General features: G+C 41.6%; 1 long non-coding RNA gene across 1 annotated transcript; it reads left to right on the top strand.

Annotated features, from left to right (window-relative positions):
- The first annotated feature begins 26,179 nt into the window (after window positions 1-26,179).
- LOC140732325 (uncharacterized) lies at window positions 26,180-50,524 on the top strand. Its single transcript, XR_012100051.1, has 3 exons — window positions 26,180-26,308; window positions 47,645-47,720; window positions 50,426-50,524. It is a non-coding gene; the product is annotated as an uncharacterized lncRNA (long non-coding RNA).
- The last annotated feature ends 21,565 nt before the right edge of the window (window positions 50,525-72,089 follow it).

Below are 72,089 nucleotides of genomic sequence, written 5' to 3'. Positions count from 1 at the left end.
CTTTATAGAATCTTTGCGCCATTCTACTATTTTTGTGCTCATCATTGTAGTTATTAATATTGCGCTTCGTGTGAACAAGGAATCTCATTGCACCTTGGTTTAAATAACAATAAACTAATCTAATGAGTGGAGATACATATCTACCAAAGGAGGTGTAAGGCAACCCTTCCCTCCACTAAACTGCAGGTCACCCTTGGGCAAGGTGTAGTACTTACTTAGCCCACCAGCGAACAGGGCCACGTGAAGCCATGGGAGCAGGTGGTGGATTGTTGTATGAGCTGTTGGTGCATATCATGTCTTGGTTACGCAACCACTGATGCCAGGTAGACAATCTCTGAAGAGTATTGATAATGGCTGGGGTCACCCATCTTGTAAAGACATTGTCCAGAAAAAACTAATGGCAAACCATTTCTGTAGAAAAATTTCCAAGAACAATCATGATCATAAACCATGTTCGCCTACAGCATATGATAGGGCACATAATGATGATGATGATGAATGAGACTGGATAATGAGATAAAGCCATTGAGGTACTTCTGTAGAGTGTTCAGAAAGATCAGAACCAAGACCAGCAGCGGTCGTTATTTACAATGGGGCAGATTAGTCCCCCTGACTCTCAGCTGTTTGGTATTCTGCGCACAAAATGTAGAAAGCAGCAAAGCGAGACTCGCTGAGTGACAGATGCTACTACATCCAAATAGCAAATGTCCAAATGACAGGGTGCATGTTTTCTGAGATTGGGGAATGCCCTTTCAAATATGAAACTAGGTCAGACCAGCTTCAGGATTTGAGATGGTTTTAATTTTAACAGGGAATTAAAAGATCTGTGGATTAAAAAGGAGTTTGGTTGAGTTGTGGGGGGTGAGTGGAGGGAGGTGGAGTTGAATATTTTAATGAATTTTTTTAAAACTTTAGTTTAATATTTTAATTATTTCTAGTTTTATTTAATAAACCTTATTGTTACAAAGTTTATTATTACAAATATTTACTACTTTTACTTTATAACTCACTTACTTCAATCTTTATATTTCTAAGGGTCCTGGAATGTCAAGTACATTTGTAAATGGTTGAAATGCCTGAAAGGTTTAAGAGAAGCCAAAGTCCTACCTGAGGGTGCATGTGGAGTCTTCTGAGTATGGAAACTCTTCCTATCACCAGCCGACGCCTGGTCATTTCACACCTCACTCCCAAGTTTGGCAGTCTGGAAGATCAATGAGATTGACTCATAGATCTATAAAGCAAGAAAAGGTCCCTTCAGCTGAACTGATAATTCTGACCAAGCTGCTCCCATTTGCCCTTGTTTGATCCATATCCTTCACAACTTTTCTTATCCATGAACCTTTTAAAAGTTATTGCACCTGCCTCTACCACTTGCTCTAGCAGCTCATCCCATATACATAGCAAACTGTGTAAATAACTTGTACCTCAAATTCCTATTAAAACATAGGACATGGAAACATAGAAAACCTACAGCACAGTACAGGCCCTTTGGCCCACAAAGTTTTGCCGAACATGTCCCTACCTTAGAAATTACTAGGCTTACCCATAGCCTTCTATTTTTCTAAGCTTCATGTACCTATCCAAAAGTCTCTTAAAAGACCTTATCATATCTGCCTCCACCACTGTTACTGGCAGCCCATTCCATGCACTCACCACTTTCTGAGTAAAAAACTTACCCCTGACATCTCCTCTGTACCTAATCCCCAGCACCTTAAACCTGCGTGCTCTTGTGGCAACCATTTCAGTCCTGAGAAAAAGTTTCTGACTATCCACAGGATCAATGCCTCTCATCGTCTTGTACACCTCTATCAGGTCACCTCTCATCCTCCGTCGCTCCAAGGAGAAAATGCCGAGTTCACTCAACCTATTCTCATAAGGCATGCTCCCCAATCCAAGCAACATCCTTGTAAATCTCCTCTGCACCCTTTCTACGGCTTCCACATCCTTCCTGTAGTGAGGCGACCAGAGTGAGGCACTCTTGTTCTTGGTTCCCCAACCCTGGGAAAAAGACTGAGCATTCACCTTACCTATGCTCCTCATTATTTGGCATATGTCTTCATCACTTCTCAGTCTCCTGTAGTCCAAGGAATAATGTCCTAACCTGGAGCTCAGCGACCAGTGGTGTTCTACAGGGATCTGTTCTGGGCCACTGCTGTTTGTGATTTTTATAAATGTCTTTGGTGAGGAAGTGGAAGGGTGAGTTAGTAAGTTGCAGATGATGGAAAAGTTGGTGATGGAAGGAGAACGCAGAAGGTTCTTGTTGATTACAACAGGACATTGACAGAATGCTGAGCTGGGCTGAGAAGTGGCAGATGGAGTTCAGTCCGGAAAAGTGTGAAATGATACACTTTGGAAGGTCAAACGAAGGCAGAGTAAAGGTTACTGGAAGGATTCTTAGCAGTGTAGGGGAATAGTAGAGTTTTAGGGTCCACGTCCCTCAAGTATGCCAAGCAAGTTGATAGGGTTGTTGAAAAGACATATGGTGTTTCGACCTTCATTAGTTGGGGGATTGAGTTCAAGAGCCATGAGGTAATGTTGAAGCTCTATAAAACTCCAGTTAGACCACACTTGGATTATTGTATTCATTTCTTGCCGCCTCATTATAAGAAGGATGTTAGAAGCTTTAGTGAGGAAGCAAAGAAGATTTATCTGGATTCTGCCTGGATTAGAGAGCATGCCTTATAAGGAAATGTTGAGGGAGTTAGGGCATTTCTCTTTGGAGCGAAGAAAGGTGACAAGGTGACTTGATAGAAGTGTATAAGATGAAAAGAAGCATTGACAGAGTGGGAAGCCAGTGCCTTTTCCCAGGGCTAACAGGAGAGAGTGTAGTTTTAAGGTGATTGAAGGAAACTATAGGAGGGATGTCAGAGCTATGTTTTTTAGACAGAGAGATGGGTGCATGGAACTCACTGCCAGAGTTTGGGTAGAGGCAGAAACATTGGAGAGACTCTTTCACATAAATGAAAGGAAAATGGAACTCTATGCAGAAAGAAAGGGTTAGATTGATCTTGGAGCAGGTTAAAAGGTCAGCAAACATTATGGGTCAAAAGCTCTGAATCATGCTGTGCTATTCTAGGTTCTATGCTCTGTCCAATCTTTCCTTATAATTGAGACTTAGAAGTTGAGGCACAATTTGGGGGAACTGTTTAAAATGTGGAAGAAATTAATAATAATTAGCATTTAATACTCTTCCATTAATTTGCTAGATAGAGGAGATGAAGTTCATCATTGAGCAGAAGCAACCTAGACTCCAAAGGCAGATTAGAGGCAATGTATTCCCCAGCAGCTTTTAGAGCATTAAATCAGAAAGACTATTAAAATCAAATGTGGGCCCCTCCATACAGAGACACTTGGATTTATGATGGAAACTGAGGAAAAGGCAGAGGAATTAAACAATTACCGTGTGTCTGATTTCATGGAAGAAGATCCACAGAACCTGCTGGATATATTGGAGAATCAAATATTTAGAAAGAAAGTGCAACTGGAAGGAACTACTATTCAAAAAGTAGTCCTAGAGAATTATAGTGAACTTGAAATGTAATAAATCTCAAGGCCCTAATGATTTATGTTCCAGAGTTGTGAAGGAGATGGGTTTAGAGATAAAGGGTGACATTAATATCCACATCTTGTGTCCAGAATATTAAATATTGAATATTAATTGCCCAATAATAAAATATTAAATTCGGCAATGCCAGGCCACTGTTCTTTTTGGATTTCTGCAAGTGTTTTTTACTTAATCTAGGATTTTTATTCTGCAATATATAAGATGAAATTTTAGAGTCAATAGTATCAAAAAAAGGATTTAGGAATAAAGATTGGTACTGCTTGGAAAAGATATAAAAATTTAGGTAAAATAATCATCTTAATAGCATTAATTCAACCAATCAGTGATATAGATAGTGAGGACCATTTAGTAAGGGTGCCTTGGTTGGCATCTCCCAGGGTTATGCCAATTCTGGAATTGTTCAGATTGGAGAGCATCAAATGTGACCGCACTATATCAGAAAAGAGGGAGAGAAAACATGGACAATTACCCTTGTCTAATTCTGGAACCTGCAACGAAAGATATAATAACAAAATAATTTGGAAAATAAATGACCAAGCAGACTCATCACGAATTTATGAAATATAAATCATATTTGACTCATCTGGTAGAGTTCTTAGAGGATATGACTAATGGAATAAAAAGAAGGCCCAGTGGATGTGATCTATTGAAATTTTTGGAAGGATTTAGATTAAGTCCTCATTGGAGATTAGTCAACAAGCATAGAGCACAGGGAACTGGCATGAATAGAGAATTATCAACAGAAATCAACAAATGAGAATAAATGGATCCTTTTGATAAGGGTTTAAGCCTAAAAAATTTTCCATGATATCAATTGGATATGAAATCGGAGAAGTAGGTAACATCGTATTCAAGAAATCTCTGATATGTAAGTATCTAAAAAAATGGGATCTGGGTAAATTATATTTATTAGACAACTGTTCAAAAGACATGAAACAGTTACCCAAAAATAAATCACGAAAACATATTATACCCTTCATTTTCCATACCAGAAAGGCTTGATCCATGACAGAGGGTTGAAAGAAAAAATTAGATATAATAGGGCTAGATAAAATAAATTTATTCAAGCCAAAAAATTTGTGAAACTGAAAACATATTCACAATGTATGTTTAATTATTGGATTAACCATTTGTTTATTCAATTTAGAAAGAACCAAGGGAAGTGAAGTCCCTAAGATGGAAACCAATGAAAATCCTTGTGCAGAATTACATTCAAGGTTAACCCATTATGGACTGACATTAATATCCACATCTTGTGTCCAAAATATTAAATGTTGAATATGAATTGCCCAATAATAACATGATATGATTATGAAAATACAGTCAGATATATCTGATAAAATTAAAAATGAATGGGAGAAGGAACTTCAACTTTCTTTACCTATAGAGAAATGGGAGAAAATTTTCAATTAGTTAACTTTTCTTCTATTTGTGCTAAACATACGTTGATTCAATTTAAAGTGGGACATAGGGCTAAAGATGTCTAAAGATAAATTAGCTCGTTTTTACTCTCAGATAAATCTGACCTGTGATAGATGTCACTCTGAGGTAGCCTCTCTGACTCATATGTTTTGGTCTTTCCCTCTTTTGGAAAAATTTTGTAAAGATATTCTTGATACATTCTCTACAGTTTTGCACATTGATTTACAACCTCATCCTATCACTGCAATTTCTGGCTTACCAATGATTGATCTGCCCTCTGCAGCTCAGCAGATGATTGTGTTTGCTATTTTAATGGCTAGAAGATCTATTTTATTGAATTGGAAAGAAATGAATCCTCCAACTACATCTCAATGGTTTTCCCAAACCATATCCTGTTTAAACTTAGAAAAAATTCAAAGTGATGTCTTTGATCCCTCGGTTAGGTTTGAAGAAACTTGGAGGCCCTTTATTCGATACTTTCATAGAATGTAATCTGACCTTTTCTGATTCCTTTATATCATTTATTAATTTGAGTAGAGGAGCGGAGTTGATGACACTAATGATTTTATTTGATATAATAGAATAGCCCAGCTTTGTTTAGTTTAGTTTTAGTTTTGTTTAGTTTAGTTTACTTTGTTCTTGATTTTCAATTTCGGGGTTTTTTCCCCCATCTTTTTATTTCCTTGTATCTTATTTATATTAAGGGTTTGGGAGGTCAATTGTATTGGTGTTACCTATAGTTTCTACTCACATGTGTTAATTGCCAACAATGTAATCCCAGTCCCTTTGTACTATTATGACCGTTATGTAATTGTCTCTGAAAAATTCAATAAAAAGATTGAAAAAGAAAGAGAATAAATGGATCCTTCTCGGGTTGGCATACAGTAACAAGTGAACTGCAACAGGAATCAGTGTTTGGGTACAGATAATCACAATCAATGTCAATGATTTGGCCTAAGGAACAAAGTATCATGTTTGCTGGTAGTGAGTGATTGTGAATGTTGAAAGTCTAGATGTTGGGTGTATATTTCCTCTGGTTGAGGAGTTTTGGAGTTGGGACACCATTTTGGAATAAAGGTAAGTATTTCAGAATGAGATGAGGAAAAATGTTCTTCAGTCAGGGTTTCCTGAACCCTTATAATTCTCTGCACTGGATGTCTGTAGAATTTCAGCTGTTGAGCTCATTTGAAACAGATTGATAAATTTCTGGATATTAAGGGAATTGAGGCATGGTGATTGTGGTGGAAAATATCCTAAGGCAGAAGATCAGCAGTGATTTTGATGAATGGTGGAGAAGAGTTGAAGGGCCTGTTGCTGTCTTTATTTCCTAAGTCCTTAAGTTCTTTCTCTGATCTGTGAGGCAGAAATCAGGAACTTGATGGAATATGGCACCAACAACTTTAAAGGAGGTTGGCACTCTCCAGAACAAAGCAGCCTGCTTCATGGTATCCAGTCTTCAACTGTAAACATTCAGTCCCTCCATTAGAGTACAGAAAAGTACAGCACAGAAACAGGCATTCAGCCCATCTAGCCTGTGCCAAAACACTTAAACTGCCTACTCCCATAGCCATCCTTACCCCTAACATCCATGTACTTATCCAAACTTATTTTAAACATTGAAATTGAACTTGCATGCAGTATTTGCTCTGGCAACTCATTCCACACTCTCAAGATCCTCTGAGTGAAGGAATTTCCTTCATCTTCCCCTTAAACATTTCACCTTTCACTCTAAACCTATAGCCTCTAGTTGTGGTCCCACATAACCTTAGTGGAAAAGGCCTGCTCGCATTGCGCCTATCTTTACCCCTCATAATTTTGTATACTTCTATCAAGTCTTCCCTCAATCTTTTACATTCCAAGGAATAAAGTCCTAACTTACTCAATCTTTCCTTATAACTCAGGTTCTCCAGTTCTGGCAACATCCTTGTAAATTTTCTTTGTACTGTTTCAAATTTATTTAGGAGTTAGGTGACCAAAACTGCACATAACACTCCAAATTAGGCTTCACCTATGTCTTATACTTCAACATAGCATCTCATCTCCTGGACTCAATACTTTGATCTATGAAGGCCAATGTGACAAAAGCTTTCTTTATGACCCTATCTATCTGTGATGCCACTTTCAATGAATTATGGACCTGTATTCCCAGATCCCTTTGTTCTACTGCACTCCTCAGTGCCCTACCATTCACTGTGTAAGACCTACCCTGGTTGGCTCTACTCTAGTGCAACACCTTGCTCTTTAAATTCCATCTGCTATTTTTCAGCCCATTCTTCCTGTTGGTCCAGATCCTGCTGAAAATTCTGATAGTCTTTCTCGTACCTACTACACCTCCAGTCTTGGTGTCAGATGCAAAATTTGCTGATTCAGTTAACCACCTTATTGTCCAGATCATTTATATAGATGACATACAACAATGGACCCAGCACCGATCCCCATAGAGCCCCAGGCAGCCATCTACTATCATTCTCTGGCTTCTCCCACAAAGCCAATGTCTAATCCAATTTACTGCCTCATCTTGAATGCTGAGTGAGTGAACCTTCTTGACAAACCTCCATGTGGGACCTTGTCAAATGCCTTGCTAAAGTCCATGTAGACAATGACTTTCTGAGTTACTTGCTTGAAAAACTCTATAAGATGGATTAGGTATGAATTATCATGTACGTAGCCATGCTGAATATCCTTAATCAGTCCATATCTATCCAAATACTCATATATCTGGTCTCTTTTTATACCTTCTAATAACTTTCAGACTACTGATGTCAGGCTCACCGGCCTATAATCTCCTGTTTTTATTAGAGCCTTTCTTAAGCAGTGGAACAACATTGGATATCCTCCAATCCTCCAGTACCTCACCTGTCACTAAGGATGATTTAAATATCTATGCTATTTTGGCTATTTCTGCACTTTACCCCCAACAGGGCCCAGGGGAACACATTATCAACCCTAATTTGCCTCAAGACAACAAACACCTCCTCCTCTGTAATCTCTACAGGGTCCATGAAGTTGATGCTGTTTTGATTCACTTCTATAGACTCTGTGTCCATCTCCTGAATAAATACAGATGCAAAAATAATCTTTTAAGGTATCCCCCATCTCTTTTGCCTCCATGCATGGACTACCATTCTTATCTTCCAGAAAACCAACTTTGTCCCTTGCAATCCTTTTACTCTTAGCATACCTGTAGAATCTCCTTAACCTTGTCTGGTAGGGCAATCTCATGCCTTTTTTTTAGCACCCCCCACCCAATTTCTTTCTTAAATGTTCTCCTAACAGCATAATGTAACTACTTTGGTGCACTCTACAGGAGGTGTTGCAACAATTCACTGAAACCTCTAGCCTGAGAAAGTAATGGCAGTGTGATTGATTGCTTGATTAATTTATTAATTAGTTTGTTTGGTGATTGATTCATTGATTGAGATTAAGCAATATCTTCTGGCCCTTCGAGCCGTCCCACCCAGCAAACCCAGGATTTAATCCAAGCCTAATCATGGGACAATTTGCAATGACCACTGAACCTACCAGCTGGTATGTCTTTGGATTGTGGGTCGAGACTGGAGCACCTGGAGGAAATCCACATGGTGAGACGGAGAACGTACAAACTTTTTTACTGCCAGCAGCGGGAATTGATCCCCAGTTGCCTGTACTGTAAAGTTTTGTGCTGACCACTGTACAGAATACCGCAGCTGTGATGCAGGAAATGAATGTTTAGCGTGACGAATGTGTGCTTTGCTTTCAAAAGTGTTGAGTTTCTTGGGTGCTGTACTTCTTCAGACAAATAAATTGGACACCATGTGCCTCTGAAAGACATCACTATATGCAAGTGATGTACTATCAATAACTCCAGAAGACTGGAAGTAGATTAAATACTGAAAGGCTTTTATTAGCAGTAAAACAGAGCACGTCCATGCTGGATGACTGTGGGACGACCGTGGGAGGAGCAGAGACACAATCACCTTTATCCAGGGATCTGTGGGAGGAGCCACAGGAGCAGTCAGCAGAGGGGCGTGTCCAGACAAATATACATGGTTTACCACAGCAAGCAATGCAATCAGCTTCATAAACCACCTTCATTGTTAATCTACGGAGATGGAACCTTGTGAAAGTACCAAGAATCAAAAATGCCCTTTTTTTGCAGCCATATTTAATCAGAACCAATTAAGTGCCCTTGGGGCAGCGTAGTTAACAGACCTCCAGAAACTCGAGTTCAACCTTGACCTTCATTCTATTTGTGTGGAGTCTGTAACCCTGTGGCTTTTACCTGGGTGTCATAGTCATAGACTCTTAGAACACTACAGCACAGAAACCGGTCCTTCAGCCTTTGTTGTCTGTGTCAAGCTATTATATAGCCCGGTTGCATCAACCTGCACCCAAACCATAGCCCTCCATACCCCTCTCATCCATGTATCTAACCAAATTTATCTTAAATGTTGAAATCGACCCTGCATCTACCACTTCTGCTGCAGTTCTACCAAACTCTCGCCATCCCCTGAGTGAAGAAGTGCCCCCATGTTCCCCTTAAACATTTCACTTCTCACCCTTAACTCCAGTTATCGTCTCACTCATCTGAAGGACTTGTAGGTTAGTTATCGCCTCAGCCGTCTGAAGGTTAGTTGGCCATTGCAAGTTGTCCATTGTGCCCAGGTGAGTAGTAGAATCTGCAGAGGGGATTGAAGGAAATGTGGGAAGAATATTTTACATGGAAAATCTGTGGCAGAATGGGATTGCTTTGCGAGCCAAAACAGCTCCAGCTTGTTGGGCTCCGATGGTCATTGGAGGACTCTCTCCATTCCTCCTTCATATACAGGCAGCAACATATAAAACTTCATTTCCAAGTTTACAGATAGAAGTTTAAGATTTGCATCCAGATTAGTCTCATGGCTTTATTCTCATGTTTATTACCTACCACTAAACCAGCAACTCTCCACGTTCCTTAATGTCTGTCGCCTCGAGCAATTTGTCACAATCTGAATGATAGTAGGTTGATACCTTAAAATTTCTGCTAAGTTTATTTTTAAAACTGTATCCAAAAGTCAGAAATGGATGTATGCCCAAGTCTGGATGACATACAACATGGAAGAGATTTTGTTCTCCAGTGCATTGTAAAGGGTTAATCTTTCTGCTTGTCAAACGTCTTCACCTCTGTTGCCTGGCCTTACCTGTTAGTCACTGGGACATTGAGAATACAAAGGGGTGCCCATGAGAGCAAGGGATGGGAACATTAGAGTCAGGGTGAGACTCTCGAACAGTGGTGGCAAGTGATGTTTCCTTCTGCTTTGGTGTTTTGAGCTCGTGCTAAGGCATTGGTTCACTCACTGCAGCATTTCATATCAGTGGAGTAGATGCAGACGTAGAGCGCTGGGGGGCTTGAGAGTAGTTTCTCGAGGCTTCATTAATGAGCTTGTTGTGAATGGCGCAGCACGTCGGGCAGAGTGGGAGGTGTGTTGCAGTGAGAGAGGCCCATACATACCTCATGTTTTAATGCTTGCTACTCTGTGCTAATTAACAAAGTTTTGTAGTTCAAAGTAGATTTTCTGCCTTACCGAGCTGGATCAGCAAACTTTTTGGTGTGATGAAACATTCTGAGAATTATGAAACATTGCCACACACTCTTGAGCTGGTAAGCAGTGCGAACACAGATTGCAGTGATGGAGTAGGTGTTATATTCATATTTGTATTTCTCAAGGCATAGATGGAAGCGTTCAGCCCCTCAATTCGAAAAGGTTGCAAAGAGCAATCCCATTCCCCAATTATTTACTGGTGATCCATTTTCACATGCCTATCAACTTCTCCTTTCAGCAGCCCATTTACTCCAGGGGAAACTGCCAATTAACTTACCAGTCAGCATGTCTTTGAGACGTAGGAGGAAACAAAGCGGTCTTCTGAAAAAATGTCCAAAGACCACACAAACAGCATTCAAAGCCTGGATCAAGTCAGGTCTCTGGAGTGCATCAGTCCTTTATTGTGGACTGCTTGAACTTAAATATTACTTCTTCACGAGTTCTTTTGTGATTTCATCCTTTCAGACGAGTGCAGAGCACGCCAACATTTTGCTGATTTGCACCACGCACCCCTTAACCCCTTTGTGTTGGCATGGAGAGATTTGGAGGAAAATCAGGAAACTGTACAATGTTTCTACTTGTGGGGGGCCATGATTTTACATAGAGTGATGAGTGTCCAGAATGTGCTTCCAAGGCGCCTGGTGAAGGCAAATATGCTGAGGTGTTTAAAAGACTCTTTGGACAGGCACTTGAATGTGCAGAGAATGGAGAGATATGGATATTGATTAGGCAGAAGGGATTAGTTTCGTTAGGCTTTTAATTACTAGATTCATTAATTCAGCAGCACACTGTGTGCCCAAAAGCCCGATCCTGTGCTACCCTGTTCTCTTTTCTATGTTCTACTTATTCATAATATTTGACTTTTGCTTGAATCTATCAACATAATAAGTAATTTGTCTGAACTAATCACATATTTGGCTAATCTTTCATCAAGTCTTCTTCATGCAATAATGCCAATTTACGAGTGATGACAATGTGGAAATATCCAATACACCACCACAGCAGTTTCAACGCCCCCTGGACACAGAGTCGCTCTGCATTAGAGATGATGATGATCCAGCAAGAGTTCTTGGTTAACATGATCTGGTCTGCCTGTGTCTGTTTCAGCTCTGCTATGGAGTCTCTGAGGTTTTGATAGTACTTATCAGTTATTAAATGACTGCACAGGCATTTAAAATAAAAAAAAACAAATGATTATACAAAACCATTTAATTAGCTTGAACCTTTTATCTGCATTTTCAGGACCTTTCCCTTCTGTAACCACCCATCCTTGCACCGACATGAAGCTATGACTTCTATCCAATTAGAAATAATATCCTTCTATATGCATTTCAGATTAAAAGCTTTGAAGCTTAAATAGTATTTCAATTGGTGTGAATACTAATTGTGTCTTTAATTATAGTTAAATCTATTCTAGTAAAATTTAGTAGAAAAGGATTCTGCAGATGCTGGAAATCTTGAGCAACACACACACACACACACAAAATGCTGGAGGAACTCAGCGGGCAAGGCAGCGTCTACGGAGCAGAACGAACAGTCCGAGCCCCTTCACCTTGAGGTAGGCCTACACTAAAGAAGTTTGACTCTCTTCTTCGACAGGAGTTCAGTGAGACTCCCTCTCACTGCTAACCTCATGCTCTGTCTGCCAGCTTGTACTCCTTCCCTCCCCCCCCCCCCACCCAACCTGTTCTGGCTTTGCCCCCTTCCTTTCTAGTCCTGATGAAGGGTCACATCCCAAACATTACCTGTTTATTCCTCTCCATTGATGCTGAGTTCCTCCAGCATTTTGTGTGAGTAGATAATTAGAAAGGGGGGTACTGTAGTTGCTTAATGGCAGAGAGCAGCTGTAGGAGAAGGTTAGCTGAAGCAGCGAGTTTAATTTTTAATTAAAAAAGATCTTCATTGTATTTCTTTAATAAACAGGGCATTGGAGAACAGGGAGGTGTTTTACACAGTCCACCCATAATATTTTTCATTAGTTTGGGAAGCGTAGGCTAGAGCTCTGTGTGAGTTAATACCCTAGAGGAATGAAGGTGCTTAGCACCAGAAACCAGTTAATTTAAGAAGGGAGACTCAAAGCAGAATACATAAATAAGGTGTTGCTTAGCTCACTTCAACCTGCGTATAAATCAGAGAGTTGCTGGGAGAAATTAATGAACTCATATTTTATGTTTCCCCCTTCATGAGAGATGGTAATTTCTCTCCCATTTACACTGCATAGATGCCGACCAAGACAGTCCTACATCACCTTCATCCAAACAGACATTCTGCATGTCGAGACTAAATAGTGTTTAATATTCAAAAGGAGAACCTTACCAGTTGTCTTCAGGTAAGTAATCTTTATGTCAGTGATAACAATCAGTATTCACAATCTTATCTCTATATTTTTATCCTCTTCCCACTTCACTCTGCAGTCCCACAGCAATGCCAGCTCAGATTTGATAACAGTACAAACCATGAATTTGAGTCTAGGATCCTGTGGTCTCTATAATTTTGAACTCTCAGGCGAGTGCCTTTATCTGTGAAACCACTGGCTTTATTTTTGGCAGTAAATTTTATATTTAATGGCAAAGACCTGCAGTTATATAGATTTTCATGACCTCAGGATGTTCCTCAGTGCCAATGAAATATGTTTGGATATAGTTTTTACTATAAAGAAGGCTGCAGAGTTGCAGCTCAGAGGAGGCTATTTGATCCATAGAGTCTATGCTGGCTCACTTTTAACAACCCAAACAGTCTAATTTCCCTGTTCTGTTTACATCACCTTTCAAACTTACTTCAATGCACTATGCAACTTTCACATTATATCACTGATTACCTCCATTTCCACCATCCTATTAAACAGTGAGATCTGGTCTCACACAGTCCAAAAGAACTTTTGCTCACAACCTCCCTGTCTACTGTCCAAAATTTTTAATGTGTGTTCCCCTTGCTCTTAATCACTGGCTAATGGGAACAGTGTTTTGTTGCTTAACTTTTTAAAACTGTAATGATGCTGCCACTCTATCGTATACTTGGGGTATTTAAATGAGGAGTAAAGATGGTAGTATAGAACTATAAGGGGCCATAGTAGTCACATTAAGACTAGCTACAGAGGGAATGCAGTGAAGTTTCAGAGAACTGGGTTCTGAGATGCGGAAGGGTGGTGTGTTGTGTATTTAATATTCAGAAATATTTGAGTAATACTGTAAATACATTGTTTGATTAATGTTAGTTTAAGTAATTCATTACAGGTTACATGTATGTGAACGACATACATCATCATGCTGCCATGTCATATGTGCATGCCTCGCTTAAAGGAAAAACAAAGTTAGACTCGCACTCCCAGCTCCCTTGGTTTCCTTTCAATTAGTTCTTATGTTTTTGAGTTACAAAGCATACAGTGGCATCCAAGAAGTTTTTAAATGGACCCAAGATGACTACCTACCTGTTGAAGTTCAGTGAGACTTTCAAAACAAGAACAGCGAGGAGCAGTCAAGAAAAAAGACAGCACATCAATGGTCTCTTCGGAAGGGAGAGAGAGAACACAGCTGAGTTTTTAAAAATTCAGAAAACAAAAGAATTTACAGCTTCATAAAGAGTGAGTACCGGGTAATAATACTTATAAATTTAAAAGGTGCAGAAATGGCTGGCAATATTGGGAGGATAGAAGCGTTTGATTCCACAAGAGATAACCGGCTGCTGTATCGGGAACAAATTGAGCAGTATTATGAAACAAATGAAATAGCCCAAAAGAAGCAAGTGTCAGCTTTGCTGAGTGCACTGGGTGGAAGAGTGAACAGTTTGCTTAGAAGGTTAACTGCTTCAGCCAAACCAGCTAAAATGAGCTTTGCTGGTATTGTGCAGGTAATGCAGGAATGTTTACCATAGAACTGAAGCCATTGCTGATTGCAGAATGCTTTAGGTTTCATAAGCAGAATCACAAGGAAGGGGAGTCCATTCTCAGCATATGTGGCTGAATTGAAGAGATTGTCTGATCTTAGTCAGTTTAGTAATGAGCTTAATGATGCACTGACAGAGTGTTTAGTTAATGGAATCTTACAAGAAAGCACTCAAACATGGCTCCTAACTGAAGCACAACTTACATTTAAAAGAGCAGTCGAAATCGTTGCATCAGTGGAGATGGCAGACAGAGGCACAATTGAGATGCAGTCAGGAAAGAAAACGAGCAATTACAACATCTAAACAGAAACTAGCCTGGCTGAACAAGTGGTATTACTCTTCTGGCAGGGGCTCAAATACACCAGACCAGTGTAGATTTAAAAGCCAACCTCACAGAACTAGGAGGGCCGGAATGGCCTGTTTCCGTGCTGTGATTGTTATATGGTTATATATGGTTAAAATGCAACAAAGTAGGACACATAGAAGGAGCATGTTGGGCAGACAAGAATAAATAGACTGCACAGAGAAGACAAAAAGCTAAAAAATCAAGTTGCAGTTTCAAAAATAGCACTAATCTTCATGCTGTTAATGGAAAATCTGATAATGATGAAAGCGACACAGGACTGAGTAGCCTTGAGATTTACAATGTACAAACTAAAAATAGACAAGCAATATAGTTTACACCAGAAGTGAATGGTAAATTAATTAAAAGCAGATTGGACACTGACTCAGCTGTTCCATTCATTTCAGAAAATGAGTTTGAATAGCATTTCAAAGATGCTGAACTGAAGCCAACAGATATCCAACTAAGAACTTATACCAGAGAAAAGATAACTCCCGTGTGAATGATATTCATAACAGCGAAACACAACAACAAACAAGTCACACTGGGCTTGTTTGTGGTAAAACCAGAAGGGCCAGTATTGTGAGGGCATGAATGAATGAGACAACTACAGCTTGATCAGAGATCCATCCATGCCACCACAACTGCAAAGGACTCAACTGAAAGGTACTGGATGATGCCACAGCAGTGTTCAAGTATGACATTGGAAAATTCAAACATATCGAGGGTAAAATAGTGTTAAGTAAAAATGCCACACCTATGTTTTGCAAATCGCATCCCATTCCGTACACCATCTGTGATTGATCGCCAGTGGGCTAGATTGCACGGGGGCTGAACGAGTTCTTTTGAAGGTTGAGTGGAGCAGCACGAGTGGTCCCAGTAGACAAGAAGAATGGGTCTGTCATCATCTGTGGTGATTCTAAGATCACCATCAAGTTGAGGTGATTCTATATTGAGCTGGAGTTTGTAGCTAAGCAGGGAAGAGTGTTATGTATTTAAATATTTCAGTAATATTGCAAATATATTGTTTGATTAAGCAGTCTGTTTAAATAATTCATTACAGGTTGTATGTAAAAGTACATGAATGACACATGAATGGTACATGAACCGCCACGTCATGTATACATGTGTGCTGTGCTTAAAGTAAAAACGATGATAGATTCACATTGCCAGCTCCCTTATTTTCCTTTTAATTAGATCTTTTGTTTTGGAGTTACAGAACATACCAAGATGGGCTTGACATTGCTGTGTGAACAGACTGGACCCATATTCTCCTGAAGTTAGAAGTACTGGGGAGATCTGTTTGAATCTTACAAGCTTCAGACAGTTTGATACATAGAGGATGTTTCCCTGGCTAAGGAATCTAGTATCAACAGTCTAGTGTTTCAGAACAAAGGTAGAGCATTAAGTATAAAATCAGGGAGAAGTACTTTTGGTAGTAAAACTACGGACTTCTCTACACTGGAGTGTTACAGAAACTCAGATGTCAATAGGTTTCTGGATATTAAGGGAATCAAGCAATTCAGGGATAAGTACAGTGTTACGAACCCCGTAACTGGGTCACTTACCAGCAAAGATAGAGAAGTCCGTTGAAGTCTGATGGTACTATTTTTAACAGTATTTATTAGTAAAAATACACAAAAATAATATCAATGCAACCATACAGATAATATACATCGTCAATACTAAATCTAAAAGTGTGGGTATAATAATAATCAATAAGAAATAGCTCCATCATTGTCTAGGGGACAATGTATTGTCCGATGGAAATATAAAAGTCACTGAGTTCATTCAGGCTGCAGCCTTTGGTTGGAGTCAAGAGAGAGATTTTTAGAAACTTGCCAGCTTTTCCTTTTTATGATTTCAATCCTTCGAGAGTTCCGTTGGTGTGGCCTCTCCTTTAGCTAAAGGTGTTCTTCCGTGGTGAGCCCGCCAATTCCCAGGCTAGGGAAAAGGATGCACGCGAGCCCCCACCGGCTGTCGCTATTAAACGCTGTCATGTGATTTCTAACGTTTCTCCTGGTGCGTCTACAGGGGTTGTTCCCCAGACCCTCTTTTATCCTTACTCACGGGGTCTCAGATGTCAATCAGGTTGGGATGAAGCAATCCCTCAACCAGCCCACTCTGGTCATCCCCTGAGGGGTTTCAATGAATAGTACAGTACTCAATACACAATTCCGTCTCCAAGAGACAATAGCCGTTATCAATGGTTCCGTCTTGCTGAGGCCAGGACACATTCCAAACCCTGTGTATTCTGGACGTCTCTCTCTCATTTCCTGGGTCCCAGACCCAAATTAATAGCGATCTTGCGATTCTCAAGAAGGAGGGGGCGACTTTGTACCCTTCAGCCCCTCAGAGTTGCTTCACATTCGTAACAACAGAAACTGTTATATTTGGTAGAGAACTCTTCCACTGGCCACATACCTGTAAAAGTAAAGTGGGTGATCTTAGTTCAATCTTAGTTGCCTTTTCTTTCAGAATTTGGCAAAAGAGTTATGTCAAGGAACTCTCCCAGGCATCTAACAATTACATCAAAGACTCTGAGCTTAGTAAACATGAACAAAACATGTGTGAACCTCAAACGCTGAAAAGATCTCTGTAGTGCAAAGTGCTAGGATTATTCCATTCCTTCAATGTCCTTCTCTTTGAGCGATGCTAGTAATACCCACTGATTAAATTTGCATTAAGAGCATCGGCCCAAGAATCTCTTTTCCCTGATTATTTTATGCTGTCCAATTCTTTAATAGCCATTTAATTTTTTAGAAGTAAGGACAAAGCTAAGCATGCTGGAAAACAGTATGTTGAAAGTATATTCCAAGTCTGTAAGATGATTAGAGAGAAAACTGAGTTCCAGTGTATCTATTCAACTCTAATAAATTACCAGATCCCTTAAGGCGAATGAAAAGGAAAAACTAGCTCTGGATCACCAATGTAAGACTTTGTGTTTACATAGTATCTTCATCATCTTACAGTCACTAAGGAAAATAACTAAAGACAGATTTCAAAACCACAAAACCTACTCAAAAATATCGGAAATGCAAATCTAGCTTACTGAAGGAAAATATGCTGACATTTGATTTGTCTTCCTAATTTTCATTGAAGCAAGTGAGATTATTCTGTTTGTATGAATCATGGTTGCACACAAACTAACAGACAGCTAGTTTGGAAACCTGATTTCATGCCTGCATAATTAAAAGGAGGGAGCCACCTATGTCCTGTTTGGGGACAAGTAGGAAGAAAATCATGTAGAAATTGGAATTCTGTTCTTTGCTGAATAGGATCCTATGTGTAAATACAGAATTTAAAGTCAAAAACATATTGGGTTCCTTTTAAAATTAACTTATTGCAGGAATTAATGCAAACAAACTCTGATCTTAAAACTTACTGGCTTTTATGCTGATGCTTAATCCATGGATTAAGTATTATCTTCATAAAATAATGCACTCAGGAACAATAGCACATACTCCCGCAGCAGTACACATTACATTATTCCAGTTATCCTTTTGGTGTATGAGATCATCACTGACATGTCTGGCATTTACTGCCCATCCTTAGATGACTGAACGGAGGGGATTGTTAGTCCATTTCAAAAGATATTTATGAGTCAACCACAATGTTGAGTGTGGTAGGGTCACATATTGCCAAAACTGGAAGTGCACACTACTTATGAGTAAGTCAGCAGTGCTTTCTTTTTCTGAATGGGTTTTCTTGTAAATAATGTGTACAATTTATGTTTATTTTTTGCTTTTCTTGTAAATGCTGCTTATATGATGCGATGTGTCGGTGAAGCTGCAGCCAGTAAGTTTTCTTTTATTGCATCTGTACATACGTGTACTTGTGTTTAGGACAAAAAACTCAAATTTGACTTTAAGTATAATCTATTCCCTTTGCTGAAGGACATTAGCGAACCAATATGTACTTACAAAAGTCCTGTAGCTTCAGGATTATTACTTATACCAGCTAGTCCTTTCCAGGTTATTGAGTTAATCACAGTTAAATTTCTAGGCTGTTGTTATGGGATTTATATTCATCTCTCTGGATCAAGACACTGATCTCTGTTATTGGCAATCTTTAGCACTTTATATTATGGAAGAAATATTGTATATTTCTTCCATAATAAAAGAAGCAAAAGGAAGATGAGAAATCTTGTGAAGCAATGAAGATAAGAACTGAAGAAATTATTTTGAGAAAGATACTGATAGTTGGTAGTAAGATTAAGACTTATCTGGGAAGGTGGTTTGAGAGGAATTCTTCCATTAAGAATTGGGGAATTTCAATCAGATTTTGCCAGGTTGCAACATTAAAGTGTAAAATTTAAAATTTCATCTGACCCATAAGACCCACTTTACATTAGATCAGATTATTCCCTGTACTGGAATTTTGGATGAGGTTAATCAGAAGGATTAATTGAAAGTGAGTCAACAAATAGTACACTAGCAAACTGGTAAAGATATGGACACAGACAGATTTTTTACTTCTACCTATTGTGAAATATTTAACAGGATGTGATTCTGCTTGTGGGGGAGATGGACAGAAGAGAGTTTTTTGTGAGGACAATGGAACAGGTAGAGTAGCACAGATGTTATGCTGGACAGGTAACTAGCACATATTGAAGAACAATGTATTTACACAAGGTTTCTTTTCCGAAATTTTGTAATAATTTACTTATATTTTCCAAATCTCATACCTACGCATTTAGTTTGTCTTCTCTTGACTTTGCTGTAAATAGCAGTATTCCTGAGGTCTGAGATAAAAACAGAAAATGCTGGATACGCTCAACAGTTCAGGCAGTGTTAGTGGAGAGGGAAACCAATTACCGCTTCAGGTCAATGCCCTTTGTCGAGACGGGGAAGTCAGCACAAAGATGCAGTAAGTGTTGAGGAGGAAAGGACAACATTGAGGGATTATCACTGAATGGGTAAAGCCAGTGTTGGCATGAGGATAAGTTATAAATTATCTAGTTAAAGAGCTACAAAGAACAGTTATGAAATTAGAATCCGAGTCAAAGTTCAAAGCTCAAAGTAAATTTATTATCAAAGTACATATATGTCTCCATATACAACCCTGAGATTTGTTTTCTTGTAGGCATTCACAGTAAATCCAATATCCATAATAGAATCAGTGAAAGACCACACACAACAGAGCAGACAAACAATGTGCAAAAGACAACAAACTGTCTTAATACAAAAAAAAACAAATAAATAAACAATAAATATTGAGAACACAAGATGAAGAGTCCTTGAAAGCGAGTCCATAGGTTGCGAAAATATTTCAGTGAAGGGCAAGTGAAGTTGAATGAAGTTATCCCCTCTGGTTGAAAATCCTGATGGCTGAGAGGTAATAACTGTTCCAGAACGTAGTGATGTACATCCTGAGTCTCCTGTACCTTCTTCATGATGGCAGTAGCGTGAAGAGAGCATGATATGGGTGGTGAGCTTCCCTGATTGTGGGTGCAGCTTTCCTGCGACAACGCTCTGTGTGGATGTGTTCAATGGTGGGGAGGGCGTTATCCATGATGGATTGGGCCATATCTACTAATTTTTGTAGGATTCTCCATTCAACAGCAATGGTGATGCAGCCAGTTAATATACTCTCCACCACACATCTATAGAAGTTTGTCGAAGTTTTAGATGTCATGCTGAACCTTCGCAAGTTTGTAAGGAAATGGAGGCACTGCCATGCTTTTCTCATAATTGCACTTAAATGCAGGGCCCAGGACCAGTCCTCTGAAATGATAACACTGAGGAATTTAAAGTCGCTGACCCCCCTCTGAATCAGCTAAAACTGTTGAATCAGGTTTAATATCACTGGCATATGTCATGAACTCTGTTGTTTTCTGGCAGTTGTACACTGCAGTGCATAATCATATAAAAAAAACTATAAATTACAATGAGAAAATATTTATATATACAGTGAGGCAGTGTACATGGGTTCATTGTCCTTTCAGAAATCTGACGGCAGAGGGGAAGAAGCTGTTCCTCAGACATTGAATGTATGTCTTCAGGCTCCTGTATTTCTTCCTTAATGGTAGCAATGAGTAGAGAATGCTGTGAACACTGATGGAGATGGAATGAAGTCCAAGTGAATCACTGTTTCACGTGAAGTGACCCTTTGGGTCAATGGATAGTGGGAACAGATCCGATAATAAAGGAATAGGTTTGAACAGGGTAGATCCATAACTAGGTCCACTGGTCTCCAGATTCAGGGGTTCAGCTAACAGCCCTGACTGCTAAAACAGAACTATTACAGAAAAGCAATGAAGAATCTTTCGACATCTGAGTACGACGGTATTTCTGAGTCTCCACCCAGAACTTCCCGCCGCTGCCTGTAAGGAGGTTATTGTATGTTCTCCTCGTGACCACGTAGGTTTCATTAGTGCGCTCCGGTTTCCTCCCGCAGTCCAAAGATGTACCAGTCATTAGGTTAATTGGACATTGTAAATGTTCCTGTGATTGCTGGGTGGTGTGTAAGAGCCTTAAAATGGGGAAATATCAATGTTATGCCAGAAGTCTCCAACAACATTGATATCAACATTAGCATTCCTGGAGTCTGAATTTTAAGCATTGTAAAGATTTTGTGGCATCTCTTCCAACAATTTAATAATATTTAATGGACAATGCTATTCCTTGAAAGTGCCATGTTTTAAATGAATGATGCAGTAACTCAGCCATTTGAAACAGAATTACTGTGGCTCAATTAGTTACTGTATTTGTTAAATTTTGTCAAAAGGAAGTAAAATATCAGCAATAATTAGCAAAATTACATACTATAAAGTTACAAGAATTTGTCTCTGTCCAAATGAAATAATGAAGTTATCTAGTTGCTCACTTAACTCAAACATCACACCCTTCAGTATTACAGATGCAAGTTATTTTGTAAATTAAAACTACTAATTAGCATTAGGATCTATTGCCACAATGGTATTTATCTGCGTCTTGCTCAAGTCTCTGACAAATCTCTCTGATAACTCCCTTGCAGAAATAACCATGAGGGAAGATGAGGGTAGGGTGGTGAATGCTGTCTAAAGGGACTTGAGCAAGGATTTTGACTAGATCCCTCATGACATACCCATCTAGGAGGTTAGATCTCATGGGATCCTGGGAAGATAGCTGACTGGATTCATATTTAGCTTATTGCTAGTGTGATGGTATTGGGTTTGTTGAGGTTAAGTTCTGAACTCAAACAAAGATCTTAAGCCCTATCTGATATAGATAGTGACTGGTCCTCTCACTAAAGGGAGGTTATACTGTAGCCACCTACTTTTCAAAGACTAAATTACTTCCCTGTTTATCCCCCATGGCAAGTTTAGCTGCCAGTACTCACTATTTGAGTAGTGGGTCCTTCCCTCCCTACCAAAGAGGAGATAGTTTCAGAGAGTGAAATAGTTTAAACACAATTCATTAATTTTTAATGAAACTCATTTAAATTGACTTAACATTCTTAAAGCATATTTAAAACTCACAGAGGATTTTTACCTCAGAAACTGATTGGAAAGCTGAGCCTATTGGGCCTGAACACCTCCCTCTGCAACTGGATCCTAGACTTCCTGACTGGGAGACCTCAGTCAGTCCAGATCGGGAGCAGCATCTCCAACACCATCACACTGAGCACGGGGGCTCCCCAGGGTCGCGTGCTCAGTCCACTGCTGTTCACTCTGCTGATCCACGACTGTGCTGCAACACACAGCTCGAACCACATCATCAAGTTTGCTGATGACACCACCATGGTGGGTCTCATCAGCAAGAATGATGAGTCAGCATACAGAGAGGAGGTGCAGCGGCTAACAGACTGGTGCAGAGCCAACAACCTGTCTCTTAATGTGAACAAAACAAAAGAGATGGTTGTTGACTTCAGGAGGGCACGGAGCGACCACACCCCACTGAACATCGACGGCTCCTCGGTAGAGATTGTAAACAGCACCAAATTTCTTGGTGTTCACCTGACGGAGAATCTCACCTGGTCCCTCAACACCAGCTCCATAGCAAAGAAAGCCCAGCAGCGTCTCTACTCTCTGCGAAGGCTGAGGAAAGTCCATCTCCCACCCCCCATCCTCATCACATTCTACAGGGGTTGTATTGAGAGCATCCTGAGCAGCTGCATCACTGCCTGGTTCGGAAATTGCACCATCTCGGATCGCAAGACCCTGCAGCGGATAGTGAGGTCAGCTGAGAAAATCATCGGGGTCTCTCCTCCCGCCATCACGGACATTTACACTACACGCTGCATCTGCAAACCAAACAGCATTATGAAGGACCCCATGCACCCCTCATACAAACTCTTCTCCCTCCTGCCATCTGGGAAAAGGCACTGAAGCATTCAGGCTCTCACGACCAGACTATGTAACAGTTTCTTCCCCCAAGCTATCAGACTCCTCAATACCCGAAGCCTGACTGTCACCTTGCCCTACTGTCCTGTTTATTATTTATTGTAATGCCTGCACTGTTTTGTGCACTTTATGCAGTCCTGTGTAGGTCTGTAGTCTAGTGTAGTTTTTCTCTGTGTTGTTTTTTACATAGTTCAGTCTAGCTTTTGTACTGTGTCATGTAAACCATGGTCCTGAAAAGACGTTGTCTCATTTTTACTATGTACTGTACCAGCAGTTATGGTCGAAATGACAATAAAAGTGACTTGACTTGGATGTAATGTTGAATTTCATAAGGCTGATTTTGATGTTATCTTTGAAGCATTTCCTTTGCTCACCAGGGGCTTGCTGACTTTCCTTCAGCTGGGAGTAAAGGCTCTGCTTGGGGGAGATGCAAGGGAGGCATTCATATGGCATGACCTATCCATCGGAGTTGGTGATGCTTTATCATGGTGGGGATACCGTTCATGTTATCCTCCACCAGGACACTGGTGTTAGTGTGTCCGTCCTTCCAGATGATCATCAAATTCTTTCATAAGGTTTTTTGGTGGTATTGTTCCAGGGCTGTCAGGTGTCTGATGTAGGTGGTCCATGACTCAGCTCCACACAGTAATGTAGGAAGGACAACTACTCTATAGACCAAAAGTTTTGTTTGGATCTGTAGGACTTCAAAGCCCTTTTCCTTAAACTTGCTTAGGCTCTGTTGGCACCACTCAGGTGGTGGTTGATTTTGTTGTCTACTTTTGAGGAGACAATGCTGACAAGGTAGGGGAAACGATTTACATTTTCAAGGGCAATATCATCAAATTTTACAGGGGACTGGATAAATGGCTAGTTGGACGATGGCTTTTATAGGACCTGTATCTTTTTTATATTAAAAACAAGTCCCTGGGTTCCATATACTTTGGCAAAAGCTTTCAGAATAAATTGAAGGTCTTCTTCAAAGTGTGTTGCATTGGCATTGTCATCTGCACACTGAAGCTCCATGACAGTGATGTGTTGACCTTGCCCTTGGCTTTGAGCCTGTTGAGGTTGAAAAGCCTGCTGTCCATTCCATACATGATTGGAATTCCCTGTGGCAGGTCTTGACCAATGAGGTGAAGGATGACAGCAATAAAGGTGGCAGTTAAGGTGGGTGCAATGATGCAGCTCTGTTTGACCCCTGTCTTGGCAGTGAAGATTTCTGACTCAGGCCCACTATTGCTTATATCCCATCATGCAATAGCCTCCGTATTCATAGGTACTTGTCAGGACAGCCATGTCTTGATAGTATATGCCAGAGAGCTTGGTGGCCTACTGTCTTAAATACCTTTGTCAAATCTATGAAAGCCAAGTTCAAGGATTGCCTTTGTTCTTGGAATTTTTCTTATAACTGTTATGCTGTGAAGATCATGCCTATGGTGCCTCTAGGTGGGTGAAAACAACGCTATGATTCTGAGAGTACTTCTTCAGGTTATGGTAGAAGTCTGTTTAAAAGGATATGTGCAAGCACTTGGCCTGTTGTTGACCAGTAGGGAGATCCCTCTGCAATTACCACACTTGGCCTTGTCCCCCTACTTGAATATGGTCACTATCAGAACATCCCTGCCTGAGCTCTGAGGACTGGTGTTCCATTTCCCAGACATTCATGAACAAGGCGTGTAGAGCACACTCGATGGGCCAAATTGTCTAATTCTGCTCCTATATCTTGTGTCTTATGGTATGTGGCGCAGTGGTGTTGGCCCGCCTTCCTTGGGGATCTGTGCTGGGATCCCATCAGGATCAGTGGCTTTTCAGGCTTGTGATGGTATCATGGACAATGCTGTAAGCATGGGGCCCATGCTGTAAGATTCTGTGACTCTGCACAGCACCTCCGATTTCCAGAGAACAGTCAGTGTGCGAGAGCACAGTTTTAAAATGACCTCAACTGTTCAACAAGAACAATTTTCCGGTAAGATGGCGGTGCATTCAGTGGCAGAGGCTTCTGCAAGGTCAAAAAAGGTGTTACTGTCCTATTTAAATGTATTTTAAGTGATCGCAAGATCCTGCTATACACTAAGAATTTAAATGTACAGTATGTCTGCCCCAACAGCAAGTTGCTCGTTGGCAGGAGAAGTGAAGGACTGTGCATCATGCTGCTGTTTGAGTCGAAGGAGGCGTACAGTCTAATAGTGAGCAACTGTCTTGGTTGCTTTTCTGGTGATCGCGAGAGCCTGTTGAACTTTGTTAATGTAGAATGCCACAAGTTCAATTCACTGATTTATTGGCAGATGGAGAGGGAGCTGCGTGGCCTCAGTTGTTGCGAGGATAGGCCTCAGGCCTCTTCTTCCCCCCCTCCCCCCAGTACTTGCTCAGCAGAAGACAACTCTATTGTGGTTGACTGCAGATTTCTGCAGCATTAATGGACTTTTTTTTAATGCTTGGCTGTTCGTATCTTACTAATACCTTTATGTGTTTGCTATTTCGTATGTGCCATGTGTGCTTTGTGCTGTGTGTGACTGTCGGTACTGTGTTTTATGTCTTGGCCCCAGAGTAACGCCGTCTCGTTTGGCTGTATCCATGACTAGTCATGTATGGTTGAATGACAATTAAAATTGAATTGAATTTATATGGTGCTTTTCACAAACTCCAGAAGTCACAAAATGCTTAATGATTAATGAGGTAATTTTGTTAATGAAATGCAGTCACCATGGAAATGTAGTAAACATGGCAGCTAAACTGTGTGCTGCAAGGGCACAGCAAAGAGATAAATAAATAGGACCTCTGGTTTTACAAGGTATTGATTGAGGGAAAAACATTGAGGGATCAATATTGGGCCTCAATTTAACATTTCATTGAAAGGCAGCACCTCTGAAGGTGCAGGATCCTTTTAGTGACTGAAGTTTCACAATGGATTATGCGATAAATGCTGGCCTTCCCAGCAATGCCCACAGCCCCCCAAAAGAAATCAATGAACAGACATCTCTGGAGAGAAATTTGAAGCCACAATCATCTGGCGCTTGAGTGCTGCTGCTGAGACATTGTTGATTCTGAGCAGCATCAGTGACTTTTTGTTTGTTTGCTCTCCTCATCTGACTGGGGTGAAGGAAAAAGGGAAGCAGCAATCCATCGGTGATCACTGCCTCTGGTTTGCTCAGCAAACAAAGAGCAGGACTGAAGCCTAACACTTACTGACTTCGCTAATGAGCTGTCAGGTGAGTCATTGCTTAAAATAGACCTGAAGTTGTGAAACACTTAACTGCCTGTGATGTAGTTTGGAAAGTGCCGTGTGCATTATGACCTTGGATGTTGTTTGCAGACATAACATCGTCTCTGTGCGACTGATCTGCCTGTACAAAGGCCACTTCACACAACTCCAGCAGTACTACACTTCTGTCCCAGAATTTAAACAAATTAAAATAAAGTAGTCCAAATAGTACATTACTCTCATACTCTGCCAAACAGTTCTATCATAGAGGCATAGAGTAATTCAGCAACAAGTAGGCCTCTTGATCCGATCTGTTCATGGTGACCAAGACACTCAGCTCATATAAGCCAGTTTCACTGGCTTGCACTTGGCCAATATCCCTTTAAAATCCATGTACATATGTGTCCAAATGTATTTTAAATTTGTTTTTGTACCAGCCTCAACCACTTCCTCTGCCCACTCATTCCATATGACCCTCCATGTGAAGAAGTTGCCCCTTAGCTCCCGGTTCAGTCTTTTCTCTCTCACCTAAAGCCTCTGCTCTCTACCATCCAGCAAATTATGTTAGCTCTCCCTGAATCCCAAGCAATCTAACCTTCCAGATTAGACTTTTATGCAGGGCCTTGTCAAATAGAGCCCTTGAGGATTATAAAGAAGCCAGGAAAGAACTCATAAAGAGATTTAGGAAAGCCAGGAGGGGTTATGAAATGTCCTTGGCAAGTTGGATTAAAGAGAATCCCAAGGCATTCTATACAGATATCAAGAGCAAGAGGATGTGGGTGAGGTTCTTAATGAGTACTTTAAGACCATAAGACAGGAGCAGAATTAGGCCATTCAACCTATTGAATCTGCTCCACCATTCCATCATGGCTGATCCCAGATCCGACTCAATCAAGTTCCGATCAACTTCCATCTTAAATATACACATGGACTTGGCCTCCACCGTAGTCTGTGGCAGAGCATTCCACAGATTTACTACTCTCTGGCTAAAAAAAATACCTCTTTATCTCTGTTCTAAAGCCCCCCCCCTCAATTCTGAGGTTATGCCCTCTAGTTCTGGGTACTCCCACCATAGGAAACATTCTCTTTACATCACCTATCTAGTTCTTTCAACCTTCAGTAGGTTTCAATAAGAGCACCCTGAATTCTTCTCAATTCCAGTAAATACAGTACTTTATATCAGCATTTACCAAGGAGAAGGATGTGGAGAATTGGGAGATTAGTGCTGAGTGCCTTGATATGTTTGGACATTTCAAGATAAAGGAGGAGGTAGTCTTGCTTCTCTTAAAGATCATTAAGGTGGATAAGTACCCAGGCCTGATGGGGTATACCCCAGATTATTGGGAGAGTCGAGAGAAAAGATTGTTGGGGCCTTGATTAATACCTTCCTGTCCTCTCTAGCCACAGGCGAGTTCCCAAGAACACGTGAGTAGCTAATGTTGTTCCATTATTCAGGAGTGAAGCAGGGATAACCTGGAGCTTATAGACCGGTGAGTCCCATGTCAGTGGTATGGAAGTCACTGGAAAGAATTCTTAGGGATGGGATTTATGAGGAATTGGAAAATTAGGGAGAGCCAGCATGCTTTTTCCAGGGCAAGTCACATCTTTCTAAATTGACTGAGCTTTTTAGTGAGGTGACATGGGTGTTTGATGAAGGTGAAGTTGTGGGCATTGTCTACATGGATTTTAGTAAGGCTGTTGGCAAGTTCTTTCATGGGAAGCTCATCCAGAAGATTAAGATGCATGGGACCCATGGTAAACTGGCCATTTGGATTTAAGACTAGCTTGGCCATAGAACACAGAGGGTAGTGGCCGAAGGGACGTATTCTAGGTGGAGACCCATCGTGAATGGTGTTTCACAAGGATCTGTACTGGGACCTCTGCTGTTTGTAATGTATATAAATAACCTGGATGAAAATGTAGATGGTTGAAGTAGTAAGTTTGCAGATGCTATGAGGATTGATGAGTGATGTTGTGGGTAGTGCAGAAGAATATAATGGAATATAGACCAGTTGCTGATATTGGCGGAGAAATGTAGATGGTGTTTAACCCAGCCAAATGTGAAGTGCTGCACCTCGGTAGGTCAAATGCAAAGAGACAGTACACTGTTAAGGATAAGATTTTTAACAGTGTTGACAAGCAGAAGGACCTTGGAGTCCAAGTTATAGCTCCCTAAAAGTAGCTACACAGCTTGATCTGGTGGTTAAGAAAGCATTTGGCATGCTTGCCTGTAATAGCTGAGGCATTAAGTTCCCAAGTCAGGAAGTTATGCTGCAGCTTTATAAAACTCTAGTTCAGCTGCATCTGGACTATTGCATAGAGTGCTGGTCAACCCCATTATAGGAGGAATGCTGAGGCTTTGGAGAAGGTGTTTCCAGGATTTGAGGACATGTGCTATAATGAATGGTTGGACAAATTTGGGTTCTGTGCTCTGGAGCAGGAGAGGCTGAGGGGAGATCTGATAGAGGTTTATAAGGTTATGAGAGGCATTGATAGAGTGTGACAGACAATAACTTTCTCCAAGGTTTGAAATGTCAAATACTAGAGGGTGAGAGGGGGTAATTTCAAAGGAGATGTGAGGGGCAAGTTTTTTTACTCAGAGTGGTGGGTGACTGGAATGAGCTGCCTGGGGTGGTGGTTAGAGGCAGATAGAAGAGAGACTTGTAAGAGGTTTTTAGATAGGCAGAGAAATGTGAGAAAAATTAAAATACCCAGGAGCCTTGTGTAGGCAGAAGAGATTAGTCTAGTTAGCCATTTGATTACTAATTAAATTGGACCAGCACAACATTATGGGCCAAAGGGCCTTTTCCTGTGCAGTACTGTTCTATGTTCTATGAAGTTGTTATGTTGCCAATATGCTATGAGGCATTTTACATTATTGCACAGGTATCAAAGTTAAATTCAAATCATTTCAACAAATTTTACACCTAATGTCAAATCAAAATGATCAGACATTTTTTCTAAATACTGATTCACACCATGCTGCTAGAACTCCATCAAGTCTGCCACTATTCCATTAGATTTTGATCCTCATGCAGGCATTAATATCTCAAGGTTTACTTTCTGCATTACTCTCTCTGAGCTAGTCTCTCCCCTACCATCTGCACAATTAGATTACTTCTGTCCAGTCTGTTAGGTTATTTCCTAGTGTGGTGTATCCCTGTTTGTAATCCAGTATCATTGCTGATAGGCAACATTCCACACACACACTGCATTAGTCTGCATTCCAAAATTGTTTGGTTCCCAATACTGTTCCACTGTTTGCAGTCAGCATCTTAGCTCCTATCCTTTGAATGTTCTTTGCTCAGACACCCCCTACGCCCACCCCAAACCTTAAATTCCTTCTCCTAAATCCACAAGCTTGATTAAGCAATTGTTCTGGGAAAAAACCCCCAGCTATATTCTGTCAATTAAGGCTACATCCACACTAGACCGGATAATTTTGAAAACGCCGGTGTTGCGTAAAAACAATAGGCGTCCACACTAAGCATTTTTGAAAATATCCCTGTCCACATTAAAATGGATATTTCAGCGAATCTCCTCCTACTGCGCATACGCAAGACACATCTACTGAAAACAAGTGACTTATTTGGTGTCGAATCTCGCTGTGAAAGACTTGGTGCACGTTTGTGTAGTTACAGACTAGAAAAACTTAAAACGACAGAGAACTTAAAACGTTGGCTCTCGTGCAGGAGAACTTAAAAGTAAAAAAAACAAATACTGGAGCGTATGGAGGCAACCGACAGGGAGTTCACGGACAGATTGACCGGGCTGACGATGAACATTGATGACTAACTCATAAACTAATAAAGCACCTTGTTAAATGTATAAAACATGTCTGCATCAGTGTTATCTTGTATTTCCATACAATGTTACATTAGGCTGTTACACATCTCTTGTCAGAGAAGTACTTGCATAAATAGGTAAACCACCAGAAAAGAAAATGGCAAAGTGAGTATACTTATTTATTCAGTAAATTATGGGTCAAAATATTTGGTGAGTACATTTCTAACTCTTCTGGCATCAGTCTCGTCGCTGTCTGTTCTGAAATTGTTAGGCTGCGTTCAAGAAAACAATGAAATAGTGTGCTGCCCTCTGACAGCGTTTTCAGATTTCTCTAGTTACCCCATCCACACTGCTCTGGCCAATCTGGCATTTTCAAAAATACACACTGTGGAGAGCATTTCTGTAAAGCTCCGGTTTCGGGGGATGAAAACGCCATTTTAGTGTGGACGGAGGGTAAAAACGAAGAAAAAAAGCTTCGGTTGCGGATTTATCCCGAGTAGTGTGGACGTAGCCTAAATCTTCATTCCATTTGTTCCCTATTACAACAGCAAGTAGCATTTATACTATCTGAGACAATACAAAGACAAATGCCGGCAATGCACAGTAGTTCTTACAGTCTTTCTTGAAAGTAAAACAGCATATTCTAATGAAAGATCATTGACCTAAAATGGTAAATCAGATCCTCTCTCCAAGGAGGTTATTCTGGGTACTTTTAATATTATGTGTTTATATTCTGGATTTGTATTTTTTCATTTGTTTTTTTAATTGAGACAGGGAGGGATGTAGGGATAATCTGTGTAAGGTTGTAGGTCATTATACTACAGCAGTTGCATAGAGTTAATGTCTTTTCAGAAGTTTACTGTTTAGGTTTGCCACATTGGAACCAACTTTAAACTAAAATTAGGTTTTGGATTAAGATTAAAACTCTGAGTTCACATTTAGGACAGGGGTTCCCAACCTTTTTTATACCATAGACCAATACCATTAAGCAAGGGGTCTATGAACACCAAGTTGGGAACCCCTGATTTATGATTTATGAAACCTAAAATTATAAGGGTGCATATAAAGGCAAAGAACATTTAACAGAAATATTTGTTTCCTCCCAGAACATGTAGGCTATCCCTGAAGATATGGAAACTAAATAAAGGGTGCAGATATTTAGTTTATGATGATTGTCACTTGTACTGAGGTACAGTGGAAAGCTTGTTTGAAAACTGTTCATACATATCAGTTCATTACATAGTGCTTTGGAAGCAGTACCAGGTAAAATAATAAGTGAATACAGAATAGAGTGTAACATCTGCACAGGAAGTGCAGTGCAGGTAAACAATAAGATGCTAGATCATAATGAGGTAGTTCATCTTATCATGCATGATGTCTGATAACAATGGACAGAAGTTGCTCTTGAGCCTGATGGTACACGCTTCCAGGTTTCTGCATCATCTGCCCTGTGGGAGGGGGTGATAGATAGTGTCTGGGGTGGATGGGGTCTTTGTCTATGTTTCTTGCTGCCTCGGTAAAGCAGTCAGCATATTCAGAGTCCATGGAGGGGAGGCTGATTCCCATGATGTGATAAACTGTGTCCACAACTCTCTGTAGGTTCTTCTGCTCAAGGGCTGCCATGCCAAGCTGTCATGCACCTGGATAGAATAAGCACCAGACAGGATTAGATAGATAGATAGATAGATAGATACTTTATTCATCCCCATGGGGAAATTCAACATTTTTTCCAATGTCCCATACACTTATTGTAGCAAAACTAATTACATACAATACTTAACTCAGTAAAAATATGATATGCATCTAAAATCACCCTCTCAAAAAGCATTAATAATAGCTTTTAAAAAGTTCTTAAGTAGTTTACTTAAATACATTGAGTCCTAACCCCGGCACTTTAACATATCTTACTCCTGGCGGTTGAATTGTAAAGCCGAATGGCTTACAGCTCTAAGTATCCATTTTCTGTTCTTAGCCAGTCAAAAGTTCTCTTGTGTTAATCACTAAAAGTCTGTTTGCACTATTAATTACATCACTGTACACATTTATCCAGGCAGGTATTGTTTAAAATGTCTTCCTCTTCACATTTAGAAGCTAGAAACTATTGTTGCTGGTGTTACTGTTTAAAAAAAACTGTGGAGTTTCTCACATCCCCTCTCCTCTTGGCTTTTAAAAGATGAGCACTATAGCTTTGTCGATAAAACTCAGTATTACTTCTTGTTATAATTATAAATAGCAGAAAAAGTTAGTTCTGATGAGAGGTTATCAACCTGAATAGTTGACCCTATTTCTCTCTTCACAGATACTATCTGACCTGCTGAATATTTCCATTAAATTGCAGATCTCCAAGATCTTCAGCATTTTGCTTTAGTTCTTCTATTGGAGTAAATTACCTTCCAGGTTTCCAACGTAGCGTAGCAATTAGCACAACACTATTGCGGCTCAGAGTGTACAGAGTTCAGAGTTCAATTCTGGCACTGTTCTGTGAGGAATCTTTGTATGTCCTCTCCATAGAATGTGTGAGTCTTCTCCAGGCCCTCCAGTTGCATCGCACAGTCCAAAGACCGACTGGATCGGTTAATTGGTCATTGTAAAATGTCCCGTGTGAAGGTGAGGGTTAAACAGTTTTGTCAGGTGTTGCTGGGGCGACATGGCTCGCAGGGCCAGAGGGGCCTACTCTGTGTGGTATCACTAAATAAATTAAAAAAAAACACGTCTGAACTGCTTCACCTTAATGGGACACCTAGTAACAGGAATGTTGTGACAGAGACAATTTTCTCCTTTAAGGGAGTAATTGGGTAAGTATTTGATACAGGTCTCTAGACAGAAGTCAGCAGGATTAGTTTTGAATGGGTCAGGATAGGTATCTATGTAAGAAGCAACGGTTCACAACAGGTCAAGTTTTCTGGCCTGTAGCTATTGAACACCGGGAGAATATTATTATTTAATGACATTTATCTTAATGTCTATCCCATTGGTATGCTGAATTTTAATATGTAACTTGCACAAGTCCACGTGTTCATTCCTCTGCACAGTTTGCTTTGTGAAGCCAGGGCTGATGTGATGAGCCTGAGGAGTCTGTTGTTCTCATTTGTAAATTACCTGCCCACCCCAGCTGGAACCTGCTCCGTGAACTTCCTCAGAGCAGAGCAGCTCTCACCAATGATAACAAATGAACCTTTCAATTCTCTCCACAGATGTGCAAGTTTAGCACTTAGGTTTGTGGCAATGAGGATGGCAAACTGGTTTGAGGGAATTCTGGTCCCTTGTGTGAAACAGTTCTAATTCCCCCTTTATTCCTCTTGTGATTATCCATAGTTTATGTACCCTTGTAACCAATTCTCCAAGCAGTGGAAGTGATTGTTCCCTATTTACCATCTGACATGGCTATTAACTTCTCTGTCAAACTTCTCGTTCCAACATAAAAGCCCAATTTATTTTTCACCTTTCCATCAAAGCAGTTAATCTCTCGTTTCTTGTACCATTTAGAAAGTGCAGAGGAGCAAAGGGATTTAGGTGTCCATGTACAGAAATCACTAAAAGCTACTGGACAGGTACAACAAAGTAATCAAGAAGACTAATGGAATGTTAGACTTTATCTCAAGATTGTCGGGATACAAAAGGGAGAAAGTCCAGCTTCAGTTACAGAGCTTCGCTGCATCCCATCTAAAGAAAAGCTTTCAGAATTGGGCATTGCCTCTCAGGCAAACACTTATTGGACTTGCAGCACAATCACACCAAAATGTTACTGAAGCTTGAACGTTGAATTAAGACAATAATTTGGGTTGGGTTTCTTTGAACTTAGAAGATTGGATTCATATTTTGATGAGTTTGAAGTGGAAAAAAAGCACACAAAAACGAACATTGGGTTAGAATCTTAACACGAGAGACACTTATGAGAAACAAGTTAGTAAACATTTTTTTTGCCCAAAGGAGGTTGGAAATGCATAGCTCTCTCTCCCAAAAAATGGGTTAATTAAACATTTCCCAGCTTGGATAATCCAATCTTGGTTAGTTGAGAGTACTAAAGAACAGGGATCAAGGCGGGAAATGGAATTCGGCATGAATTTCTTCTGACATTACTAAGTAATAGAACAGATTTAAGGGGCTGAAAGGCCCACTTCTGTGTTTCTGATTTTAAATCAATTAACCTTCAATTTTCCTATTCCTTGTTATACCTTGCTTCTCCTGAAGGACTATCTAGATCCACTTTCAATGTGCAAATGTGCCTAACAAGAAGATTTACATAGGCTGTTTTTAATCACAAACAAGAGAAAATCTGCTGATGCTGACAATCCAAGCATCACACACAAATTTCTGGAGCAACTCAGCAGGACGGGTAGCATCTATGGAAAAGAGTAAACAGTCGATGTTTAGGGCCAAGACCCTTCGGCAGGACTGGAGAAATAAAGGTGAGGAGTGAAGTTAAAAGGCAGGGGGAAGGGAGGAAGAAACACAAGGTGATGGGTGAAACGGGAGGGGGAGGGGTGAAGTAAACAGCTGGGAAGCTGATTGGTGAAAGAGATACAAGACTGGAGAAGGGGAGGGGTGAAGTAAAGAGCTGGGAAGTTGATTAGTGAAAGAAATACAGTACTGGATAGGGGGATGCTAATAGGAGAGGACAGAAGGCAATGGAAGGTGTCCCCACCCCTACCCCCCGATCTTCCATAGCCTTCTGACCTCTCCTGTTAGCATCCCCCTATCCAGTACTGTATCTCTTTCACTAATCAACTTCCCAGCTCTTTACTTCACCCCTCCCCTTCCTTGGGTTCACCCATCCCCTTGTGTTTCTCTCCCCTCTCCCCGACCATTCAACTCTACCCCTCATTCTTCTTTCTCCAGTCCTGATGAAGGGTCTCGCCCTGAAATGTTACTGTACTCATTTCCATAGACACTGCCTGGCCTGCTGAGTTCCTCCAGCATTTTGTGTGTGTGCTAGGTTGTTTTTATATGCCTGCACTCTCCGGCCAGGTAATCGGATCATCACAAAACCTTACTATCATTTTCTGGGCTTTATTTTCTAAATAAGTAATGAGATGATTGGGGAAAAATAAAATTCCAGCGCAGGTCAAAGGGAAACCATGACAAAATCACATCCCATCTATTTACCACTTACCTTGGCAATCTGTCCTCAGACAGATTCTTCACATTGGTTCAATATATTTGCTCTATTGTTTCCTCCTGAAAATTCCAAAAAACACTCAATTTCCTGTACTTGCACTATGTTATTTCCTTACATGAATTTTGAGCCAGATCTCGACAAATGCATGCTGCAAGACATTAACAAAATAAATTACTGGCTCATGATATAAAAAATATCACTTTAAATTTACTTAATATTATATGCAGCTTTAAAGAGAGAGCATTGGTAGATACACTAATAAATTTCAATATACTGATATCAAGATACATTGCAATAATTTCATTTATTCATTCTCAGAATCTATCATCTATGACTTAAAAACTTGTGCAAGGAAAGGAAGATTTCTAAAGGATGGAATTTGACGGAGTCATATTTTAGGAGACACAGCAATTGCAAATTTCAATAGGTTCAATTTAATGTCAGAGGAACGTATACAATATACATCCTGAAGTTATTTTTCTTTACAAACGTCCACAAAAACATGGAGTGTCCCAAAGAATGGATGACAGTTAAATATTAGAACCCCAAAGCACCCCCAGCTCCCCCTCCGATGTATAAGCTGCAGCAAAGGAACGACCCCCCCAACAAAAAAGCATCTGCACCCGCCATTGACCAATCAAGCGTGCAGCAAAGCATCAATAAAATAAAATTTTACACTCTGAAGCAAAGAAAAAAGCCATAAGACCATAAGACATAGAGTGGGAGCAGAAATTGGCCACTCAGCCCATCACATCTGCTCTGCCATTCCATCTTGGCTGACTTATTATCTCTCTTGACCCCATTGTCCTGACTTCTCCCTGTAACCTTTGATGCTCTGACTAATCAACAGCCTACCAACCTCCACTTTAAATATACTCACTGACTTGGCCTCCAAGGGCATCTATGGCAATGAATTACACAGATTCATCACCCTCAAGCTCAAGAAATTCCTTTTCATTTCTGTTCTAAATGGACGTTGCTCTATTCTGAGGCTGCGCTGTCTGGGTCCTAGACTCACCCACTATAGGAAATATCCTCTCCACATCCACTCTACTAAATCTTTCAATAATCAATAGGTTTCAATAAGATACCCCCTTGTTCTTCTAAACTCCAGTGATTACAGGCCTAGAGCCATCAAATGCTCCTCATACTTTGACTCTTTCATCCCCAGAAGCATTCTCATGAACCTCCTTTGGATCCTCTCCAATGGCAGCTCTTCTTTTCTTAAATAAGAGGCCCAAACTGCTCAGAATGTCCAAGTGTGGTCTGACTGATGCCTTATAAATCCTCAGCATCACATTCTTGCTTTTATATTCTAGTCCTCATGAACTCAATGCTAACATTGACACCCAAGTCCCTTTACAGCTCTGATTTTTGAATTTTCTCCCCATTTAGAAAACAGTCTATGCCTTTATTCCTTCCACCAAGGTGCATGACCATATACTTCTCTACACTATATTCCATCTGCCACATTTTTGCCTGTTCTTCTAATCTGTCAAAATCCTTCTGCAAACTCTCTCCTTCCTTAACACTATCTGCCCCTCAATCTATCTTTGTATCATCCACAAACTTGGCCACAAAGCCGTCAATTCCATCATCCAAATAATCGACATATAACATGAAAAGAAGCGGTCCCAATACTGACCCCTGCAGAACACCACTTGTCACCAACAGCCAACGAGAATAGGCTCACTTTATTCCCGCACTTTGCCTCCTGCCAGACAGCCAATCTTCTATCCATGCTAGTATCTTTTCTGTAATCCCATGGCTCTTATCTTAGCTTCATGTGTGGCATCTTGACAAAGTCCTTCTGAAAATCCATGTAAACAATATCCATCACCTCTCCTTTTTCTATCCTGCCTGTTATTTCCTTAAATAATTCCAACAGATCTGTTAGGTAAAATTTCCCCCCAAAAAAATTATGCTGTCTTTGGCCTACTTTATTCCACCTTCCCACCTACATCCATAACACTTCTCATGCCCCTGATCTCTTCAGTAGCTTTCAATTCCCTGGTCCTGACTGCCTCACCTTCACCATGGATGTTCAGTCCCTATGCACATATATCCCCCTTCAAGAAGGCCTCAAAGCTCTCCCCTTCTTTCTGACAAAAGAACCAACTCATCCCCCTCCACCTCCACTGTTCTCTATCTGGCAAATGTAGTCCTCACTCTGAGCAATTATTCCTTTGGCTCCTTCCAGTTTCACCAAACTCAAGGGGTAGTCATGGGCACTCATATGGGCACTAGCTATGCCTACCTATTCACTGGTTATGTAGAACAGTCCACCTTTGAAGCTTTACCTGGTTATACTCCCCAACTCCTCCCCAGCTACATTGATAACTGCATTGGCATTGCTTCATGCACCCATGCTGAGCTCGTCAATTTCATCAACTTTGCCTCTAACTTCCACCCTGCCCTTAAATTCATTTGGTCCATCTCTGATATCTCCCTCCCCCTTCTCGATTGCTCTGTCTTCATCTCTGGAGACAAACTGTCAACCAACATCTTTTATAAACCAACTTATTCCCATGGTTATATCCTCTCTACCTCTTCCCACCAAATCTCCTGTAAAAATGCTATTCCCTTTTCTCAGTTTCTTCACCTCCACTGCATCTGTTCCAAGGAGTGGCTTTCCATTCCAAGACATCAAAAATGTCCTCCTTCTTTAAACAACAGAGTATCCCCCCCCTCCAGTGTTAATGCTGCCCTCACCCCCATCTCCTCAATTACCCAGCATCCGTCCGTGCTCACCCCATCTTCCTGCCGTGATAGAGTTCCTCTTGTCCTCACCTACCATTCCATCAGCCTCTGCATCAACACATGATCGTCTACAACTTCTGCTATCTCCAAAGGGATCTTTCCCTCCCTCCCATCTCCGCTTTCCACAGAGATCGCTCTCTCTGCAATTCCCTTGCCCGTTCGTTGCTCCCGGCACTTATCCCTGCAAGTGGCCTAAGTGCTACATCTGCCTGTACACTTCCTCTCTCACTGATCCAGGGCTGCAAGCAGCCCTTCCAGGTGAGGCAACACTTTACCTGTGAATCTGCAGGGATCTTCAATTGTGTCCAGTTCTCCTGATGCAGCCTCCATCTACATTGGTGAGACCTGTTGTAAATTGGGAGACAGCTTCATCTTGGCACAAGGGGAGGCCAAAGACCTGTTAAAAGGATTTACTCCTTAGTCATAATCTGAGAGGATCAGAAATAATCTGTATTTAGCAATATTTATTGTCTCAATAGAAGAACATGTGAATTTACACCACCGAGTACCTGTGCACACTCTCTAAGTTTTCCTGACTCTCCATGAACAAAGAACAGTAAAGGTAAAAAGAGTCTATGCTGGCCACATGTTCCTCCTGGCCCTGCTCCAAACTCCACAGGTCAACATCCACAGTGGTTGGTCTCTGGTAGCTCCAGAGTTATCGCTCTTTTGCATCTGAAGCTCCTCATGGGAGCCTGCAAGGAGAGAAATGGAGAGAATTTTTTGAAAACCTTCTCCATTCATCCGGTGTTCAGAGCTGTTTTTGAGAAGGTGTAACTTCCTCCTGTGCAGAACAATGAGCCTAAATGGGTACACCCTGCTTAAACTGTCGTGTTACGTCCTGGGGAAGTAGATAGAGTGACAGGAAACTCCAAATTCCCCGGAATGCCTGATGCCGAGCCCTTCTGGTGGATGCTCTGGAGGATCATGACGAAAAGTCACACTTACCTGCTGGGGTGCTGGTGAGACCTGAACTGCAGAAACCCTCAGCTGCACACATAAACAGGATGACAGTGATGGTCAGGAACAGCTCAGAGAGAGAGAGATCACCCTCAGGCGAGGGATATTGATGGCACATCTTTTCCCAGTGAACGTAACATATAGTTTTCCTGTGAGAAATTTGGGAGCGAGACATTCTCTTGAACCAAGAAAGTTAACAGCACAGCCAATCAACTTTGATGTCTCCCCATTGGCTGAGGGATGGAAAAGGAGACTAATGGAGAAGCTGCTGAAGTTTGAAGATGTCTTTTCTACTGATGAGTTTGATGTGGGTTGCTCCAAGAGTACTTGCCACACCATTCGAGTGACAAAGGACACCCCTTTCAGAGAAAGATCTTGATAGCACTAGCGGAGGTGAAAGATGTTTGGCAGCATCTGCTGAAACTGAAGGAAGCTGGAATTATCACTGAGTAAAGGTGTCCCTATGCATCACCCATAGTGGTGGTGATGGTGAGGAAGAAGATTGGGAAGGTATGAATGTACGCTGACTATCAGAGACTGAACGGACATACTGTCCCTGACTAATATTTTGTTCCATGGATCTAGGATGCTCTGGCCTGCCTGAGTGGAGCAAAGTGGTTCAGTGTGTTGACCTAAGGAGTGGGTGTTGTTACAAGAATCACTCCTTGTAATAATCATCAGTGAGGCACAGAGAATCTGTATCTACCAACAATTAACTTTTATTGTCTCAAGTAAAAAGCACGTGGGTTCACAAACTAACTACCCATGTGCACCCTACTAAAATTCCTGACCCACCAAGAATAGTCAGTGAAGAGAGAAGGCATTTTTCTCTTGAGCTTGTTTGAGGTGCTGGCGTACTTGGATAACCAAACATCCACGATGGTTGCTGAAGCGTTATCACCCCTGTGTAGTTGGAGCTCCTGACTCTCATCAGTTGAACTTGTGAATCTCCATACCATTTTCTCAAGGTCACCTGACCTACCTGGGTCACCTTCTTGTTGGTTTTTGTCCAGCACTACAATCAACATTGCTTCATGTTTCTGCACACTCCAGCCTTGTGCATTTGTGTCTTTCAACTCTGACTGATCCAAACCAGTTCAATGGGAAAACCTAGATAGAGTCTAATGAGATTCCAGATCGCTTCTTTGGTAGGTCTGGCATTTTGCATAATAAATAGCTGCTCATCTGAGAATGGTCTCAGGTTTAGCAGGCCATTACCTGAAGCTCCTTGTGTCCAGATTCTGATTAGATTATTCCAGGGCAAAAGTCAGTTCAGAGTCCACAAAAGGGAGGGGGCATGGGAAACAAAGACAATTAGTTTGTCCGCTTCCCCTGTCCTTGATTTGACAAATTCACTAATTGCACATTGTAGTTTCTTCTGGTCAGCAGTATTATCAGATATCCACGAATGAAGCTGACAAAGGGAAGATAGCATTTATATGTCCACCTAGATTCTTCCAGTTTGAAAGATGCCCCAGGGCATATCAGGAGCACCAGCTACTTTCCAACGTGTCACGGGGAAGACTGTTGGTGACATGAACTTGCATGAGGTAATGACATACTTGGATGATCTCATAGTGTTCGGGTTCACACTGGAGGAGCACAAGATGAAGCTACTGAAGGTGCTAGACTGCCTGAAAGCTGAAGGGTTAAATCTGTTACTGGAGAAGTGCCTGTTCTGTATGATGTCAGTTAACTACGTCAGGCACAATATCTCACATGATGGAGTAGCACTGGATCTTTCCAAGCTAGAGGGCCAAACATGTGAGTGCTCAATGCTCATTCCTTGGATTCTGTTGGTATTACCGGAGATTCATGAAGGACTATTCCAAGGTCAGCCACCCCTTGAATCAGCTTCTGTGTGGTTATCCTCCCTCGCAGGAGAATGAGAAGAGAAGAAGGTTAAGTTAATCTTAGCCCTTCAGCGCCTTTAATGGAAAGATGGGATGCAAAATGTGAAGAGGCTTTTCAGCTGCTGAAAGAGTTGCTGATTGAAGTACCTGTGCTGGTTTTTGCAAACCCCCAGTTGCTGTATGTACTGCAAACCAATGCCAGCCAGGAGGGTTAAGGGGTTGTTCTATATGAGGACCAGGGCAAAGGATTGAGACGTGTTGCTTTCGCCTGTACAAGAAAACTAAGTATGATTTGCGGAAGGCTATTTCAAGGGTGAAAAGACAATTTCGAACGAGTTTGGAGGCAACATTGCATGCACGACAATTCTGGTAAGGTTTATAAGACATTACTTCCTACAAAGCAAAACCCAATAGCAAATACTGTGATACTTCACTACCAGATGAACTCAATGCCTTCTACGCCCGCTTCGAAAGGGAGAGTACAACTATAGCTATGAAGATCCCTGCTGCACCTATTGACCCTGTGATCTCTGTCTCAGAGGCTGATGTTAGGCTGTTTTTAAACAGAGTGAACCCTCACAAGACAGAAGGTCCTGATGGAGTACCTGCCTAAGGCTCCAAAAACCTGTGCCAACCAACTAGCAGGAGTATTCAAGGGCATTTTCAACCTCTCACTGCTATGGGCAGAAGTTCCCACATGCTTCAAAAAGGCAACAATTATACCAGTGCCTAAGAAGAATAATGTGTGTTGCCTTAATGACTATTGCCTGGTAGTACTCATATCGATAGTGATGAAATGCTTTGAGAGGTTGGTCATGACTAGAATGAACTCCTGCCTCAGCAAGGACCTGGACCCACTGCAATTTGCCTATCACTACAATGGGTCAATGGCACATGCAATCTCAATAGCTCTTCACATGATCTTGGACCACCTGGACAACACAAACACCTAAGTCAGAATGCTGTTCATCGACTATAGCTCAGCATTTAATACCGTCATTCCCGCAATCCTGATTGAGAAGTTGCAGAACTTGGGTCTCTGTACCTCCCTCTGCAATTGGATCCTCAACTTCCTAACCAGAAGACCACAATCTGTGCGAATTGGTGATAATCGCTGACGATCAGCACTGGTGCACCCCAGGGGTGTGTGCTTAGCCCACTGCTCTACTCTCTCTATACCCATGACTGTGTGGCTAGGCATAGCTCAAATATCATCTATAAATTTGCTGATGATACAGCCATTGGCAGAATCTCAGGTGGTGATGAGAGGGTGTACAGGAGTGAGGTATGCCAACTAGTGGTGTGGTGACGCGGCAACAACCTGGCTGTCAATGTCAGTAAGAAGAAAGAGATGATTATGATCTTCCAGAAAGATAAGATGAAGGAGCACATACCAATCCTCATAGAGGGATTAGAAGTGGAGAGAGTGAGCAGTTTCAAGTTCCTGGGTGTCATGATCTTTGAGGATCTAACCTAGTCCCAACATATTGATGCAGTTATAAAGAAGGCAAAACAGCAGCTATACTTCATTGGGAGTTTGAAGAGATTTGGTATGTTAACAAATACACTCAAAAACTTCTACAGATGTACTGCGGAGAGCATTCTGATACCACTGTCTGGTATGGGGGGTGGGGGCTACTTCACAGGACCAAAAGAAGCTGCAGAGGGTCATAAATCTAGTCAGCTCCATCTTGGGTATTAGCCCACAATGTACCCAGGACTTCTTCAGGGAGCGGTGTCTCCGAAAGGCAGTGCCCATTCTTAAGGACATCCAGCACCCAGGACATGCCCTTTTCTCACTGTTAACATCCGGTAGGAGGTACAGAAGCCGGAAGACACACACTCAGCGATTCAGGAACAGCTTCTTCCCCTCTGCCACCTGATTCCTAAATGGACATTGAACCCTTGGACACTACCTCACTTTTTTAATGTACAGTATTTATGTTTTTTGCACATTTTTAATCTATTCAACATATATGTATACTGTAATTGATTTACTTATTTATTATTTATTTATTTATTATTGTTATTTTATTTTGTTTTTTTTTCTATATTATGTATTGCATTGTACTGCTGCTGCTAAGTTAACAAATTTCACGTCATGCCGGTGATAAAAAAACTGATTTTGATTCTGAGTTTGTCACTCTCTGAATGAAACTATTCCATGCACAAATTGGAGCTCCTGGCATTGAAATGGGCTGCGGTGGATAAGTTAAGTGACAGGTTTGAGGTTTGGACTGACAACAATCCATTCACTTGTATCCTGACCTTGGCAAAGTTGGATGCCCCTGGTCTTCATTGGCTGGTGGTGTTGTCCGCTTATGATTTCAGCCTGAAGTATTGGCCAGGGAGTTGGAGCATTGATGCAGATATGCTGTCCCGATGCTCGCATGAGGTGCTGGACATGGACAAAGAGTGGGAGAGCATTCCTGCCTCTACTGTTAAAACAATGTGTCAGTTTTCTGCCATGGGGAAACCAGAGGCAATTCCAGAGCAGGATAGAGGACCTGGATTATTTGGGAGCTTCTGGTTGCACCATTCCACAAGCTTACTGCAACTTCACTGCTCTAAAATACGAAGCAGTTGCCTTCCTTGAGTCCTGGGGAAGTGGCAGCAGCTCAGCGAGATGATCCCTGTATAGATGCCATTTAGTTATCTGTTGCAGTAGGGGCTATGGCCCATGTTGAAAAGATGAAACACCCTACCATACCCTTACTGATGAGAGAATGGAACAAACTTGAGTTGAGGAACCATGTTTTATACAGGGTCACTGTCTCCTTCAGACAGGCCTTAGCGTTCCCAGCTGGTTTGCCTGAGAAGCATTGGAGGACTGTGTTGAAGTCACTTCATGATGATTCAGGTTATTTGGGGAGCTTAAGGTCAAGGAACCCTTAGGAGACAGTGATCGTAACATGATAGAATTCTCTCTGCAGTTTGAGAGGGGAAGATAAAATCAGATGTGTCGGTATTACAGTGGAGAAAATGAAATTACAGAGGCATGAGAGAGGAATTGGTCAAAGTTGATTGGAATGGGACACTATCAGGGATGGCAACAGCAAAGGCTGGAGTTTCTGAGGAGCAATTCAGAAGGCATAGGATAGATACATTCCAAAGATGAAGAAGAATTCTAAAGGGTGAATGAGGCAACTGTGGCTAACAAGGGAAGTAAAAGACAGCACAAAAACAAAGGAGACGGCATATAATATACCAAATATTAATGGGAAGTTAGCGGATTGAGAAGCTTTTGTACACCACTCCCCCCCAAATGGCCTCCTATGCAAACTTGGCTCGTTAGCTGGCTCAGATAACAACTCAGTGGTGAGAAGACCACCTTTCTTAAACAATATACATCTGGGATCGGTATGATTTGAATCCAACCATTCAGGGAAGTTGGGATGTTTCGATTAATGGGATCCCAATATGAGCGAATGCTATGTAAAATACTGGCCATACACAATTTTCTGCTAGCAAGAAATAACAAATTGTACATTGCAAGCAATTATAAAGAAAGTGTATTTATTACTTTCATAGAACATAGAACAACACTGTACAGCACAGTATAGGCCCTTCGGCCCATAATGTTGTGCCGACCCTTAAACCCTGCCTCCCAAATAACCCTCCACCTTAAATTCCTCCATATACCTGTCTAGTAGTCTCTTAAATTTCACTAGTGTATCTGCCTCCACCACTGACTCAGGCAGTGCATTCCACGCACCAACCACTCTCTGAGTAAAAAACCTTCCTCTAATATCCCCCTTGAACTTTCCACCCCTTACCTTAAAGCCATGTCCTCTTGTATTGAGCAGTGGTGCCCTGGAGGAGAGGTGCTGGCTGTCCACTCTATCTATTCCTCTTAATATCTTGTACACCTCAATCATGTCTCCTCTCATCCTCCTTCTCTCCAGAGAGTAAAGCCCTAGCTCCCTTAATCGCTGATCATAATGCATACTCTCTGCTTGGACACTTCACGATGTACTTCAATCACCAATTCCCTGCTTTACTCAGGAGAAGTCCTCTTGCTCAGACAGCCCACTTTTCACTACACTGTCTCACGTCACCCTCACAAGTAGCAGCATTCCAAACCCACCACCAATGCAGTGTCTATGAAGAGTTGCTGAGAAAAAAATCTCTCTCCGTTTCGACAGAGCTTAAAATGGATATTCCTTTAAGACAGTCACTTTCAAAGAAAACAGTAGTGTCTGATACAACAATGCATCCAGGTTGTACTCTATGGCACACGTAATACTTGAAGTTGTATTCACCCTACTGCAGTTTCTCATGCAATGTCCTAAACTATGCAGATGAACACAAGAAATTCTGCTGATGCTGGAAGTCTTAATGCACAAAAAAAATGTTAGAGGAATTCAGCAAACCAGGCAGACCAATGAAGGGGAATAAAGAGCTGCTTCCCTCCATTTCCTTCCAGTCCTAGGAAGGGTCTCGGTCTGAAACTTTGACCATGTATTCCACTCCAAAGATGCTGTCTAGCTTGCTGAGATCCCCCAGCATTTTGCATGTGTTCCTGCACTATGCAGCCCACTCTGCTGTGGCATTCTCCAGATCACAATGATTTTCAGTCTGTTGTCAGCTCCTGCTGCACCCACAATGATCCCCCACTCCCATAATTTGGCCGTACATTTCTGCCCATTTATGCAATTGATTGGGACTCTGGAGACTTTGGCATGAACTCGTGAGAGCCCTCTCCTTGGGGTGGCATTGTAGAGTAGCGGCTGGGTAAGTGCTGGCAGCCCGGCTTCAGTTCCGCCACTGTCTGTAAGGTGTTTGTGCGCTCTCCCCGTGACCCTGTGGGTTTTCTCTGGGTGCCACAGTTTCCTCCCACATTCCAAAGATGCACTGGTCCCATGGGTGTAACTGGGCAGCACAGTCTTGCTGGGCCAGAAGGCCCTGTTAATGTGCTGTTGCTCTGAATTAAAATAAACCAAAACTCCAAGTCAAGTAATAAAGAATCTACCATTCAACAAGGCAGCCAGTGCTGACGTTTTTGGGAATGACAGCTTAACACAACAAGGGGTTTTTAGAGCTGTTGTTCTAGAAGGCTTTTAGCTTTGAACAACCATATGAAGTGTGTGTGCATGGTTCTAGAGTTGGGTAAAACTTGAGATGCTGAAAAGGAATTGCATGTGTGTGGTTCTGAACTTTGACTCACCCTCATCCTATTCACACATTGACACTCAGTAGTGGGAAAGTGTTTACAGATTGCTATGTGCCCAAGACTGCTTTTAAGAGTGGTAAACTAGCTTTCTAGGATGCAGGGAAACTTTAAGCAGTGACAACTACATATAGTACTGGATTTTGGCTGAGATATTTTGCCAACGAACAGTGTAGTTAGTGCTGGCTACATGCAGTAAGATTGTAAATGAGCAGGGATATCAAACCTGACATGCTGTCATGCATTCTGGTTCCCGGGCTAATCACATGATACAACGTGCAAACCTGCTCTTGGGGTTTCATCACTTTAGCTTCCTCTAACTCTGCTGCAGTTAACAAAAAAATAGACAAATTCAATGACAAACAAGAGAATACCTGCAGATGTTGGAAATCTGAGCAAAACACACAAAATGCTGGAGGAACTCAGCAGGCCAGGCAGCCTCTATGGAAAAGAGTGCAGTCGACGTTTCAGGCCGAGACCTTTTGGCAGGACTGCAGAAAGAAAGGTGAGGAGTCAGAGTTAAAAGGTGGTGGGAGAGGGGGAGGGGAGGGAGAAACACAAAGTGATAGGTGAAATTGGGAGGGGGAGGGGTGAAGTAAAGAGCTGGGAAGTTGATTAGAGAAAGAAATACAGGGCTGGATGGGGGAATCTAATAGGAGAGGGCAGAAGCCATGGAAGAAAGAAAAGGGGGGAGGAGCACCAGAGGGAGGCGGTGGGCAGACAAGGAGATAAGGTGAGAGAGGGAAAAGGGGATGGGGAATGGTGAAGGAGAGGGTGTGGGGGTTGCCATCACCAGAAATTTGAGAAATCAATGTTCATGCCATCAGGTTAGAGGCTACCCAAACAGAATTTAAGGCTGTTCCTCCAACCTGAGCGTGACTTCATTGCAACAGTAGAGGAGGTCATGGATAGAATGAGAATGGGAAGTGGAACTAAAATGGGTGGCAACTGGGAGATTCCTCTTTTTCTGGCAGATGGAGTCTCCTGTACAGGGTCTCCTGTAGATCGATGAGACCCAACATAGATTAGGAGACTGCTTCGCCGAGCACCTATGCTTCATATGCCTGAAAAAGTGGGATCTACCAGTGGCCACCCATTTTAAATCCACTTTCCATTCCCATTCCGACATGTCTATCCATGGCCCCCTCTACTGTCATGATGATGCCACACTCACGTTGGAGGAACAATGCCTTATATTTCATTTGGGTAGCCTGCAACTTGATATCATGAACTTCCTCAAACTTCTGGCAATGCCTCCCTCCTTACCATGCCCCATCCGCATTCCCCTCTCTCACCTTATCCTTGCCTGCCCATCACCTCCCTCTGGTGCTTTTCTCCTCTTTTATCTGCAATGGCCAACTGTTCTCTCCTATTAGATTCCCCCATCTAGCCCTGTATCTCTTTCACCAATCAACTTCCCAGCTCTTTACTTTATGCCTCCCCTTCCAAGTTTTACCTATCACCCTGTGTTTCTCCCTCACCTGCCCCATCTTTTAACCCTACTCCCCATCTTTTTTCTCCAGTCTTGCCCAAGGTTCTTCTCCTGAAACATCGACTGTTCTCTTTTCACAGATTCTGCCTGGCCTGCTGAGTTCCTCCAGCATTTTGTGAGTGACAAATTCAACGTGTTTAAATATTAAATTACTTAAATTAAGAGCACATACTTAAAATGTTAATTTGTTTTCTATGTTTTAGGCTGAAACTGCAATTTCACTGGCGATGTGAAACTGCACAGTCATGAAGTTCTATCTTCAGAATTATTATGGCAAAGGTGAGTTCAACCAAAAACACAAGAGATCCACTTGTTTCATACCTTTAGCTTTTGTTTGAAGCTTGAACAGCTAATTAATCATAATCAAGAGAGAACAGATTCTCATATAGTGAACCGCAGCATCACCCTGGATACCCCATGGAATCTTAATGGGAAGATAAACAGACGTTTGAATCTTAGCTGCTTTCACAGTTCAGTATCTGCAGCTGCACTGGGTTGGTTTGGAACTCTGACTTGGCTGATGTCCTGCATAATAGCAGGCTATTACTGGCACAAAACAATAAAGAAAGCACGATTATATGAGAGGGCTATCCATTAACAAATTGGTCATAAGTGAAGCTCCAGACACACCAATATGCTTGCTGTTACATGATACAAGACTTCACGCGGCTGAGGACAATTCATTGACTTTCAGAGGTCATTAACTAATGATCTTGATTGGCCTGAGGTAGATTAGCACCTTTAAAGTGCTCTTCATTTTTGAATACTTGGGATAATCAATTAACTTATTTAACTCTTTTTATAGCCGTAGTTGTTTGAAAGCTAGCACAAGTTTCAGTTTTTGACAGCATTTGTGATGTAAGCGTATTATCCAACACAATCCACTCCATAATTACTCTACATGGACTTAATTTTTCTGTTTTCCTTTCTCACTCCTCTTCTGAAAACACTGATGCACAGATTAATGTTGTTCCAATATTCCACACTTGAGTGGCACTCTCTGGTGCCTTGCTTCAGCGACCATTATTCACACACGTGCATTTCTGTTTGGTGAGGTTGTGTGAAAATTAACCTTGCTGATTTTCTTAATTAACCCTGACAACAGCTATAGGGATTTGCTATTACTTCATATGAAGTCAATTCCAGTTGAAACTTAGCACCATGCAAAGCCGTTGCTAGTGTGCTACAATTAGCCTGTGTTCTCATAGGTTTCGAATAACCAGTATGAACGGTAGTCTTGGACATTTACAATTTGCCCCTCTATACTTTGGAAATAACATCCAATGTCAGCCGTGGTGGGGGGCTCAAGAGTAAGGATGCCGACAGGCATTTATGTGGTTGTAACTGAGACTCCAGGACGGTGTATTGCCTCCTTGGCGCGAGGGTCAAGGATGGCTGTCAGTGAGAACAGGATGGTGAGCAGCCAGAGGTCATAGTCTATGTTAGAAAAATTTTTGGGTTTAGCACATTTACATTTAGCAAATGACTTTGGCTACCAGTCTTCACGTCTCAATATGTATTGTGGTTTTAATTTGGCGTGTAGCTCTGAACAATGGGTTCCTTAAAGCCACGAATCCCAGAGCAGACAATGCTGATTAAAATTCATTTGGTGGTGTGGGTGCGAAGCGGAAGGTGTGAGGTTTGTGTGTAGTTTCACAGAAAGCATTGTCTGTGCATTGTAAATATGGAATTGTCCTTTGATGTTTAGCACATAAAATATCGAGTCCCATGTTGGGCCAGCAACACCTTTCGACCAGAAGTGTCTCTGTATGATGCCTGTTGTACCTTGTTTTATCGAATAGAGAAGCTGCTTCACACCTACCTGTACTTCTCTCCGGTGGCTTAAATCATGTAACAACAGTCTATATAGGTATTGAAGGTATGGGCAGAAGCAGAGGTAATGTTCTGCAAAGTGATTTTAGGGAGCTAGGGAGAAATTATAATGCCACAATTCCACGGTTGTAATCTCAGGATTACTACCTCTGTCACATGCTAATGAGGTAAGAAATAGACACTTCAATTGAACATGCAGTTCAATATACAACGCAGACATCTACAGCACATTACAGGCCCTCTAGCCCACAATGTTGTGCCGACCATGTAACCTACTCTAGAAACTGCCTGGAATTTCCCCACACATAGCTCACTATTTTTCAAAGCTCCATGTACCTATCTAAGAGGCTCTTAAAAACCCTATTGGTATCTGTTTCCACCACAGTCACCAGCAGCCCATTCCATGCATCCACCACTTTCTGTGTGAACAACTTACCCCTGACATCCCCTCTGTATCTACTTCCAAGCACCTTAAAAATATGCCCCCTTGTGTTTACCATTTCAGCCCTGGGAAAATTAGCCTCTGGCTATCCACACGATCAATGCCTCTCATCATCTTATACACCTCTATCAGGTCTCCTCTCATCCTCCGTCACTCCAAGGAGAAAAACCCAAGATCATTCAACTTATTCTCATCGGGCATGCTCCCCAATGCAGGCAACATCCTTGTAAATCTCCTCTGCACTCTATCAATAGTATCCACATCCTTTTTGTAGTGAGGTGACCAAAACTGAACACGGTACTCCAAGTGGTGTCCGACCAAGATCTTATATAACTGTAACATTACCTCATGGCACTTGAACAATTCCAAGGTTGATAAATGCGAACACACCATATGACTTCTTAGCAGCATTGCCATCCTCTGCAGCAGTTTTGAGTGTCCTATGGAGACGGACCCCAAGATCTCTCTGATCCTTCACACCGCCAGGAGTCTTACCACTAATATTATATTCTGCCTTCAAATTTGACCTTCCAGAATGAACCAATTCACACTTCTCTGGATTGGACTCAATCTGCCACTTCTCAGCCCAGTTCTGCATCCAATCAATGTCCCGCTGTAACCTCTGACACCTCTCCAGACTATTCACAGCACCCCCAACTTTTGTGACATCAGCGAACTTACTAACCTACCCTTTTATTTCTTTATCCAGGTCATTTATGAAAATCACAAAGAGGAAGGGTACCAGAACAGATCCCTGCAAAACACCACTGGTCGCTGACCTCCATACAGAATACGAACCACTTACAACCACCCTTTTCCTTCTGTGGGAAAGCCAATTGAATTAAATTGACTTTATATCTTATATCCTTCACATATGTGACAAGTAAAAATCTTTACGTTATATCTCTGAATGAATGTGCAATATGTAAATTATAGTACTTTGTAATTAATAGTATGTGCAGTAAGCTATACAACAGGGCAGTCAATATGGCTTAGAAATACAACCGTATCAGTGTGAATGAATCAGTCTGATGGCCTGGTGGAAGATGCTGTCTCGGAGCCTGTTGGTCCTGACTTTTATGCTGCAGTATCGTTTCCCAAATGGTAGCAGCAGGAACAATTTGTGGTTGGGGTGGCTCAGATCCCCAATGATCCTTCGGGCCCTTTTTACACACCTGTCTCTGTAAATGTCCTGAATAGTGGGAAGTTCACATCTACAGATGCGTTGGGTTGGCCGCACCACTCTCTGCAGAGTCCTGTGATTGAGGGGAGTACAGTTCCTATACCAGGCGGTGATGTAGCCAGTCAAGATGCTCTCAGTTGTGACCCTATAAAAAGTCCTTAGGATCTGGGGACTCATGTCGAATTTCTTCACCCCACAGCCAGAATATGCAGACCACGTGAAATCCTCAGTGTTGTATATGCTGAGGAACTTGAAGCTGTTCACCCTCTCAACCCCAGATCCAGTGATCTCAATAGGGGTGATCCTGTCTCCATTCCTCCTGTAGTCCACAACCAGCTTCTTTGTTTTTGCGACATTGAGGGAGAGGTTGTTTTCTTGACACCACTGTGCCTCATTATTATTTGAGATAAGGCCAATCAATGTTGTATCATCTGCAAATTTAGTTAGCAGATTGGAGCTGTGGGTGGCGACACAATCATGGGTGTCCAGAGAGTAAAGGAGGGGGCTTGGGTCACAGCCCTCGGGATTCTGGATCCACAGAGCACCGTCTCCTTGGATCCCAAGCCTCTTTACTTTCTGAATGAGCCTTGCATGGGGAACCTTATCAAATACTTTACTGAAATCCATATACACCACATTCACTATTCTACCTTCATCAATGTGTTTTGTTACATCCTCAATATGTGGTGTAGGAGGAGTGAGATAAAGTTTATGGATTATTGGTGTCTCTTCCAGGGCAGATAGGACCTGTACAAACAAGACAGTTTGCATCGGAACTGGGAACCAATATCCTCACTGGGAGATTTGCCACTGCTACCTGGGAGGGTTAAAATGAGAGTGGTAGGGAAGTAGGAACAACACAGCAGGTAACAGGTGATAAGGTTGAGGGAAGGAAAGATGGTGTGACAAATAAAACTGAAAGTAAGGACAGCAAGGTGGGCTGATTTAACATTACTATGGGTAAGGAAGATGAGCTTGGAGCTTGAATAAGTACATGAAATGATAATGTTGCGGCTATTATGGAGACCTGGTTGCATGAATGACAGAACTGGTAACTCATTGTTCCTAGGTTGTTTTAGATATGTTAGAGGGGGAGGGGTGAGCGAGATGGCAGGGCTGCTCTACTGATAAGGAAGAATGTTACAGCAGTGCTCCAAGAGGACATACTGTCATGGTCCGGTCCGTGAAATCAGCATTCCGGTTCACAGTCCGGTCCATTGTTCCTTATTCCAGGTTTTCTGGTTTTCCCTTGTTCTGTTGGGTGCTCTAATTGAGGCACCTTGATTCTCATTTTGGGCTGGCTACATAAATAGCTCCTGGGTTCAGCTTCATTTGCTGGATTCTTCCCTTCACCTTCCTCTTGAAGCTGTGTCAGTATCACTGTCAAGTTCTATTGCTGGAACAAGACTGGAGCTTTGCTATGTTTAGATAAGGAACTGTCTATTGTTGTTTGGAATTGTCTAGGTGTCCATGCATTTGCTAGGTAGGTCTGTTTGTTTGCCACTACCTTGTGTTGGGAGCTGTCTCTGTGTCCATGCATTTGCTAGATAGGTCTGGCTGTTTGCTGCTACCTAGTGTTGGGAACTGTCTCTCTGTGTATGAGACCTGGCCCTATGTCCTGCTCCCTAGGAGGGGTTCTGACTCTGTGTAGAGTCCTGGCCCCAACTCCTGTTCCTAAGGAAGGGTCCTGACTCTGTTCCATGTCCCTGTGTCCTTGTCTCTCCCTCCTGACCAAGGCTCAGTTCAGGTGTCCTGAGATTGAGTCAAGGCTTTGGGTTCTTGTCCTGTGCAGGAGTTCCATGTCTAGTCCTGCAGCCAAGCCTTGAAGAATCCAAGCCAGATCCAGCCCTGTAGCCACATCATGACCTTGCCTAGTTCCGGGGTCTAAACCTGAGTCAAGACCCAGGTTCTGGGTCCTTGTCCAGTCTCTGGCTTGGAGTCCAAGCCCAGGCCCCTAGTTCCCAGTTCCATGTCCTGTTCCTGCTTTCCTAGCCAAAGTCCTAGCCCAAGTATGTGTTCCTGTCCCAGCTCCTAGTCTATGTCCTGCCCTAATTCTAGTCCAGTCCAGTTCCTAGTATTTTAGTGTCTGTGTCTCGCATTTTGGTCAGTTCCCAGTGCCCCCCTTATGACACATACCGATGTTGGTGGTGTGATGGTGTTAATCCACAGAGGCAGTTTGAGTGGGTGCAATTACATGTATGTGACTGCTCTATAGATCTCTCAATAGCCATCAAGATGTAGAGAAACAGATATGTAGAGAGACTATCTTAAGGTGCAGAAACAGCAGGGGTTCATTAGTAGGGACTTTGACTTTCACTGAATTGATTGGAACTTCTTTAATTCCTCAAATGGGGCAAGATTTTTTCAGTGTTTCTAAGATTTCTTGAAATAGTATGTGGAGAGACCAACCTGACAAGAGAACATATTGGGTCTAGTTTTGAAAAATGAGTTAAAGCAGATAGTGGATGAACCTTTTGGGAATAGTGATCAGAACTCAATATGTTTTCAGATAATTGAGGAAGGGTATATCTGGATCTTGCAGTAAGATACAAAATTGAGAGAGGACAAATGATGATAAAATAAGACGGGAGCTAAGGGGCATTGATTGGGAGCTGCTGTTGTCACCCAGGTCCACATCTGATACGGAGGATTTGTTCAAAGATCTGCTGATCAGAATTCAGGATCGTGGTCCGATAAGGATGAAGGACAAGGAAGTAAGGTAAGGAAACCTTGGATAACCTGAGTGGTCCAATAATTATTCAGGAAGAAAAAAGAAGCATGCAAGTATGTAGGGTTCAGGAAGCTAAGATTAGCTTGGACCCTTGTGGAATATAAAGTTAGCAGGGCAGTGCTCAAGCAGGCTATTAGAAAGGTCAACAGGAGCTATTAAATGTCCTTGATAAGGAGGATCAAGGAGAATCCCAAGGTATTGTATACATCTTAAAATAACTAGGGAGAGGTTGGTCTGTTCAGAGCTAAAGAAAATAATTTGTGCTTGGATCAGTGAAGTTGGCTGAGGTACTAAATGAGTAGTTTGTAAGACCTGGAGACCATAAGACTTAGGAGCAGAATTGGGTAATTCAGTCTATCGAGACTGGTCTGTCAATCAACCATGACTGATCTTTCATCCCTTTCAACCCCATTCTCCTGCCTTCTCCCCATATCCTTTAATGCTGTGACTAATGAACAACCTATCAGCCTCCACTTTAAATACACCGTATGACTTGGCTTCCATAGCCATCTGTGGCAATGAATTCCACAGATTCACCACCCTCTGGCTAAAGAAATTCCTCCTCATCTTTATTCTAAAGGTACATTTTTCTATTCTGAGGCTGTACCTTCTGGTCCTAGACTCCCCTACTATAGGAAATGTCCTTTCCACATCTACTCTATTAAGGCCTTTCAATATTTGATAGATTTCAATGAGATCCCCCCCCCCTCCCTTATTCTTCCAAGTTATAGTGAGTATGGGCCCAGACCATCAAACACTATTCATATGTTAACCATTTCATTCTGAATCATTTTCATGAACCCCCTCTGGACTGGTCCAGTGCCAGCGCATCCTTTCCTAGATAACAGGCCTAAAACTGCTCACAATACTCCAAGTGTGGAGTGACCAATGCTTTATAAAGCCTCAGCTATGTTGCTACGTACTGAGGAGAAGGAGTTGGAGTATAGTGAAAATGTGCTGGTGCATTTTGAGTTTAAGTAGGAGTTAATGCTGGGTCTTTGTAAAAACTTTAAAGTTTCCAGAGCTGATGGCATAATGAAGAGGAATTGTGTTTTACCTAGCGTCATACAGAGATGCAGTTGGAGAAAAGCCCCTTTTGCCCACCGACTGAACACAGATCATCAGCCACCAATTTACATTAGTCCTACATTAGTCCCACTGTCAATTCTTCGCACATTCTTATTAGATAATCCCCACCCCCCGCAGATTCTATCACTCGCCTGTCACAACCGTGGACACAGAGTCTGGGTGCTCTTGCAGGCAGGCAGCTGAAAGAGCATGACAATCACGCATGTGGGAATGCACACATTCCAGCTGATTATTGCTTCTTCGTAGTTGTACTTTCTTCCTTTTGCTTCAGACTTGTCATGCCCTGAACAAAGTACAGCAATGGCAATGCTCTCTGTTTACTTTTGTCCTTGTTCCAGGAAAGAAGACCAGTTATTTAAGTAGAGTCTGTTAAAGGAATATTAATTTAGTTCTAGGTTACTGCCTTTAAGCGGCAATAATAGCGTTAGTTAGAGAGTGGCCTTGTTGGCCTAGCATTTATTATTTTTCTTTGTTCTATCAACCCTTGGATCGATTGGTACTGAAGGGTTCCAAGAGTAGGGCCAGGCAGAAAGAATGATGTTCCCTCCCACCAGTTTGACAGCTCTGAGGACAGCACCAGTCCAAAGCCCATCCTTCCCTGCACTTGCATATCTGCTCTGGTGACTTGGAGTAGAAACTGAGGTGAAGACTTCCCAATGGTAGGATCAAGCCTGGGATGAGGGACTTCCCAAAAGGCTACTTGTCCCTGCCACTGTGCACCTCAATGTTGGAATGGGGTTACTCTTCCCATCTGGTTGGCCACCTGGGGATTCAATGGACCTTGGAATTCATAAAGAAATTATTTTGGTGGCCACCTATGTCCCAAGATGCTCACGACTTTCTCTGCCTGTCCCTCTTGTGCCCAGAACAAGAATTCACATCAGCACTCTGCTGTTCTGTTCTTCCCACTGTCTGTCCTCACTACCTTTGTAGTCCCTGCTGCTGAATAGTTGGTCCAACACTATAATTGCATTTGAAGATGGGCCAGGGCTTTTCTGCTGAGCGCCCAGAATCACTATGCCCAATTGGCTGATTGGCTCTGCTGATGGGTAAGACCTCTCAAGCCAGCAGAAAATGTCTGGCTGATGTCTACATTGAGAGCTGAGAGTCGCAAGATGGTCGCTCACAATGTGGGACCATCTATACTGAAGAAGGCCATCAACTGAGCCTCTGTAGGCTAAACCTACAGAAGACCCAGGAAGATTCACTCAGTGTCCCATATTTCCCAGAAGTCGGTGACTTCCTCCCCCCACCATTGCTCCAATCACTCCCTCATATCCTGATTGATGGATGGGTCACTAGTCTATTTTGTGCAGTGTAGCCTGACATCTCATTGGGACTAAGGAAGTGTCCAGTACTTCATTGATGAGGAAGGGTGTGGCCCTGAAGATTGTTATTTGGTTCCAGCTAAATGCAACCTGGACAAGTCTCTCATCTGGGACACCAATGGGCGCAGGCCTCTGCGCATTGGGAACTGTGCTTTAGGGAGGAGGGCCCTGTCACAACTGCGATATAGCTGTGGAGTCTGGGCACACACAGTTAGCAGCTGAAAGAAGATGGCAACCACACACATGAGATTGCCAATTTCAAACATTTAGAGTTTATTCGTAATTCTTTTCCTTCTGTTTCAGTCTTGTCAAGTTTTGATCAAAGCACAGTGATGACAATGTTTCCTGCCTGCCTTAGCCCACGTTCCAGGAAAGTAGATTTGTGATTTAAATAGACACTGTTAAAGGAGCAGTTTTAATTTAGATCTAGGTTACTGAATTAGTTTTTAGTTAGAGAGTTTAGATAGTGGCCTTGTTGCCCTAGCATTTAATTATGTTTGTTAGTTAGTTAGTTAATTTATTCATTCATTCAACAATACAGTGTGGAGAAGGCCCTTCCAACCCTTCAAGCCATGCTGGCTTAGCAACCCCACAATCCCGATTAGCTCCAACCAAATCACAAGGCAATTTACAATGACCAATTAACCTATCTTTTAAGTCTTTGGACTGTGGGAGGAAACAAGAGCACCCGGAAAAAACCCATGTATTCCACAGAGGGGATGTTCAGAGACTCCTTACAGAATGGCGCAGGACCTGAACTCTGAACTACCCATCATCCCAAGTTATTATAGCATCATGCTAACCACAATGCAACCATGGCATCCATTTAATTTCCTTTGTTGCACAGAGTTGTTATTAAAACTCGGTGAACTGTTAATTCGGTGACTGTTCATCCCTCTGCACTTGGGCAATCACTGAACTCCTGTCGTCACTTGCATACGTGGAACAATTTTCAGTGGCGAGTTAAGCAAACGAGCAGCACACCTTTGAGAAGTGGAAGGAATCCAGAGCATCCTGAGGAACATAGAAATCTACAGCACATTACAAGCTCTTCGAGACTACTCTAGAAACTGCCTAGAATTTCCCTAACACGTAGCCCTCTATTTTTCTAAGAAATCCATAATTGTGTGTAAACTCCATATAGATAGCACTATTAGTCAGGATTGTTCCTGGGTCTGCACTGATGGAACGCACTTTCCAAAAGGGTGCTGGAAACTCATTCCATTGCAATCTTCAATAGGAAATCAGATCTAAAATTGAGAAGGTAAATTTTGCAGGGGTATGCAGAAAGGGTAAAGGAATGACTTTAGTACAACACACATGAAATGCTGGAAGAACACAGGAAGTGAGGCAGCATCTGTGGAAGGGAATAAATAGTTGATGTTTTAGGCCGAGTCTCTTCATCAGGACAGGAAAGGACCCTGAATGGCAATGATGGAGGAGAAGAAGGGGCAGGTGTAGCACTTGTCATACTTGTGGGGATAAGTGCCAGGAGGGAGATCAGTGGGGCAGGAGGAGTAGACAAGTGAATCACAGAGAGTGATCCCTGCAGAAAGGGGGAGTGGAGGAGGTGAAGAAAAGTTGTTTATAGTGGTAAGATACCATTGGAACTGGCAGAGCTTGCGGTGAATGATATAATAGACATGGACGCTCGTGAGATGGTAGGAAACAACAAGGGGTACCCTACCCTGTTCAAGGCAGGAGGATAGGGTAAGAGCAGACCCATGGGAAATGGAGGAGATGTGGGTTGGGGGCAGATCTGTGGGAAATGGAGGAGATGGGGGTTGAGGGCAGATCTGTGGGAAATGGAGGAGATGGGGGTTGAAGGCAGATCTGTGGGAAATGGAGGGGATGGGGGTTGAGGGCAGATCTGTGGGAAATGGAGGAGATGGGGGTTGAGGGCAGATCTGTGGGAAATGGAGGGGATGGGGTTGAGGACAGATCTGTGGGAAATGGAGGAGATGGGGGTTGAGGGCAGATCTGTGGGAAATGGAGGAGATGGGGGTTGAGGGCAGATCTGTGGGAAATGCAGGAGATGGGGGTTGAAGGCAGATCTGTGGGAAATGGAGGGGATGGGGGTTGAGGGCAGATCTGTGGGAAATGGAGGGGATGGGGTTGAAGTCAGATCTGTGGGAAATGGAGGAGATGGGGGTTGAAGGCAGATCTGTGGGAAATGGAGGAGATGGGGGTTGAGGGCAGATGTGGGAAATGGAGGAGATGGGGGTTGAGGGCAGATGTGGGAAATGGAGGAGATGGGGGTTGAGGGCAGATGTGGGAAATGGAGGAGATGGGGGATGAGGGCAGATGTGGGAAATGGAGGAGATGGGGCTGAGGACAGATCTGTGGGAAATAGAGGGGATGGGGATTGAGGGCAGCACAGGTGGTGGTGGAGGAACTTTAATGCAATTTAATTTTTGAAGGGGCAGGTGCAAGTAATATTCTCCTCCTTTACTTAAGTAATGTCTTCGATCATTTATTTTGATTTTTCCACCCCAACTGTCATGAAACTTCAGGCTTGAGGTGCAACCAGCCTCTTGTTACTTGATCTCAGTAAAGCATTTGCTAAGTGTGATGTTGGGAAGTGACTATAGCAAATCACCTCCCTGGAAGAGGTGAATTTACATGCAAGTTATACAATATAGCTATAATTAAATCATATTTCCCTGAATGAAAAGTAATCAAAAGCATTACTAGGATTTGACACAACATCAGTGAAGGATTGATGATCTGTGCCCATTCTATGTGGTTTGCAGATGAGCTTGCAAATGATCATTTACCCATGCTGTTCCTGCTCTCGTCCTTTTTGATCATTAAGGTTGTGAGTCAGAAGGTGCTATCAAAATTAGGTTAGTGAGTTGCTGAAACAGTGCAGGCACAGCTCATCAACAATTCAGAGAACAGACTTTGATTGTTGTGTAATACACTCCATGGCCATTTTATTAAGTACACCTGTACATCTGTAAATGCAAAATCTAGTTAGCCAATCATGTGGCAGCAACTCAATGCTTAAGAGCATGAAGACATGGTCAAAAGCTTCATTTGTTGTTCGGACCAAACATCAGAATGGGTAAGAAATGTGATCCAAGTGACTTTCACCATGGATTATTCATTGGTGCCAGATGGGGTGGTTCGAGTATCTTAGAAACTGCTGATTTCCTGGGATTTTCACACACAACTATCTGCAGAGTTCACAGAAAATGGTGCAAAAGAAAAACAAACATCAGTCAGCGAGCGGCAGTTCTGTGCGCAAAAGTGCCATGTTAATGAGAGAGGTCAGAGGTGAATAGCCAGACTGGTTCTAAGCTGACAGGACACCGACAGCAATTCTAACAACCACACGTTACAACAGCGGTGTGCAGAAGAGCATCTCTGAATGCACAATATGTCGAATCTTGAAGTGGATGGGCCACAGCAGCAGAACACCACAAATATACTCACTGACCACTTTATTAGGTACAGAAGGTACCTAATAAAGGGACCACAGAGCGTACGTGTCCATCGAACAATGTTCTGAATAGATAGCATTGTGCTTTCTGACTGCAGTCAAGTCTTCATTGATCTAGGTTCTAGTATGATGTTGATCATCTTTCACCTTTGCAAATCAATGAATAACATTAACCTCTTTTAAAAAAGATAACTTGAGTATCCATTTCCTTGGCACCTCAAATAGCTCCTTGAATGGTAGATAGACTTTCCATATGTTAATGAAGGGCCTGTCTGAGGACCACTCAGTGATGATGGTCTGCGTTGAGAAAAGCGTGCGTTAGGATTGTTCGGTTCAGGTTTCAGTGGGCTTGGAATGACCCAATATTTTCTTGTACAGGTTTTCCCTGTAAAATTTTTACATATATTTTGAGACATAATTGTCAATGGAAATTAAAATAGGGAGAAGCAGTGTTCCAGAATATCATGAAAAATCAGAATTACTTCTTATGATATTCAAAGTGCAACATTTTATCAGCACCAGGTATGTCATTGTTCCACTTAAATTGTAACCCATAATTCTATATATATATATATGTAAAATCAAAGCTGGAAAGTTCTTCTATTAATTTTCTAGAAATATAACCAGAATTTCCACTCGATTGCTTTTGTAATTTCAGTGGTAAAGCGGGGAACTTGAGCCTGCGGGCTTGTGTATGCTAATCTCAGTCCTTCATTCCTGAATTAAATTCAGATGATATCTTCTTACAATCTTCCGCCTTTCCAATCCCAAATGTGACATAAACATGGTTCATTTATAAAGCATGTTTAAAGTGTGTACATACTTTAACTGCAGTGAAAAATGAACATAAAGATAGTCAAGGGAACAGGTATTAGGCAGAGTGACAGAAGTTTAGTGTAAGAGGTGAGTTTTAAGGAGTGTCTGCAAACAGGAGAAAGAAGTAGAGTAAGTTCAGAAGAATTCTGCCCTTGGGACAAGCGTGTTGAAAGGACATCTTGAGTCTTGGATTCCCCTCAAATTCTCTTGAGTTTTTCAGACCATGTCTGGTTTACCTTTGCTCCTTATCAAATATTCACCGTCAGAGTCTGACAATAGTTAAAATCTATTGGTTGTTACTGGTGAGACCAATGAACAGTAGTTAATACCTTCTAATCACTGCAGATTTTCACTTCTTGCTTGGATATTGGCACACCCTTCCTAACTTCACAATTCCCCAACCACTCTAATTGTTAAAAATAAAGATAAAACTAGGCAGCAGTTTCTGGAGGAACAGTTCTATTGTAAAGACTTTAAAAATACCCAGATCTATAAAGCATGATTACATACCAGGGTAAATTAATTTCTCTTTTTCAACAGAACCAAATGAAATTCCAATGTCACTTAGATTTCAAAAAGTGATCCTTGGAGGGAACCTTCCAAAAGAGAGGTTAGGATGAGTAAGATTTCAAAGAAGCTACAGAAAAAGGAAACAAATGTACAGTCAATGACAAGTGCTGTGAAAGATATTTCACATGTAAAAATCAGTGCAAAGGCAATAAAGTTCAGCATTGTTAAATTAGAAAAGTTGACATTCCTCTTCTTCTCATTTATCCATGTCAACGAATTTATTACATTAGAGAGAAGATTTACTGGAAATTCTGCAAATTATCTAGCTGAATTCTATTGGCAAATACATTGATTTGCATGTAATATTTGCCCATTCTTTAAAAAGAATTTCTTGCATATAATTTTAAATTAGTCACTGGCTTGAAAGAATGGCAGGGAGGTGGGCTTTAGGGCTTGTGTGTTGATAAAATAACCTTGAACCTGTAAGTATTTAGATAGCTATTTCTACTGCTGTAGTAGATGGCTATCTTAATCTTTAAAGTTGTGATAATCTCACAATTTGAAACGGGGATGCTTCTTTTTCCCTTATTAGGGGGAGAGAGAATCTCCGGTATGTCGAATTACCGGGTAAACGAGCAGTCATTCGGGTACTGCAAGTCTGTCTTTATTGACGCTTTGCTGCATGTTTGAGTGCTTGGTTGGGGGTGCCGATGCTTTTTTTGCTGGAGGGGAGGGGGGAATTGTTGCTTTGCTGCTCCTTATGCATGGGGGGAGAGCTGGGGGGCTTTGTGGTTCTAACATTTAACTGACATTCATTCTTTGGGACACTCCTGTTTTTGTGGCTGTGGGGAAAAAGAATTTAAGAATGTATATTGTATATATTTCTCTGACATTTAATGTACCTATTGAATTTTCAGAAGCTTCAGTGCAGACACTTGTTAGATGTGAGAAAAGTCCTGCATCTGTGTAAATGCTTATTCATGCCATTTCCCTTTGTAGTTATGTTATCTGAAAGCTGAAAAGCAGGACCTCTGGGGTGGTAATCTATGGATTGCTATCTGTTCCACGTGCCATAAGGCAATAAGATATAGGAGCAGGAATAGGCCATTTGGCCCATTGAGTCTCCTCTGCCATTTCATCATGGCTGATCCAATTTTCCTCTCAGACCCAATTTCCTGCCTTCTTCCTGAGTCCATTCATGTCCTGACCAATCAAGAATCTATCAACCTCAACCTTAAATATATGTACAGACTTGGCCTCCAGTGCTGTCTGTAGCAATGAATTCCAAAGATTCACCACTTTCTGGCTGCAGAAATTTCTCCTCAACTTCATTCTAAAAGGATGCCTCTATATTCCGAGGCTGTGTCCTCTGATAGGAAACATCCTCTCCACATCCAGCCTATCAAGGCCCTTCACCATTTGACTGGTTTCAATGAGGTCACCCCTAATTTTTCTGAATTCTAGTGAATGGAGGCCCACAGCCATCAAACATTCTTCATCTGACAAGCCATTCAATCCTGGAATCATATTTGTGAATCTTGTTTGAACCATCTCCAGTTTGATCTCATCCATTCTAAGATAAAGAGCCTGAAACTGCTCACAATGCTCCAAGTGAGGCCTCACCAGTGCTTTATAAAGTCTCAACATTACTTCCTCGCTTTTGTATTCTAGTCATCTTGAAATGAACTTGCCTTCCTCATCACAGACTCAAAATGCAAATTAACCTTTAGGGAATCCTGCACAAGGACTCCTAAGTCCCTTTGCATCTCAGTTTTTTGCTTTTTTTTAAATCTCTACTTAGACAATAGGTAATCCTTTCATTTCTTCTACTGAAATGCATGACTATACACTTCCCAGCTGTATTCCATCTACCATTTCTTTGCCCCTTCTAACCTGTCGAAGTCCTTCTGTAGCCTCACTACTTCCTCAAAACTACTTGGCCCTCTACCTATCTTCATATCATCGAGCCATAGAGCATTACAGCATTGAACCAGGCCTTTTGGCCCTTCTTGGCTGTGCCAAACCATTTTTCTGCCTAGTCCCACTGACCTGCACCTGGGCTATTTCCCCCCAAACCCCTCTCATCCATGTACCTGTCCAAGTTTTTCTTAAATGTCAAAAGTGAGCCCACATTTACCCACTTCATCTGGCAGCTCATTCCACACTCCCACCACTCTCTGTGTGAAGAAGCTCCCCCTAATGTTCCCTTTAAACTTTTCCCCCTTCACCCTTAACCTATGTCCTCTTTTTTTTCTCCCCTAGCCTCAGTAGAAAAAGCCTGCTTGCATTTATTCTATCTATACCCATCACAATTTTATATACCTCTATCAAATCTCCCCTCATTCTTCTACACTCCAGGGAATAAAGTCCTAACCTATTCAACCTTTCTCTGTAACTCAGTTTCTCAAGTCCCAGCTATATCCTTGTAAACCTTCTCTGCACTCTGTCAACCTTATTAATATCCTTCCTGTAATTAGGTGACCAAAAACTACACACAATACTCCAAAATTCAGCCTCACCAATGTCTTGTATATTCCAACTCTTATACTCAATACTTTGATTTATAAAGGCCAATATACCAAAAGCTTTCTTTACTACCCTATCTACCTGCGATGCCACTTTTAGGGAATTTTGTATCTGTATTCCTAGATCCCTCTGTTCTACTGCACTCCTCAGTGCCCTACCATTTACCTTGTATGTTCTACCTTGGTTTTTCCTTCCAAAGTGCAATACCTCACACTTGTCTGTATTAAACTCCATCAGCCATTTTTCAGCCCATTTTTCCAGCTGGTCCAAAGCTTTGAAAACCTTCCTCACTGTCCACTACACCTCCAATCTTTGTATCATCAGCAAATTTTCTGATCCAATTTACCACATTATCATCCAGATCATTGATATAGATGACAAATAACAATGGACCCAGCACTGATCCCTGTGGCATCATCTTTAAACTTTGCAACAAAGCCATTAATTCCATCATCCAAATCAGTAACAAATGACATAAAGAGTCAATCCCAACACAGGCCCCTGTGGAACCCCACGACCCACCCAGAAAAGGCTTCCTGTATTCCCTCTATTTGCCTCCTGCCAATCAGCCACTGCTTTATCCATGCTAGAATATTCCCCATAATACCATGGGCTCGTAGCTTGTTAAACAGCCTCGTGTGGCACCTTGCCTTCTGAAAATCAAAATACACAACATCAACCAATTCTCCTTTGTCTATCCTTGTTGTTACTTCAAAAAATGCCAACAGATTTGTCAGGCAAGACCTCCCTTGAGGAAATCATGCTAACTACGGCCTATTTCATCATGTGCCTCCAAGTATCCTGAAACCACATCCTTAGCAATCAACTGCAACATCTTCCCAACCTGAGGTCAGACTAGCTGGCCTATAGTTTCCTTTCTTCTGCCTCTCTCCCTTCTAGAAGAGTGGAGTGACATTTGCAATTTTCCAGTCTTCTGAAACCATTCCAATATCTAGTGATTCTGTTAAGATCATTACTAATGCTTCCACAATCTCTTCAGAACCCTGGGGTGTACACCATCTGGTCCAGGTGACTTATCTACCTTCTGATCTTTTAGTTTCCCAAGAACCTTCTCTCTAGTAATGGTAATTTCATATACCTCATGACCCCTGACAACTGGAATTTCCACCATACTGCCAGTGTCTTCCACAGTGAAAACTAATGCCAGTGATGGTATGACTAGGATAATTTGGCAAATGAATGTGTGGCTGAGGAATTGGTGCAGGGTTTCAGATTTCTGGGTCATATGGATCTCTTCCTGTAATCTGGAGATGATTGGCTAACTGGTAAGAGTCAAAGGGTAGGAATAAAGGGGGGCTTATCTGATTGGCTGCAGGTGACTAGTGGTGTCCTGGAGGGTTTGAAGTTAGGATCACTTCTCAATTATATGTCACTGATTTGGATGATGGAATTGATGACTTTTTGGCTAAGTTTGCAGACTATATGAAAGTAGGTGGAGAGGCATGTAGTGCTGAGGAAGCAGGGAGAACGACTTAGATTTCAAGAATTAGCAAAGAAGGGGCAGAGTAACATAGTGTCAGGAAGTGTGTGGTCATGCACTTTGGTAGAAGGAATATAAGTGTAAATTCTTTATGAAGTGGAGAGAAAATTCAAAAATCAGAAGTGCCAAGGAACTTGGGAGTCCTTGTGCAGGTTTTCCTAAAGGTTAATTTGCAGCTTGAATCAATAGTAAGGAAAGCAAATACAATGTTAACATTTATTTCAAGGGGGTGAGAATGTAAGAGCAAGGATGTAATACTGAGACTTTATAAGCCATTGGTCAGACCACCCTTGGAGTATTGTGAACAGTTTTGGGCTTCTTATCTGAGGAAAAATGTGCTGGCATTAGAGAGGGTCCAGAGGAGGTTCATGAGAAGGATTCCAGGAAAGAAAGCATTAAATTTGTAAAGAGCATCTGATGACTCTGGGCCAGTACTCTCAAACACTTTAGACCATGCTGAATCATAATTCCTTCAGAGAGTCTGCTACTTAGACTAATGTCTTTTATAAATTTTTATTTGTGCTCAGTGTTAACTAGAGACATTAGATATGATACTGGAAGAGTATAGATAAGGGAGAAAAGGTTAAACCAGTTTATTTTAGGCCAGATAGCCTCACATAAGTGGTGCTATATGAGAGGATACTAAGGAATAGGATTAATGCACATTTGGAACATCCTACCCTGCTTAGAGACAGTTAGTGTGGCTTTGTGAGAGGTCATGTCTTACAATTGATTAAGTTTTTGGAGGAGGTGAGAAAGAAGTTTGAGAGTAAGACTGGGCATTATTTACCTGGACTTTAGTAAGCTATTTGATAAGGGCTCATGTTAGGTTGATTCGGAAGATAAAGATGCATGGGATCTTAGGTGAATTGCAAGTTTAGATTCAGAACTATCTTGCGTATTGAAGACTAAGTGAAAGGGTGGAAGGCTGTTATTCTCACTGGAGTTCCATGACTAATGCTGTTTCACCAGGTTCAGTACTGGGACCTCTCTTGATTGTAATAGAGATGAATGATTTAGATGAAAATGTTGATGGGTGGATTAGCAAGTTTATGGTTGACACCATGATTTGTGGAGCTGTGGATAGTTAAAGTACTATCAAAGTATATATTGGGATATAGATCAGTTACAGACATGGACAGGGAAGTACAGATGGAGTTTAACTTTATTTAGAGATACAGCAAGGTAACAGGCCATTCAGCCCAATGAGCCCATGCCATCCAATTACACATGAGACCAATTAGCCTACTAACCCACACATCGTTAGAATATGGGAGGAAAGGGGGGCACTAGAAGGAAACCCACATAGTCATGGAGAGACCATACATTACACAGTGGCAGGAATTGAACCCCAGTTGCTGGCGCAGTGCTAGTATTACCCTAACCATTATGCTACTGGGGCAAGTGTGAGGTGTTGCACTTTTGCAAGTCAAATGGAAGGAAAAAGTATACAGTTGATGGTAGATCCCTTTAAAGTTTAACGTTCAATGTAAATTTATTTTCATATATGCCAGAAGGAAATGGTGGCACTAATTGGTAGAAGTGTTGAAGATAGTAGTAAGGAAGTCATATTACAGCTCTATAAAACTTTAGTTATACCACACTTGGAGTATTGCTTGCAGTTCTAATTGTGCCATTATAGGAATAATGTTGAGATTCTCAAGCAGGTGAAGAACTTTATAATGATGCTGCCTGGATTAGGTTGGACAAACCAGGATTGTTCTCTTTAGAGTGTTGGAGGCAGAAGGGAGACCTGGTAGTGGATTTGAAACTGATGAGAGGCATACGTAAGTAGGCTAGACAAACAGAATCTGTTCCCCAGGATAGAAATGTCAAACACCAAAGACATGCTTTTAAGGTTAGAAGGAGGAAGCTTAAAAGCAACATGAGTGGTAAGCTCTTTATGCAGGTGGTGGTAAGGTGTCTGTAATGGGTTACTGGGATAAGAGTGGAATCTGGCAGTTTGGTGGAGTTTATGAGAAGTTTAGGTATGAATATGAAGGAATGGAGGAATATGGATGATAAACAGGAGGAGACTATTTAGTATAAATTTTCATCAACTTCATGGGTCAAATGGCCTGCCCATGCAATACAGTTCTGCTCTACACTCCATGATCTTTTATTTCTTTCAGAACTGGAAACCTTAAATGAAAGAAGTACACTAAAGGTGTTTCCTCTCTTCCATTTGGAAACTGATTTTAGGGTCAGATACAAATAAAATCAACTTGATTCTTTATTCAATGGCAAGATGTGGACCATGTAAACAATTTCGGCAGTGGATCTTTGGAAGATCAATGTCAGTGTCGATTAGTTTCAGCAAAAACGATTCTAACTTCAGATGAAATGAGCTATTGATTCTTTAACTGTGCAATGCTGTCCAATACGGATTCCAAAATGGAGACATGCTGCAAGTTTGCTGTAAATCCTGCACTTGCTAGAGTTTTCTGGCACACAAATTGGAAGTCTTGGACTATTATTTGTTACTGTAAACAATAACAACTTAACTGATTCCATTACTAAAATAAGTCATCTGTGCTGTGTTGTAAAACACGTAAGAGCATTCTCACTAATAAATCATATTTTCCTAAATAGTAATTGTAAGTACACAGTGCTACTCAAGTTTTACATGAAGCATTATTTGTTCTTGTGAAGATGGGGAGATAGCAAAATTATTTTACTTCTCCTCTCTGTTGCTGATGGGCCACCTTCATCTCTGCCATGGCCTTACACAATTGTTGTGCCTTGATGCAATCAAACAGGATATTAAAGGAATTTGACCCATTTATAATGATACAGCAACAGGAGATTATTTCTGAATAATCATTTAAGACCAGACCCATGTTGCCTTGGTTCAAATATCCAGCCAGCCAAAGATAAAATACAGCAAATCTCCGATAATCCACTGTTCAACCATTCGCAACTATCGTCAAGGTTTCAGTTTTCGTGCTGTAGTTTTCACAGTTCCTTCCCAGTTTCTGGGACCAACTCTTAAAGAACACAGAGTGGAACATTGAACAGGAGAGGCACAGGAACAGGCACTGTGACCCATGATGTTCTGCCAAACTAATTAAGCTAATGTTGCCTAATTATGCTAATCTGCATATGGTCCATATCCCTCCATTCTCTGCATATTTACACACCTATCTCAGAGCCTCTTAATTATTTCTATTATATCTGCCTCTAATACTGACATTAGGATTTGGTTTTCCCTGGGAGACATGAGGTACAGAATTTGAGTCTTTTAATTTGTTTCATAATAAGCTGTTGTTTAGGTAGTTGATACAAAATGGGCAATAGGAATACTAAATGAAAGAAATGGCAGCTATTGATTGAAAATGCGTTTGTTGTGCTTTCCTGAAAATTACCACCTACTGTATCATAATCAACAATCAAGACATATTTTGGAACAAATGGATTATAATTATCTTAAAGTTAAATATTCAAGATCAGAAAGAAAAAACGGGCAAATCTTCATCTTTATTAAGATATCTTCTGCTTACTACTTTGTAATACCTACAACCTAAATAAAATTTTGCAGTAACAACCTCTGGTCATGCAAGCTAACCATGCAATATAATAGAATATACTCTGTGAACTCTCCTTTGGAAATTCAGTTCCATTGAACACTACAAAACAGATTTCAGAAATGGAATAGAGCATACAACAGCTATATGTACAATAATTGCAACTGAGGACAAATTTTTTCTTTGAGGTGGCAGTTTGCCTCTGCTTTACAGCATACGCTGTAGGATTGGGATACAACCCTCACTGTGGAGTTTGTATGTTCTCTTTGTGACTGTCTGGTTTCCTCCCACATTCCAGAGATGGATGGCTAGATTTAGTAAATTGTAGGTATGCTATGTTGGTGTTGGAAGTATGGTCACACTTGTGGGCTGCCCAGCACACAATCTTCACTGATCTGATTTGATGCAAACTATTCATTTGACTGTATGTTTTGGTGTGTGATGTGTGCCTGGACTTACTCTCAAAGAAATGTAACTGATAAGGTAAACCATAATTTGTCAGGATTTAAGTTGCCATCTAAAAAAAACCCGATGTTAACTTCCTACAATCAAAAAAGTAGAAAATTTGCTAAGAAAGAGTTACAATAAAAATAAAATTTTTGATCTCATATTAATCAGATTTCATGTACTCTTAAGTGCAAGGATTATTTTCTGTGCAAATTCCAACTCAAGCATGTGCACCCGATTACGATTTCCAATTGAAAGTCATGTTCTTGTGGATGACCCTTTTTAAACCACTTTTTAAAGTGATAAAATGTGTTCTGGTTGCTGACTTTTGAGAAGAGATCATTTAATCTTCAAAGGAAGAATAACCTAATAATTTGTGTGTGTGCTTTAGTCTTCGATTTCTAAAACCTTTCTGAGAAATGTAGAGTGGTAGCTCAATAAGTAGTTGTCACATAAAATCAATGTCAATGTCTTTTGTTAGCAATATTTTGTTGCAAAAAACTGCAGAGATTTAAGATTCTGTCTTTTCATATGAAGTTTGGGTCATGGTCACAGTTCACTGAAGTAGATTAGCTTGCTATATCTAACTTACTATGCTTCTAAATGACATTTAAACAAATTTGGCAAAATTGGACTTCATTAGGGCTGTTTACCGGTCAGAAAATAGAGGCAAATGGAGGCACAAACCTGAATTTAAAGGGACATTCCCTATGCCGTGACAAAGGCAGCAAAGCTTCAGGCACCATAACTGATGCAGAACTACATTGGTATTCAAGAATTAGTTTTGAATATTTTAATAAGCTGCCAATCATTAGGTCTGTGGTCTCAGTCCAGAAATTAACTTGCTCTGAGTTGAGCAAATTACACTCAGAATTACAATGAATTTGGTCCTTAAAAACCACAGCAAAAAGTGTAAGCTTCTATTGCTACTCACTTTAATGTGGAGTAGGGAAGAACATGGCAGTGATCCCTACACATTAATGCCCTGGCAGCACTCACTTTGGTCCATCTTCCAATGGCACTCTCATTTCCTGAGGACTAGCTGAATTCATCAGGAGGACAAGAGTATAAGAGGGGTGACGTTAGCAGGCAGTGGAGGCACAAGTTAAAACTTCTCTGCACGTAGACAATGTTGCTGACTTGCGGTAGTGTCATGATCAGTTCGCAGACTGACGAGGGTCTGCAACCAGTCTGAGTTGATATCGGAGGATGTGCTCTTCAGCAACTGGCCCAACTATGCCAACATCATCTTCACTGTCAGGTTTGTTTATCTGAAGGTGATGGGGATCTGGTTTGGAGAGGCTGAGGTGTGTAACAAGAATTGGCTGAAGTGGACTGGCCAAGTCAAACAACAATTATGTCTGTAGAAATGGAGCTCCCTGACGATAACTGGAAGGAAACTTTTCATCAGGTGCAGTTTGCTCTCAGCTCTGCTGTACTTGCGGCTGTGACCTGTTCCTCGCTCCTCTATCTTGGTAATTATCTGGGATGTACCCCGATATAGTTGGAGGTTCAAAAATGGGGCAAATCCAAGAAGTCACGGTACATAAGTTCCCCGAGAATGGGGAAAATTGTGCCAAACATTGCCTTCATCGTGATGACCACCTTTGGGTGTGGCTGCATCAGCCGGGTGTGGATCCAATCTATGAGGGGACCAAGGGTCACTACATGCTAAGATTTCACATGTTACTACAGTTGCAGAGGATAAGCTTGGTCCTGTTATTATACAATGTCCGAATGAGCTGATATTGTCTTTTATGGAAGAGTACTTCTAAGTAAATACCTCTGGTCACAAGTCCATCAGCAGTGGTCATCCTGGATGCAATGTGAGACAGAGGAATGATGTGAGTTTTCTCTCTGAGCAAATGGTCCAAACCATTTGGAAGAGCCTCTCAACTCTGGATCTGACTACAAGCATCAAGACCTTGCTTGGCTGGTGGTGAGAGGTGCCATCCCATTCAGAGCCTTTTTTCTCCAGGTGACATGGCACCTCTAACGTATGATGTCCTCAGGACAGCTGCAGCAGGGAGAAGATGGTCTCCCATCTCTTTGCAGACTTTGCTAACAGGGTGTGGAGATGGATGCACCCCCAGCAGCTTTGATCTATGGGCTTTTCCTAGAGATACACATCGAGACAAACATCAAGTGCTACCGGAAGCTCATCAACCTGGTGAAAGAAACCCTTCAATCTTCCCAAAACCCATTGGTCTCCCGGAACAGTGAACTGTCACTAAGGGAATGCTGCAGACTGGCTCAGTCCAGGCTGCAGGACTACTTGCTAAGGCATGCAATGAAACTCGGTGTAACCAATGCTAAGAGTGGGGAAGCACTGCAGTTTTGGATCCTTCTACTACTGCACATGGTGGGGCGGAAAAGTCCATCGAACAAAATACAGGGCATACATTATTACCCTTGATTGTACACTACTGAATGTATCAACCATGAACATGGAAGTTTTTGCACTGTTTCTCCCTTTGCATAAATATTTTTATTATGAATAAAGTCTATTTTTAAAATTTCAAAAGGTCTCTTCCATTAGAAACCAACCCCTACCCCCCAAACTCCACCTTGATCGCAGGTCCTGAAGAGTGCTGTAGGGATTGGAGCAACTCGGTTGACAAAGAACCACTGAGATAATTCCAAGTCAGGATAGTATGCCGTACACAGCTTGGAGTGCAACCTGCATCCAGGGATGCTCCCACGCATCAACCCTGCTTGCATGTCCTGATGGCAGCCACCATGAATTTGTGTGTTGCTGTCAGAGTAGCTCAGCTGGGTAACTGCAGACTATTCTGCAAATGGTATACCATACAGGCAATGTGGAGTGAATGAGTGTTAAGGGCGGAGGAAGTTCTACCACTTAAGCTTCCCAACCCAGTTTTGGAAAGGACTCCTTCCATTCCCCAACTTTCCAGTTAAAAATACGAAGAATTACTGTTTAATTATAGTTAGGTTTTTATTTTCCTGGAAAAATTAGATAACTCAATGTTGATTCTTTTAACCAAAAATAAATGCTTAGTGGTCTCTTCACAGATTTTGACATAAACAATATTTTATTTTACTCTGCAAAATGATTTGCAGGTCTTTTCTTTTGAAATAAGCAATTAGAGTGCAGCAAGAAACCTAGATTTTACACTTTAGAGTAATAAAGAAGGAAGAGATTGCAGTGCAATGGACTTGAACCAGCGTCATTTCTCTGCTATCAGTGGCTCTTACTGTACACGCTCTAGATAATCAGACTTGAGGAAAGTGATTACTAGCAAGGTTTGCTCC

This window comes from Hemitrygon akajei, chromosome 1 (genome assembly GCF_048418815.1).
Source record: "Hemitrygon akajei chromosome 1, sHemAka1.3, whole genome shotgun sequence".
Taxonomy (NCBI): domain Eukaryota; kingdom Metazoa; phylum Chordata; class Chondrichthyes; order Myliobatiformes; family Dasyatidae; genus Hemitrygon; species Hemitrygon akajei.
Note: the sequence above shows the minus strand (reverse complement) of the source record. Positions and strands in the feature narration are given on the sequence as shown.